This window comes from Lontra canadensis, unplaced genomic scaffold (genome assembly GCF_010015895.1).
Source record: "Lontra canadensis isolate GAN:19392208 unplaced genomic scaffold, GSC_riverotter_1.0 scaffold14, whole genome shotgun sequence".
In the NCBI taxonomy this organism is placed as follows: domain Eukaryota; kingdom Metazoa; phylum Chordata; class Mammalia; order Carnivora; family Mustelidae; genus Lontra; species Lontra canadensis.
Window position 1 is genome coordinate 6,316,898 of NW_022631008.1, and position 72,089 is coordinate 6,388,986.

The 72,089-nt window shown below is 36.8% G+C and overlaps 1 protein-coding gene across 1 annotated transcript; it reads left to right on the plus strand.

The window, feature by feature from the left end:
* Positions 1 to 8,201: 8,201 nt before the first annotated feature.
* SPACA1 (sperm acrosome associated 1) lies at positions 8,202 to 29,501 on the plus strand. Its single transcript, XM_032858366.1, has 7 exons — positions 8,202 to 8,574; positions 14,127 to 14,183; positions 21,419 to 21,520; positions 22,263 to 22,369; positions 23,224 to 23,359; positions 28,153 to 28,273; positions 29,174 to 29,501. Exons 1-7 carry the CDS (start codon positions 8,235 to 8,237, stop codon positions 29,328 to 29,330), a joined length of 1,020 nt encoding a protein of 339 aa, XP_032714257.1. The 5' UTR covers positions 8,202 to 8,234; the 3' UTR covers positions 29,331 to 29,501.
* The last annotated feature ends 42,588 nt before the right edge of the window (positions 29,502 to 72,089 follow it).

Below are 72,089 nucleotides of genomic sequence, written 5' to 3' on the forward strand. Positions count from 1 at the left end.
AAGAAATATCCAGGACAATAAATAATTCACAGATGAAATGAACCAAATATTTTAAAAGACAATAATGATAATTTACCACTTTTCCAGAACAGTGAAGAGGAAAGAATATTCCCAACTCACTCTATAAGCCCAGCACTGCACTACTACTACTAAAACTAGACAAAGATATTACAACAAAAGAAAACTACAGATAATATCCTTCATGAACATAGATATAAATGTTCTAAACAAAGTATTAGCCAACTGAATGCAACATTACATAAAAATGATAATACATTATGCCCAAGTAGGTTTCATCTCAGGAATGCAGTGTTGAGTTAACATTAGATAATCAACAAATATAATTCATCATATTAAGAAACTAAAAAAAAATAATCTCAATGACACAGGAAAAAAACATTCGACAAAATCCAACATACAGTCCTGATTTAAAAAAAAATTCAGCAAACAAGGAATAGAACTTGATAAAAAACAACTGTAAAATATGTACAGCTAACATCATATCTAACGGTAAATGACTACTTTCCATCTGAGATCAGGAAAAAGACAAGGAGGTCTACTTTTACTACTTCTACTTAACCTTAGACTGGGAGCTATGGATATTTCAATTAAGCAAGAAATATAAATAAAATATATCCAGATTGGAATGGAAAAAGTAAATGTGTCTATTCACAGATGACATGATTGTCTATGTAGAAGAGCAAAACCCTTGTACAAAAAAATCTGTTAGAACTAGTTAGTAAGTTTAGGAAGATTGCATTATATGAGATCAATATACAAAATTTAGTTGATTTTTATATACTAGCAATGAACAATCAGAAATGAACAAATCAGAAACAATCAAAAATAAAAAGTAATACCATTAATAAAACAATTATATATGAAATTCTTAGGGATAATTCTCACAAAAATATAAGTCTGTATGCTAAAACTATAAATCGTTGCTGAGAAATATTAAAAAAATATAAAGAGATTTACTTTATTTATGAGTCTGAAGACTCACTAATGGTAAGAGTTATATTATCCATAAATCAAAGAATTCAATGCAAGCCCAATAAAAATCTTAGTAGATTTTTTTGTTGGAACAGACAGGATGACTTTAAAATTCATATGGAAATGCAAAGACCTAAAATAGTCAAAGAAATTTTAGAACAGCCAAGCAAAATTGAAGGACTAAAACTACCTGATTTCAAGATTTATAATAAATCTACAGTAATCACAACAGTGTGATATAGGAGTAAAAACAGACATTATCAATGGAACAGAATAGAGTGCTGAAATGGACTCATGCATATACAGATAACTGACTTCTGACAATGGTACAAAGGCAATTTGGTGAAGATTTTTTTTCCCAACAAATGGTGCTGGACAACTGAATATCCATATGTTAAAAAGTGAAATTCAAACCATACCTCTGCTCATTAAAAACAAAACAAAACAAACACCCCTAACTCATCCATAAAAACAAAAACAAAAACAAAACAACAAAAAACTAACAACATCCGTAGAAGAACAAATAGATAAAATTGGCTATATAAAAATTCAAATTTTCTGCTCTTGAAAAGACACAGTTAAAAGAATAAAAAGCCAAACTACAGACCAGATGAAAACTTGGCAAAACACGTATCTGACAAAAGACTTTTATCTCGGATATACAGAGAACTCTCAAAAGTCAATATTAAGGAAACAAACCAATCTAAAAAATGGGCAAGAGACTAGAACAGACACTTCACAAAAGGCCAATTAACACATAAAAAATGTCTAACATTATTAGGCATTAGAGTAATGCAAATTAAAATCACATTAAGATATTTCTTTATACCTATTAGAACAGATAAAATTTAAAAGCATGACCAAACCAAGTTTTGGCATGGATGTAGAGGAATTAGAACAATTTTACACTTCTGGGAAAATGTAAAATTGCACGACTACTTTGAAAAACAGTTTGGCAGTTGCTTACAAAGTTAAACATACCTTTACCATATGATTCAGCCATTCTACTCTTATTTACCCAAAACAACAAAGCATATGTCCACACAAATTTATCTACCAGAATGTTCATACTAACTTTATTTATAAGAGCTCTAAATAAGAAACATCTCCCCAGTGTCCATGAACAGGATAAAAAACTGTTAAATCCATACAATGGAATACTATTCAGCAAGTAAAAGAACAAACTTATTAACATACGTGACAACACAGATGAATCTCAAAATAATTTTGCTGAGTGAAGGAAGCCACACAAAAGAATACATACTCTAAATTCCATTTATATAAAATTCTAAAATAATACAAACTATAGTGACAGAAAGCAAATCAGTGGCTACCTGGGACAAGGGCGTGGATATAGGGAAGTGAAGATGATTACAGAGGGAATGAGGAACTTTTTGGAGTAAAGACTATGTTCACTGTTTTGACTGTGGTGATAGCTCACAGGTATTTACATATATCTCAAAAATCTCTTAAAATGTACACTTTGGACATGTGCTGTGTATTGTATGGCATATCTCAATAATCCTATTTTTTTTTTTAATCTCATTTTGGGAGAGATTCTTTACTAGCATTTCAAAGCCCTCAGTGTATTTTTAAGGGGAGTACATGTGAACTGCAAAACTTCACTTTTGGGGGTGCCTGGGTGGCTCAGTGGGTTAACCCTCTGCCTTCGGCTCAGGTCATGATCTCAGGGTCCTGGGATTGAGCCCCACATCCGGCTCTCTGCTCAGCGGGGAGCCTGCTTCCTCCTCTCTCTCTCTGCCTACTTGTGATCTGTCAAATAAATAAATAAAAATCTTTAAAAAAAAAAACACTTCACTTTTGGTAAGTGTAAAACTTATTTTTACCTGCTTCTGAAGCTCTCTTCCCCAAAATACCCATCCTCTGCCATTAGCCATTTGAAAATAAAATGGAAATCCCAAGATATTTTAGGTGCTTAAGATATTTAATGGTCCCATGCAAAATTTCCTACTAAATACCCTAAAGATACCCAGTTTCTTCTCAGCTTACATGCAGAAAGGGTATAATAGCTCTGGTATGACTGGGCCTTAGTATACCAAAGAATAATATATGCATTATTAACATATAACCTGAAACTATGGGATAATGCCATAGTTATAACACCCTGTGGGTTTTGTGCTGTGATAGTGATAGGGAGTAGAGTTAGAGGTAGAATCATAAAGAAATGAGACTACTGTGGGCAGTAAGCTTTGAGTTCAGAAATTAGGACAGTTTAGTCTTGTCACCTAGAAGTTTGTATTCAAAATGCAGGGTGAAAGGCACATCTATTTGGAGGAATTCAATGAACAAAACAGGAAAGAAGGTGAGTTGGGTTTGGAGTGAGTGTGGGTAAAACAGTACTGAAATGGGATTATGAAATAGACTTTGTTCCTGAGTAACCAAGGGAAATGAGAGTACTGGTTCTTACCATGGACTCAAAAGTAAAAGAAAGAGGCACTCTATAGTCACAAAAATTGCAGAGGAAACCCAAATCAAGGCAAATTCTAAAATTGGTTTATGTATTAATTTGGGGCACATGTAGTTGAGTGGGCCTGCGCACCTATAACCTGAATAATTAGACAGGGCACCTTATTCAATCATAGAAAATGTGGCTTAGAAAGCCCTATAAATAGAGGGATTTGAGTTACCATCTGCCTTCTATCAAGACTTATTCACAATGCAACACTTACTTTCACAAAATGAGACCACATTTCTCTAGAATATGATTTAATTTTCAAAGGCCTTTTCAACCCTTGTTATTAAAGTAGAGAAAGAACATCTTTTGGGCACTCCTCTTTCCCTGAAACCTTGTAAATTCTTATTGCTGTAAGGCTTTTAAAAAGAAGGGCCTTTGTGGGCAGCTGCATTAGATGAGAAAATAAAGGGGTGGGAGAGAGTGAGGCTGAAATAAGAGCATGAAGCTAATAAGTAAACATGTGATAATTTGAGATGATGTGACTATTTGAAACCAACATTCCTATATACAAAAATCCAGGGGGCTTCCTAGAGTTTCTACCACAAAATCCCTCCATTGTGGAGAAATACAGTTCTAACTGATGGTCACAGAATGAGGTCACAACAGGGGTAAGGGTGCCAAACGAAAATATAGGAGAGAAATTCTGTTTTTAGAAATTTGCATCAGGAAGAAGAAAATTTTTTTTTTTTTAATGGTAAATAGGATAAAAGTGAGGGCCTTCTCTCTGGGGGATTATAATGCGGAATCCTTTTTTATCAATTCAAGAGTATTAACGTGAAAGTAAATTTATCTCCCAGACACCTATTTTCATAAATACAGTAATGTTAGTAACTTTGTAAAGTAATGTTATAGCAATACTTAGAACCGTTATGTTAACTGGAGGTACATATGCATTTTTCATGGTCATCTTTTCACTGGCAGTGGTTTTTATCTTCTGGTTGTGTGTGCGTGTGTGTGTGTGTGTGTGTGTGTGTGTGGTCATCTCAAGCTGCCCACTGGATATTTCCACTTGACTTCCTTTGATACCTCCAACTTAACTTTAACCTTAACCTTTTGATCTTCAACTTAACCTGTCTAAATAAAACACCTACTGATTTTCCTAATTCCCTTTACTTGGCTCCTCTCCCTCATCTATTTTAGGCAGCTAGTCACTCCATTTTGTGAATCCTTCCTTTGTAGTTTCATTCATTTCTTTTTTCATTTTTATGGCGATCCTTTATTTAGGCCTTTGTTATCTTGTGTTTTTATCACCAATATTCAAATTGGTGTTTCTTTTTAAGCACTTTTGAGGTCCTCTAAGGTAGATAATGGGATCAGATAAAGGATTTTTTTTATAGCAATCTACCTATTTTTAAAAAAAATTTTAAATTTCCTTTCAGCGTAACAGTATTCATTGTTTTTGCACCACACCCAGTGCTCCATGCAATCCGTGCCCTCTCCAATACCCACCACCTGGTTCTCCCAACCTCCCACCCCCCGCCCCTTCAAAACCCTCAGATTGTTTTTCAGAGTCCATAGTCTCTCATGGTTCACCTGCCCTTCCAATTTCCCTCAACTCCCTTCTCCTCTCTAACTCCCCTTGTCAGATAAAGGAATTTTACCACCTTGAGGGGATGCCAAGTTTACTCACACAAAGGAAGTTCAAGGTAAAGTCAGCCGAGGAGAGATGAGATCGTTTTTTGGGTGGAGTGGAGAAGAGTCACAGAAGACTGCCAGGCAGGGTGAGAGGAGATGAATGAACTGAAGTGAGGCAGGTCTGAAGACTGAGGATGTAATTCTTGGTCCTTGGTATCCAAAGGTTAGAATAGGGTCAACCCCTTTTGATAGTGTGTCCTCAATATTTACCTTTCACTTATTTGTGGCTTCACCTGGAGATAGTGTAAGTTTGTTGAGGACAGATACACTTTTTCTTATAACTTAGATGAATAACACAATATTCACAGTATTTTATGAGTGATTTGTATTGTTGCTATTAGAGATAATATTTTAACATTCTTTATTTCAGAGTAAAGTCTTTTAGCTCCTTTTTGAGACCTTTAATTTTCATTTAGGTTATCTTTGAAGCTGTTTATTTGGTCATTAATTTTTCCTTGAGTTAAATTACGTATCTTAGAGTTTATGGGACTTCCTTTACCCAAAAAGAATATTTTCAGAAAAATGTGTCGTAAATTGATTTCTGAAGCACTTAACAATGTTGCCTGTGAAATACTACAGTTGTTGTTGTTGTTGTAGTTGTAGTTGTTGTTGTTCTTCTTTTTAAGGGAGAGAGAGTGCGCAGAGGGGAGGGGCAGAGGGAAAAGAAGAGAGAAAGAATCTTAAACAGGGTCCATGCCCAGCATGGAGCCAGACGTGGGGCTCAATCAGGACCCGAGATCATGACCGGAGATCAAATCAAGAGCCTGACACTTAATCGACCGTACCACCCAGCAACCCACCAGAGATCTTCTTTCCAAAGTTTGTATTTGAAAACAATATTTTTCTCAGCATTTAAAAAGGAAAAATTTTGACTTATTAATTTGACCATGACACAAAGGTCTTTTTATTTCAAGATCATTCCTAAATTTCCCACTTTATTTTCCCTCCTAATCTTCTCAGGCACTACAGTATTTTATGGTATTTTTAGTTAATATAGAATATTACCAGAGACTCCCTCCCAGTACCAACTCAGACTTTAATACTGATCAGTTTTAGCAGTTCTTGTCTTTTACTTATCTCAGCTAGAAGACTTTGTAAGAAAAATGCAAATAAAAATTCCTGCTTTTGTTTCAAGTAATCTACTTTTCTTATAAATAAGTGGCTCTAAAGACCCTCCTAACACCTTTCCCAGTTACTTGCTTATCTCTTAGTCTTCCTTTGCTGGATATACATATGTTCCAAACGCCAGAGTTTATGCCTTAAGTTTGCTTTGCAGTAGGTTATTCTTCAGCCCATGTCCCATAGGAATTGACGTTAAACCCCAAAGTATGGGATAATATCATATAGAAGCATAGGCAAATGAGCTCTGTCTCAAATTTCATATATAAATCCACTGAATATTCATCAATATTCTATTCATCATCTATTCACCAATATTCTCTTACTACCACATTGTGGCTGTTAGATCTACTCAAATTTGGAATAACAAGATAAAAAAAAATTCAGCCCTAATTTTTTTTTTAGTCCTTGAACTCTTAACTCTCAATTACCCCACTGAATGCTTCTTCATTGTTAACTTTATATTCTATGAATCACTAAGCACTGAATGAGCATTCAGGAGATATGGTTGTGAGACACTGCTTTAAAAATAATTTGCTGGGGGCACCTGGGTGGCTCAGTGGGTTAAGCCTCTGCCTTCAGCTCAGGTCATAATCTCAGAGTCCTGGGATCAAGCCCCACATCGGGCTCTCTGCTCAGCAGGGAGCCTGCTTCCCCCTCTCTCTCTGCCTGCCTCTCTGCCTACTTGTGATCTCTCTGTCAAATGAATAAAATCTTTAAAAAAAATAATAATTTGCTGGATGATCTTACCTGAGCCATTTACTGGACAGCCAGTTCTTAATCTCCTTACTTAAAAATTAGGGGATTGGAGTATTATAGGATTTCTAAACTTCTGACTCAAAAAGTCTGTGTTTCTATTCCTAAAGAATCCTGAATTAATTAAAGCAGACTTGTTGAAATTACCACCACCAATGGAAGGAACTTAATGGAATTTCATTTCTTTCTATAATATAATTGGACATATAGATACTGAATACCATTAAGAGGGTAGGGGGAAATTGTACTTACCTCTAAGATTTTCTGATTCAAGTGGCAATGCCAAGGTATTCTTGCTTCTAGTCTGATTCAACTTTAGCAAAAGACAGGATTTCTTTTTGGTAAAATAATTGATTCTTGGGTTAAATCAATGTGTGAGTTAATGGATTATTGTCAGAGATGGCCTCTTAGCACTTTATTCTTGGCCTGTTACCCTTTTTAACATTTGTGTTAGTGACCTGAAAGAAACATATTTCCCAGATCAAACCTGGGTGGAATATCTAATACAAGACAGCAGAATGAGAGGTCAGAAAACATCAGCGAGGCTTAAAAAACAGGCACAAAAGCAAGAAGACAGAAATTAACAGGGACAAAGGTTACATTCTAGATTTGGTTCCCAAAACATTAGCTATCCAAATATGGAATGGAGTAGAAAAAGCTTGACAATAGTTGCAGGCTCCCCTCTTCCACTCTCTCCCCATCCCCCAATCTAGCATGAAGAAGCCCCACATGGAATTGATGAAACAGCACAAAATCTTAAAACAGAAACACACACTCAAGTGTATTATTAACAAAAGATTCAAATCCGAGAAAGAAAGCGCTTCCTATATCCTCTGCAAATCAAGCCTCTCCTGCAGATATGGATCTAGTTTGGGGCACCGTACTTAATAAAAAATCCTTCTTAATACATGACGAGTTGGATAATCTGTGCGAGGAATTTGAAACCAAGTCACACGAAGAATACTTCAGGGTCTAGGGATATGGTTTGCGGAGGAGTACACGTAGGAAGGACGAAGGTCTCTCCTAGGAGAGAAGCGTGAGCGAGAAACGCCAGTGGCTGTGGCTAGCGGGTTGCTTAGTAACGGAGGCCGTGCGCGCGGCCGCTCGCGCACCTGCGACGCCGGAAAGCAAGCGGCGCGGCCCAAGCGCCGTCGGAAGTGTCAAACGAGGTGCGACGGGTGACCCCGCGCGCGTTCCAACGGCACTTGGACCGCAAGTGGCCTTCTGCTCGCCGGTGACGAGCCGTGACGCCTCAATGGTTGCCTGGCGCGGCTCGGGGGTTCGGAGTCTGGCGGCTCCTGTCTTCGACGCACCTCTTGTCAGGAGCCGGCGGCTGCGACTGTGTCTTGGTCGGCCGTCGGGGCCGAGAACCATGAGCCCTGGGGGCGCGGGCTGCTCCAGCGGGCTGCTACTGACGGTCGGCTGGCTGCTCCTGGCGGGCCTCCAGTCCGCCTGTGGGACGAACGTCACCGCCGCCGCCCAGGATCCCGGCTTGGCCCGCGAGGGCGAGGCCGAGGGCGAGAATGAGGCGGAGGAGGAGGCCGAGAGCGAGAGCGAGGCTGAGAACGAAGCCCAGTCTGTGGCTGAGGAGGATGGTGAGGGCGGGAGGCTCCTTGACAGGGGCCAGTTGAGGGCAAAGCCCTGCCCTCCGTCTGAGGACAATGCGAATTATTATCCCTGTTAACATCCGTAGAGCTCTCTTGCAGACAGCCTCGAATTTATACTTTTTTCATATGCCTAATGGCCTTGAACAGGATGTGCTAATTCTCCAAGGCCACAGCAAGAAAAACAAATAAGCATGTACATAAAAGTTGTTACAGAATTGCTGCTAAATATTGCTCTAGAGAAGGAAAAAGATGCTCCCCCTCCATTTTTTTAAGGGGTACGAGTCAGGAGTAACCTCCCACCCACGGGAATTATTTTGACTCCTTGCAGTTACACGTTTTTCTTTCCCATTGTAGATTTTTTTTCCCCCCCTGTTCCAAATTGCTTGAGGTCTTACTCCTTTCCACGTTTGCTCTTTAGCTTGGAACTCAAAAGAATTAAGAATTCCCCTTACTGTGACACATCTTAGACCAAAATGCTGCAAAAATGCCCCGAAGCCCCCTGTCCGCTTCATGCAGGTCTACACTTGAGCACCTCTGTAGTGTGGTGGTGTAAGATTTGTACACTCAACTTCCAAGCAACTAGTGGTTTTGTTGGGTACCTGGAGAATGAGACTGTGCTTGGTCCATAAATTTGCCTTATTCTGTTGGCTCATTAAGCACTAAAACTTGACAAGCTATTATACATGTTATATTGGTTAGTAACTCACATCCTGGTAGGTAGAAGTCCAGCTGCTGGTTTGCAGCCTTTGAAATCAGTAGAAATGATACCCTTTCCCCGTAAATAAACCAGCCAAGATTTTTTTTACTATCCCTGGCAATCTCTTGTTTTCTATACATATAGAATAGGTGTTGTATTTATCTGCTTTTCTTTTATTTCCTGATGACAGTGGTTTTCAGCTATGGAAAGAAATTAGCCATCTGAGGTTAATGGTGGGGTGGAGGTTTGCATTGCCTTCACAACATTACATTACAAGGATCTTGGAGAGGTCCTTGACTTTGGAAATGTGAAAGAGACTAGACAACAAACGTTCTAAAATTTAATAGCTGTTGCTTCACTCTAGTTTTAAAAGTGGTTGAATTAGTTTTAGTACTGAACTGTTCTACCTGTAAAATGCTAAATAGAGTTTAAGCTAAACCCAGGCAATGAAGTTATGTTGTCTTGGATACAAATTAAAATGTAGGCAAGTTACTTATTCTCTTGTCTCAGTTTCCTGATCTGTGAACTTTGGAATTTTCTATGTACAATTTTATGCGCAGTTGCTTTTTCTGGGGAGAGTGAGAATTCAGAACTGTAAACAGTCGGAGGTGTGTAAGATTGGAAAATTTCCAGAGCCATTATTAAAATTTGACAAAGCCCCTTTTAACTCTCAATGGACCACAAAAACATTCGTTACTATTTGCTATCAAATGGACATTTTTTTTTTAACTTTTAAGGCATTTTACAAGTAATTTACAAAAATAAGAATAAAGGGTTAATGAAAACAAATTTGAAATTTTAGTGAGAATGTAAATATGGAAAACTCCAAATTTTTATTCCATATTTCCTGGTTTTGAAGATATATATATCCCAAATGGGAAAGATATTTTGAAAGCAACTAAATGCTCACTAACTGTTATGCATGAGTCTGGAATGTATCCATCTTATAAATACTGATTCCAGACTTCAAGTACCTCTCTAATAGATTCTAGTTTATTACTTTGTGCATCGTCAACACACAATACTTTTGAAAACTGAAGCTATGTATTTTGTTGATGAGGAGACTACCATATTCTTTACTCCATGATTGCAAAATGTTTTCATTTTAGGCTTAAAAACATGTTAGAATTATTGGTCCAATGAATTTTATTCATTTCTACATCATCTATTTTCTTTTAATCACCTTTGTTTACATACCTGCCATCATGATCTGTCCATTTACAAACCTGTTATCAAGTAAATTTTGGTGGATAAACAGCTTTAAAGAAGAAAGAATGTTGTCCATAACCTTTTAGCAAAGCAGTATGGTCCAGCTTCTTTTCACAAAACATTTCAGGATCAAGTCCTTCCTATTGAAAGACTAACTAGATGAGAATACCATATATCCTTTTCATACTTAGAAGTGAAATATTAATTCATTGATTCTTGAGTTAGAGAAAATTCATCTTGGATATTCATCTAAGTTACCATCATCTCTCACTCATTTTGCTTATGCAATCAGTTTTACCATCATCAGCATGTAAGGTGCTGCTCTCTGTTCATCTTCTGATTAATCCAACAACTGTGAAGTTTTTTATCTGTCAATTTTCTTTTTACCTTTAATGGACCGAAAAAAAAAAAAGAATGAAAAATTCAAAAACTTCAACTGTGTTCAGTGCAAGCTGAAAAAAACTTCCAGAAAGGTATCTCCAGAGTTCTTTTCTATCTTCCTGAAAGACAATGCAATACTAGGGGCAAAGAAATAAGAAAACAAAGGATTCTCTAACAGCTATGTTTTATTTTACAATTTCATCATCCTTCTAGGCAATTCCAAACTTTCTTCCATTTTATAACTAATATTTAATATTCCAATATTATTCCATATTATTTACTATATCCTTTAAAAACACATAGTTGGGAATAATCAATAAGAAATAATAAAATCCATCATTATGGATGATGAAATAACAAATTGTTTAAAAATGTAGGAAAAATTACTAAAATATTGTGTTAGATTTATACTCCTACCTCTTATACTTCCCCATACCTTTTACACCTTTTATACTTTCTGTATACTCTATAAACTTTTATAAATCGATGGGTATACCTATACCTATGCCCTTAGATTTATAGTTCTCCTATACCTATATCCTTACATTTATAAAAGGGACCAACAATAGACCTACATAATAATTGCAAAATAGAATGAGTTTCATTCTTTAAGTTTTATCCTATATAAATATATCTGTATTTTCTCTTTTTCTTTGGAGCACCTCTAAGGAAGAATAAAAGTTATGAAATATCAGCCTTATATATTAACTTTTAAAAAAGGGATTCAAAAATTAATATTGGACCCTGATGGTATATACCAGCAGTTAAAGTGTGCTGTCCAGAATTGAAGAAAACATTCCAAGATCTGGTCAGAACAAAAAAAGTGTAGAATCATTATCTCCATCGTTATGGATGACAGGCTTTTATCAGTAAAGTCTAAAAACCAAGTAGATTTTTAGGGTGGCCTCTTCACAGTCTTGATGCCTATTGAACTTACTATTGAAATCTCCACTCATTTTCACCTATTCCGTCAAATTAAGACCGCCTATCATATTTTGGGGACAGTTACTTTTCAGCTCTATGTGCAAGACTTACTTCCTTAAGGTTTCATTTTGTTAGACTCATGCAGTATTCCACTGTGGCACTTTTAGAGCCAGATTTATCTTCGAACATATTTGATATCTTTCCTAGTTTTTCAGAATCTGTGGACTCAGTCAGTATGATACCAGTATTTTCCAGGTCATTAATAAAAATATTAAATAGGACAGAATCCTGTGACACATTATTCCTTACACATTAACACCAACCAGTTAGCATCAGTGGATATTAACTGTTCAATGAGTTACACATAAAAATTTATTGACATTCAGACCATATTTTTCCTTTTTACTCTGGTATATAACAGAAGATCTTGACAAATACAACACTAAAGTCTGGATACATGTAATTTCTCTGACCCACCATGATAGGATTCCCATAAAAAATGGAAGACATTGAATGACCTAATGGGCACTCAAAGCCAAAAGGGACTTCAGAGATCATCTTATTAAATCCAATTTTTTTTTTGAAGTTAGGAGAACTTGAGTAACTTTCTCAAAGTAGCATAGGTAGTGAACATAGGGCTGATTGATTAATAGTTTTTTAGTGACTTTTGAAAAGAGGTTATAAAAGTCTAAAGGTATTAACTCATTCTCCTACCTGTGTTTTCTATGTTCAAGATTAAGCTTTTAATTTATATCTCATAATGTGCCAACAGAAAGTATCCAGGCATCTCAAGCAAAAACATCATTTCAAAATTGATCTTGATAGTCTGAATCATTTCCCAAAGTCAATATTGATTTATTTAACATACATACATCAAGAGCATACGATGCATTCAGGGAACTGTATTTGGTGCTTGTAAGTATAGAATAGCAGTGTTTATGAAGGTATTGTCTTACAGAAATCAGTATAGGAAAATGTGATGTGCACTGAGTGTGAAGTTATGATATTTTAAGCATGTTTATAGCACTAAAGTTACAGGATGTTTTCACCTATGTTGTCTCATTTAATTCTTACAAATATTCTCATTAGAGAACCATCAAATAAGATAGGTTCTCCTTTCCACATTTTTGCAGAATAGCTAACTAGGCCTGACAGAGTTTATGTAATTTGCTCAAACTCAGTTGATTAGTTGTAGAGACAGCAATTTGGACTTCAATTCCATTGCACTTTCCCATGTAATATTGTTAATTTAGGATACAATACTTAAAAAAATTTTAACACCTCATGTAATATTTTTTTATTTTGAGATATTAGTCCTAATCTGCTATGAAGAATTGGTTATATCCTATAGCTGGTGGAAATAATGCCAAACTTCAGAACAATTAGAAACAGAGAAACTTGTGATTTAAAAATCAATAATACTTAACTACTCAAATACATTTACATTCCTAAATTATCCTGCTAAATAAAGTGTTGAAATAAATTCTTGGAAATAGTTTATCATCTTAACCTAAGAATGTGTAGAACCATTCTACAACATAATTTTAATGGATATTTGGTATAAAGACTTATTTTTGGATGGAAATGTTGCACTCAAATCTTTCTGAAAAATAGAGAATAGAAAAAATTGGGCCTCACCATTGATTGGCAGGCTTTTGTTTTGTTTTGTTTTGTTTTTTGATCTATAGAGCTTTAGCTCGCCATGTATTGAGCTGATGAAAAAAATTATTTTTAATTTTATAAAAGTTTAAATATAGACCTTTTCAAAGTATTTTCTAATTTAACTCATCATTTTTTTTAATTTTTTTTTAAATTTATTTTTTTATTTTTTATAAACATATACTATATTTTTATCCCCAGGGGTACAGGTCTGTGAATCGCCAGGTTTACACACTTCACAGTACTCACCATAGCACATACCCTCCCCAATGTCCATAACCCCAGCCCCTCTCCCAAAACCCCTCCCCCCAGCAACCCTCAGTTTGTTTTGTGAGATTATGAGTCACTTATGGTTTGTCTCCCTCCCAATCCCATCTTGTTTCATTTATTCTTCTCCTACCCCCTTGACCCCCCATGTTGCATCTCCACTTCCTCATATCAGGGAGATCATATGATTTAACTCATCATTTCAAAGGTTTAAGCTTCTTTTGATTTAAGCAATAATAGAAAATATATACTAGGAATGACATTGCTTTTCTGATTTAATAAAACTAAAAACTATCTGCTTCCCATATGATAAGTGCTTTTATCCCTTATCCTCAAGTAAGAGTATTTCCCTTTGAGAAGTTTTCATATGATTAAATAATGTATCTTTGCACTTTATGTTTAGTTTCAAATACGACAGTAGTCAAAGAAGTAGAATTTGGGATGTGCACCGTTACATGTGGTAAGTAGCAAGAGCAGATAAATCAACAATATTATATTTGGTGGGGGGAAGAAGGTAAAAACTGGCAATTTTTGTTTGTAATTTGTGTACTTGCATTTACCTCTCAAACTATAATTTATACACAAAATTTGAAAGGTAAGATATTTTCACTTCACAACCTGTCTTATTTTAAGCCAGCCCCTATATTTTTTTTTTTTTGGCATAAACTGCCTTCACCAAGAAAAACTTTATCTCACAGATGTTCAGAAGCTGAAGGATCTTCTGTTGCATCTCACAGATGTCTTCCCACACACTGTGTGGCAAATCAAGAAATTTGCCTATTTGTAATAGTCTCTTCTAAAATCTACATTTCTCCAATTCATATGTTATGTCTTGGAGAAAAGAGGTATTAGCTTTTTGGGGGGAAGACAATATTCAAAAGCTATGAGATGAATGGAAACTGGACATAAAGTCTCTTACATGGGGGTGGGATTAAGGCTACACATACTATAGTAGACCAGTGTTTCTCAAACTAAAGTGTTCACCCTAAGTGCCTATAGGGCTTGTTAAAACACAGACTGCTGGACCTACCTCAGAGTTACTAACTCACTAGGCCTTTGGAGGACCCAAGAATTTGTATTTCTAAACAAGTTCACAAATAAAGCTGATGCTGCTGGTTAGAAGACTATCTTTTGACAACCACTTTGAGAACTACTGAGAAGACAATAGATAATTCACAATGAAATTAAATTTATTCTAAATAGAACTGCCTTGGAAAAAGGATAGTGAAGTTAGAGAAAGACAAAAACCAAATGGTAAGAAGACAGAAAAATCCATGCAGACCTAGAGCAGAATGATTTTTTTAAAGAAATATACCTGAATTATTTGTATTTGAGTTAACATATTTTTACTGTGGCAAAATAAATCTAACATAAAATTTAGTACTTTAACCATTTTTAAATATTCAACTCAGTGACATTAAACATGTTCACATTGTTGTGTAACCATTACCACCAACCATCTCCAGAACTTTTTCATTATCCTGAAGTAAAACCTCCATACCCATTAAACACTAACTCTCAGTTCTCTCCTCCCCCCAGTCCCTAACAATCATTATTCTACTTTCTGTCCCTTGAGATAATTTTTTTTAAAGATTTTATTTATTTGACAGAGATCACAAGTAGGCAGAGAGTCAGGCAGAGAGAGAGAGGGGAGGAAGCAGGCTCCCTGCAGAGCAGAGAGCCCGATGCGGGGCTCGATTCCAGGACACTGGGATCATGACCTGAGCCGAAGGCAGAGGCTTTAACCCACTGAGCCACCCAGGTGCCCCCCTTGAGATAATTTTAAACCCATTTTTAACCTTAACCTTAGTGGGTCAGTCACAAATTAGAGGAATACATGTAATAAACTTGTGAATATTCATTTGTAATTTACTTTGCTTCCTTGAGAAATTTCACAGAATTATTTTTACGGGAATTCTAGTAATTTTTATTGTATTACTCTATTATTTAAAGATGTGTTTCAGAAATTATATATTTATTCATTCATCAAATGATGTTTTGAATTTTGCCTACTATGTGTCATGTATTGTTTTAAGAGCTAGAATAAAGCAGAGGAAACTCCTTGCCTTCAAGGAGTGTATGTAGGGGCAAAGACAAAAAATAATATTAAAACTGGCCTCATAAAATGAATTTGAAAGTTTTCCTTCTACTTCTATTTTTTTGAAACAGCTTCAGTAGAATAGGTATTATTTCTTCTTTAAATGTTAGGTAGAATTCCCTGGAAAGTCATTTGGCTCTGAACTCTGGTTTTTTGGGAGGTTTTTGATTACTACTTCAATTGCCTTGCTGGTTATTGGTCTGTTCAGATTGTCTATTTCTTCCTGTTTCAGTCTTGGTAGTTTACAAGTTTCCAGGAATGCATCCATTTCTTCTAGATTGATTAATTTGTTGGCATATAGTTGCTGGTAATAATTTCTAATAATTGTTTCTATTTCCTTTGTGTTAGTCATATCTCTCCCCTTTCCTTCATGATTTTATTAATTTGGGTCTTTTCCCTTTTCTTTTGGATAAGTCTGGCCAGAGGTTTATCAATCTTATTAATTCTTTCAAAGAACCAGGTTCTAGTTTCATTGACCAGTTCTACTGTTTTTCTGGTTTATATTTCATTGATTTCTGTCTAATCTTTATTGTTTTTCTTCTCCTTCTTGGTTTAGGCCCTATTTGCTATTCTTTCTCCAGGTTCTTTACATGTAAGATTAGCTTGTGCATTTGGAATTTTTCTAATTTTTTGAGAGATGTTTGGATGGCTATGAATTTCCCTCTTAGGACTGCCTTTGCAGTGTCCCATAGGTTTTGGATCATTGTGTTTTCATTCTCATTAGTTTCAATAAATTGTTTAAGTTCTTCTTTAATTTCCTGGTTGACCCACTTATTCCTTAGCAGATATTCTTTAACTTCCAAGTTTTTGAGTTCCTTCCAAAAAGAATTATTTCCACAACCAGGTGGGATATATTCCTGGGATGCAAGTATGGTTCAACATTCAGAAATTAATCAACATGATAGAGCACATTAGTAAAAGAAAAAAACAGGAACCATATGATCCTCTCAGTTGATGCAGAAAAAGCATTTGACAAAATACATTATCCTTTCCTGATTAAAACTCTTCAAAATATAGGGATAGAGGGAACATGCGTCAATAGCATAAAAGCCATCTATGAAAAGTCCACAGCAAATACCATTCTCAATGGGGAAAAACTTAAAGCTTTTCCCTTAAGATCAGGAACACAGTAGGGATGCCCAATCTCACCATTATTGTTTAACATAGTACTAGAAGTCCTTGCAATCAGACAACAAAAAGAAATAAAAGGCATTCAAATTGGCAAAGATAACATGATACTTTATGTGGAAAACCCAGAAGCCTCCACTCCAATGTTACTAGAACTCATATAGTAATTCAGCAATGTGGCAGATAACAAAATCAATGCACAAAAATCAGTTGCATTTCTATACACCAAAAATTAAGCTGAAGGAAGAGAAATTAAGGAATTGATTCCATTTGTAATAGCACCAGAACCCATGAGATACCTAGGAGTAAACCTAACCAAAGAGGTAAGGGATCCATACTCTAGAAGCTACAGGACACTTAATGAAAGAAATGGAGGGAGACACAAAGAGATGGAAAAATATTCTATGTTCATGGATTGGAAGAATAAACATTGTTAAAATATCTATGCTGTCCAGAGCAATCTATACGTTCAGTGTAATCCCCATCAAAATACTGTCAACTTTTTTCATGAAGCTGGAACAAACAATCTTAAAATTGTTTTTAAGAAAGACTTTAAAACAATCTTAAAATTGTTTTTAAGAAAGACCAGAAAGACCCTGAATTGCCAGGGGATTGTTGAAAAAGAAAACCAAAGCTGGGGGCATCACAATGCCTGACTTCAAGCTCTGTTACAAAACTTTAATCATCAAGACAGCATGGTTTTGGCACAAAAACAGACACAAAGATCAATGGAACAGAATAGAGAGTGCAGAAATGGACTCTCAACTAATTTTCAACAAAGCAGGAAAGAATATCCAATGGAAAAAAAGACTGTTTCTTCAATAAGTGGTGCTGGGAAAACTGGAAAGCCACATGCAGAAGAGTGAAACTAGACCATTCTCTTACACCATACACAAAGATAAACTCAAAATGAATGAAAGATCTAAATGTGAGACATGAATCCATCAAAATCCTAGTGGAGAACATAGGCAGTAACCTCTTTGACATCAGCCATAGCGACTTCTTTCAAGACATATCCCCAAAGGCAAGGGGAACAAAAGCAAACATGAACTTTTGGAACTTCGTCAAGATGATAAGCTCTTGTACAGCAAACGAAACAGTCAACAAAGCTAAGAGGCAACCCACGGAATGGAAGAAGATATTTGCAAATGACATTTCAGATAAAGGGCTGGTATCCAAGATCTTTAAAGAACTTCTCAAACTTAACACCCAAAAAACAAATAATCCAGTCAAGAAATGGGCAGAAGACATGAACAGACACTTCTCCAAAGAAAACATATGGCTGGCTAACTGACACCTGAAAAAATGTTCAACATCACTAGTCATCAGGGAAATGCAATCAAAACCACGATGAGATACCACCTTACACCAGTTAGAATGACAAAAATTAACAAGATAGGAAACAACAAATGTGGGCAAGGATGTGGAGAAAGGGGAACCCTGCTACACTGTTGGTGGGAACATAAGCTGGTATAGCCACTCTGGAAAACAGTATAGTGGTTCCTCAAGAAGTATAGAGCTATCCTATGACCCAGCAATTGTACTACTGGATATTTACTCAAAAGATACAGATTAGTGAAAAGAAAGGGCATATGCACCCCAATGTTCATAGCAGCAATGTCCACAATAGCCAAACTGTGGAAAGAGCCAAGATGTCCTTCAACAGATGAAAGCATAAAGATGTGGTTTGTATATACAATGGAATATTACTCAGCCATCAGAAAGGATGAATACTTACCATTTGCATTGACATGGAAGGAACTGGAGTGTATTATGATAAGTGAGATAAGTCAAGCAGAGAAAGGCAATTATCATATGGTTTCACTTATATGTGAAACATAAGGAATAGCGCAGAGAACCACAGGGGAAGGGAGGGAAACAAAATGGGAAGAAATCAGAGAGGGAGACGAACCATGAGAGACTCTTGACTCTGGGAAACAAACTGAGGGTTACGGAAGGGAAGCGGGGGTGAGGAGGATGGGTAACCAGGTGATGGTTATTAAGGAGGATATGTGTTGTGATAAGCACTTGGTGTTATACGCAACTAATGAATCATTGAGCACTACATCAAAAACTAATGATGTATATAGGTTAACTGAACATAATAAAAAAACCCAAAACAGTAATATTAAAACATTTATGTCAGATGCTGATAAATTCTAAGGAGAAAGATGCCTTAAAGGCAACATTTTGCATCTAAAATATTTTAAAATATTTTCAGTTTAAAACAACTATTTAGAGGAACAAAAGCACTTAGTTGGAAATTCTATTGAACTCTCAAAACAGTATTTTAGCAGTCAAAAAGTTTTCTTTTTCTGGAATACCCAGGCAGATTTTTAGTGTTACTTGGAGTTACAGAAAATCTCACACCTACACACATTATCGCAATGAACTGCATTTGGCTAAATAAATTCATAAATAAACTTGCTTGGAAAATATTTATGCATTTCAGAATAAGGCTGTGCATCTAGAGAGGTACTTTTTATAAATTCAAGTGACGCTATACTGCAGCCATTCTTAGGCATCTCTTTTAATCAAAAGAGATCTTTCCTCAAAGAGTACACTTATGATGAGCACTGAGTAATGTATAGAATTGTTGAATCATTATATTGTACACCTGAAGCTAATATGACATTATATGTTAACTCTACTAGAATTATAACTGAAAAATTAAAAAGAAAAGAGATCGTTCCTCTTCCAACCTTTGATCTCCTTATCTCATGTAGAGTCCTCTCCTTTGCTACTCAAAGTTTGGTTCACAGACCAGCTGCATCATTATCATCTGGGAGCTTGTTAGAAATGCAGAATCTCAGAACCTACTCCAGACCTACTGAATCAGAATTTGCCTGTTAATAAGATTCACAGGTGATTGCATGCACTCTAAAGTTTGAGAAGCACTGTTTTAAGTCATCTCTAGACTTCAACTCTCCCTTGCCCTTGAGAATGGGTTTATATCTATGGCCATACCACCCTGAACGTAAACGATCTTGTCTGATCTCGGAAGCTAAGCAGGGTCGGGCCTGGTTAGTACTTGGATGGGAGAATGGGTTTATGATTAACATTTTTAGGGGCTGAAAGAGGGAATCTGGTAGACATGGAAATCAAGATGGATTGCTCCTTAGCCTGTGGCTGCATTCTCTTATCACAGATCACTTGCCATAGGACATGTTTACCAAGATAGGACATTTTATCATGTTCCTTAATTCTGTGGTGAAAAGCAAACCCAATGGAGAGCTGAGATCTGTTAGTAAAGACTTGATTTCTTGTTGTAAAAAAGTGTGGTAATTCTCAAGAGAGTATCTTGTTTTTTCCCCATAAATAAGGTTTTATTGGAACATGCAAACAAATAAAATATAATTTCAGGTATTTGACAACATTTATTAAATTTAGGGGCACCTGGCTGGCTCAGCTGGTGGAGCATGTGATTGATTCTTTTTAAAATTAACATATAATGTATTATTGCCCCAGGGGTACAGGTCTGTGAATCCTCAGGCTTATATACTTCACAGCACTCACCATAGCATTCAAGAGATTATCTTGTTAGAAATTGAAATTTGGTCATTAATACTTTGACCTCCTTTATTTAATACAGAGATCTTAGCAACCTAAATATTAAAAAGCATATATTTATGTTTTAAAAGTGTTTTTAAATTAATTATTCAACAGAGAGAGAGAGAGAGAGAGAGAACAAGTAGGCAGAGCAGCAGGCAGAGAGAGAGGGGCAAGCAGGCTCCCTACTGAGCAGAGAGTACAAAGCAGGGCTCAATCCCAGGACCCTGAGATCATGACCTGAGCCGAAGGCAGAGGCTTAACCCATTGAGCCACCCAGACTCCCCTTATTTATGTTTTAAAATGTGATTTTTAGATTGCCCTTCAGAGCTCCAAGACCACTTCTAAAACTTCCTTGGCCAGACAAATTTGGGAGACCCTGCATCTTACTATATTTCATCAAATCTAAGACTTTGGTCAGCTATGAGAAGCGTATTTTATGCACCTCTAAAAAAGGAGAAATGCTGCCTATTTGTCACATGCTGTCAATTCTGATAAATTCTGATTTCTGATTTTAAAGGTGTTAAAAATCTAAAAATTTTACATCTTAGAGCTATGCAACTTCACACAGAATAGCTCATTAATTTACTAGCATATTAAAAAAAATTCCCCCAAAATCCTGTAATAAGAAGGACAATTTAATTTTAGTTAATGTATCATTTTCAATGTGTATAATTTTGGAATCCTTTTTCTTATGGTGACAACTAGAGGAACTAGTGTTTCATGTAACTTACTTTGGGAAATGCTGTTTTATGAAATAATTCAAAATGAGGGGCATAAAAATATTCTAAGCATTATCACTCTGAATTTAGGAATTTAACTTATGAAATTAGAAGAAGAGTCTCAAAAAAGATCTAGATGGAAAAGTAAAGAAAGTGGAATGAATTTTTCTTAACATTTGCTGATTTCTTTCACCAAAGGTGTTGGTATTAGAGAAGTCATACTAACAAATGGATGCCCTGGAGGTGAATCCAAGTGTATTGTACGGGTAGAAGAATGCCGTGGACCAGTAGATTGTGGCTGTGAGTTGGACTCTGTATTGGAGGGAGATGAGGGGGAAGACTTTACTCTGGGGAAATAGCCTTAACCTCAGGTTGCCATGGGTGGAAGGAATTGAGCAATTGATATATTGAAAGGAAATTATAATACAACTTAAAATTCCACTTCTCTAGACAATTAAAGCTCAGAGTACCTTTCTGCCTTTGCCTTACATTTGTCAATGATGTCTAAAATTTAACATATAGTCTCCATAATATACACTGGAAGCTTATTATATTCAGAGTCTCTGGTCAAGGCTGTCCTATAGTGAAACACTTTTGACACTTTGGTAATGACATTTTATGAGTAGATTGGCAAACTTTAAATTGGGAACTTTGAAAGCTGTTCTTTATCATATTATACTACTTTGAGATTTCATTATCTCTAGTCAGGGTGGGGCGGGGGTGTGGTCCCTAACCAGTAAATTGAAAGCCACTAGCAGATCTCAAAGTTTAATCTAATACATCACTGAACTGGTTGCCCTTGCTATTTTTTCTGCTGAAGGAACACACAGCTTTGGTATTTCCCACCCGCTTCTTTTGGTGACTTTGCTTTGCATCCATCACTCTTCTCTACTCGTCTACATTCAAACCCTCAATAATAATTTTGAGAACTTCCAGCATATAGTTGATTTTAACACTGAAAGTGGCTTTTAAAAGTAGCCTTTGTATAAAACAATTTATAATGCCTAATGGTATATATGTATTTAATTTTTCTTGTTTTTAGGGGGTAGACCAGTTTCAGAAAGTCTTGAAAGTGTTAGACTAGCATGTATTCATACATCTCCTGTAAATCGCTTCAAATATATTTGGAAACTTCTAAGGCCAGACCAAGTAAGTAATAAACACATGTAACGTGGTGATTGCTAGTGAGTGATAAAATTTTTTTCCCAGGGCTTGATGGCTATCAAAAAACTCTCTCTTTAGAAGCAGTTTGCAAAAATGATGTTAAAATCTTACAACTTTGTTATTATTGAGATTTTAATTGAATTGGATTTTAATGCAATAATAATTGCATTATTTTTTTTTAAAGATTTTATTTATTTGACAGAGAGAGATCACAAGTAGAGAGAGAGAGAAGAGGAAGCAGGCTCCCTGCCTAGCAGAGAGCCCAATGTGGGACTCGATCCCAGGACCCTGAGATCATCACCCGAGCTGAAGGCAGAGGCTTAACCCACTGAGCCACCCCAGGCAGCCCCAATAATTGCATTATTAAGTGGGGCTGAAACTGTACATATGTCTTGGGGTCAGCTATTATCAGAATTTAAAACATCCCTTTTATTTAAGTATTCTATTTTGGAAGCAAAGTTTTTATTTGTATGTATAGGAATTGGATGATGATAATAATAGCTAACATTAATGGAGGGATTATTAAATATCAGACAACATCAAGCGCTACAGTTTCTTTTAACCCACATAACAATCTATGAGGTAATCCTTATCATTATACGCATTTTACAGATAAGCAACTGAGAAGCAGAGTGTATCTTGTCCTGGGTCACACAGGCAGAAGTGGTAGGATTATTGATGTCTGGATTGTCTGACTCTAAAATCCATGTGCATAATTAATTATTGTCCTAGACTGAGAGATAATGACTATTCTTTCCTTATGGGAAATAAATTGTTTCCTGATCTTAAGTTTACATGAAGAATGTTGGCACTTTTTTTTTTTTTTCCTTTTTAAATAGCAACCCATTATCCTTGCAAATGATTCAGCAATCCTGGAAGTACGCAGGGAAGTTCATCCCTTGGTTTTTGAGTGTTCTACCTTGGATAATAATGAAATAATAGCATCTGTGAAATTCACAGTCTATACAACAAGTGGTAAGTGCCCATTAATGTTTTGGTTTGCTTATATCAAATTCTAAAAAGCAACAAAATCATCTGGAGGGCTCCTTGATCCAGACCAATAGCCCCACTCCCAGAGTTTCTGATTCAGTAGATCTAGGGTGAGGTGACACAATAGTTTACATTTCTAATAAGTTCCTAGGTATTGCTGGTTTGGAGGCAACCTCTGGGAAACTACTGGTTTATATCATTTAGACTTTCTACAAGGTGGTGCTTAATTTCTTTTTCATAAAGTAGAGTCAGATGTGTTTCACTTTGGGGAACTTGGTGCATTCCTGAAGCATCTCCAAAGAACAGTGCTCTAACTTGACTTATAATCTCTTACTTCTATCACAAAAGTGAAAATGGGTATATGGAATCCTCATGGATGCTTACAAAATTTTTGATATAGTAAAATAATAAAATTAAGAAACATCAAAACATGGTTCTTCAAAAATTATTCATTTGAAGAAAATATTTTTTGATGAAATAATAATGCCTCAATATATGTCACAAAAAACAAATCTTGTCTTGAATATAATTTTACACATGAGAAACTGTGCTCCCCTTGCAAAATGGATCCATGTGCATGTCCTTTCAGTTTAGACTATGATATCTAATATATCCAATTATTTCTTTTTGTTCATTTTGTGCTTAATCATTTTATTATGGTTGTCATTGTTGAAGGTATGAGGGGGTTTGGTCACAACTTCTTTTGAGAATCCAATCAAGGCTCAGGAGGTTTTTCCCAGAAAAATACTCACATAAACAAATATGCTAAAAGCTACTTTTTAAGAGAATTCATGGATTCCTTGAAGCTTTTTCTCAATCCCAAGTAAAGAATTTATGCTATAGTTTATTTTTCAGCATAACACTTTTTATTAAAATGGAAATAAGCTAAAGTGTTTCAGGGCTGACTTTTAAAAATAAACTATAAGTTTCTTTAATGTTTTTACTACCTTAAAAAAAAAATTCATGGTGAAAGCTCATAATCTTAAGTTGAGATATCAAGTGTTATTAAAAGGATAATTTCAATAAAGTGCTAAAAAAGGCAAGAAAGGACCAAACCTCATCAAACTAAAGAATACCTCAGTAAGTACTAGTTCAGTATATTAAAACTTTTTGGGAGCCATTCTCGGTTTTTATCCCCACAGCCTAGTCCTTATTAGGACCATAGCTCCTCATGTGATTGGAAGATTTTTTAAAAATTTTACTTTATTTTATTTAAATTTAGTTAACATACAGTATATTATTAGTCTCAGAGGTAGTGTTCATTGATGCATCAGTTGTATGTAACACGTAGTGCTCATTACATCACATACTTTCCTTAATGCCCATCACCCAGTTACCCCATTCCCGCCACCCCCTTCCCCTCCAGTAACCCTCAGTTTGTTTCATAGAAGTCAATATACATTTGACAGTGTGTAAGCTAAGGGCTAGAACACAGATCCTGAAATGTTAGCCCTTAAGTGAAACAAAGTTGACTTCTCTCTTTTTAAAAAATTTATTTATTTTAAAAAAATCTTTTTAAATTTTTAAAATTTTTTTTTATTTTTTAAAAATTTAGTTATTTTTTTGCCTTGGCAGCTCATAATACTTTTTTTGTTTTTTTTTTAAACCTTATTTTATTTTTTCAGTGTTCCAAGATTCATTGTTTATGCATCACACCCAGTAATATGTGCTCTCCTAAATACTCACCACCAGGCTCACCCATCCCCCCACCCCTCTCCCCTCCAAAACCCTCAGCTTGTTTCTCAGAGTCCACAGCCTCTCATGGTTCGTCTCCCCCTCCAATTTCCCCCAACTCCCAACTTCTTTCTTGTAGCAGTCCAAGGCTGGTGGGTTAGCTCTGTCATCTCAGTACATGATCTGGTTAAATGACAAAATGTTTCTAGAATACTTTGGTATCAGTTAGTTCTTTTAAAAATGACAATTGGGAATACCACTGTGATAGACCCTTTTGGCTGTTTGGACATCAAACAAATATTTTGTTTATAAATGTCAGCACAGTATGGTACTGCCTTGAAACAAGTACACAATGGAAATATCTTTAGGGTAAATATGGTTTAGTTAATGAAAATTTCCTATCCATCCTCTATACATCAGATTTTTCACTTCCACAATAGTTGTCTTTATAATTAGGCATTGTTATGGATTGAATTGTGTTTCCCTTCTCAAGTCCTAACTCCTAGAACCTCAGAATGTGACTGTGTTTGGAAATAGAATCATTTCAGATGTGATTTGTTCAGTTAAGATAAGGTCATACATACTAGTATAGAGTGAGTCTTTAATTCACTATGACTGGTGTCCTTATAAGAAGAGGGAAATTTGGACACAAATACAGAACAAGAGAGAAGAGAATGTCATGTGCAGCCACAAAGACACACAGGGAGAAGACAGCCATGTGAAAACAGAGGCAGAGACTGGAGTTATGTTGCCATAAGCCATAAGGGAACATCCGGGGCCACCAGAAGTAGGAAGAAGAAAGGAAGAGCCTTTGGAGTGAGGGTGGCCTTACCAATACCTTGCATTCAGACTTTTAGCCTCTTGAACTATGAGACAAAAAATTTCTGTTGTTTTTAAGTCACCCAGTTTGTGGTACTCTGTTATTGTGGCCCTAGAAAACTAATGTAAACCTTAGCTTAGTTTTCCTAAAAAGTGAGAATATTGAAATTCAGTCTATTTTTCATTAAAAATTTTCAAAAGGAAATTCAGCCTATTTTTTTTTTTTAGGTATAAAAGTAGTCTAGATATAAAAGTGATCCTTGCAAGAAGACTACCCTTGAAATAAAGCAAAATCTTTATACCTCTCACTCTTCATCCTCTAGTGGCTAGTATTGTAGGGTAATGAATAAATGGAATGGAATTTTGCATTTCTCCTTCTCAGGTTTTAATCCTAAAAGGTGTCTTTCATTTTAGCTTAAAAAACAAACAAACGAACAAAAAAACCCCAACTCATTGCTTCTGTCAATCTAAAATTATAAAAAAAAAGATTTGAAAAATCCAGCAATGTTGGAATATAAATATGATGTGATTTCTCTGTCACACTTGGAACTATTTAGTGAGATCACTAATTGAATTTATAGAGCTGGAATTACTAAGGAAAATGAAAAATTGTACTCCGTGGTGTTTAAAGAGTAGGACGAAAATCCAGACAAATAAGCAGTTGAGATTGCCCATATAGGAAACTGCTTCTGGTAGAGTGGTACTTACCAAAATTAAAATATTACAATATATAAAACATAGCTTGGCAAATCATTAAATGGCCCTGAACGTTGGTTCACTTATCTGTGTAATTCAGTAGTTCCATCTGGTGATCTCTCTGGTCCTTCTCCACACAAATTCTTTAGGATCCTATAATTTGGGGGACTGAGAAGAACCACAAGAAAGCTATATAATTGATAAAGTAAGTAATATTTGATGCAAATTGGCTTTTCACCAATTTAAAATGTAGCAATGTTGTAATACATACAATAGACTGGCTGTGTCTCTTAAATAGACTTAATTGCAGGAAGAGCAGAAAGATTTGAGAAAGAATAATTTAAAAGTGTTGTGTGGATATTTGTGTAAAATTAAACTGCAAACCCTATCTTACAACATATATAAAAATTAGACATATGTCATTGTCCTAAATGTAAAATCTAAAACCATAAATCTTTAGAGTGGAAACATAGGGGAAAATCTGCATGATACTGGAATAGGCAAGGGTTACTTAGTTATGACTCAGAAAACAGTCACCATAGAAGGGAACATTGATAAATTAGGCTTCATCAAAATTAAAAACTTTAGTCCATAAAAAGAAATCATTAGAAAAATGAACAAGCAAGCTAAAACCTGAGAGAAAAAAATTCACAAAACATGTATAACCAGTACAATCAGTTTGGGCAAAGATCTTAGAGTTTCTTGGAAAACTAAAGTGTAACTCTACCTTATGACCCAGCAGTTCCACTCTTAGGTATTTAAGAGAAGTGAAAAATGTATGTTTGCAAACAGCTTGCATAAAAATATTCATAGAAGTTTATTTATGATGGCTTAAAGCTTCAACGGCCTATATGTCCACACTATTGATACATGCAACATTATGGGTGTATCTTTAAAACAGACTGAGTAAAAAAGCCTCACAAGAAGGAATACATAGTGTATATTTCCATTCCTATGAAGTTCTAAAATAGGCAGAACTAATCTGTGGTGGAAAAGAAAATCAGTAGAGTAGTTCCCTCCTGAGGATGTGTCAGGAATTAATTGGGAGGGGCTCAAGGAAGTTGATGGGGTATAGCGATATTCTGTGTCTTCATAGGGTTTGAATTACATATGTGTGTTCGCATTTGCCAAAACTAAGTAAATGTACACTTAAAATCTTTGTGTAATTTATCATAAATTTTACTTCAAAAGAAAAAATGTAAGCAAGTATTAAACTTGTTTGATATGCCTGTTGAAGATTTTTATGGGAAGTGTGCAGACATTAGCAAATTATGTTAAAATTCATTGAAAAATAAGATGGGTCAATGAATTTGTAGAAGGATGGGTAAAATGGATAACAAAATGTTGATGGTACTGTCTAGGTGGTGGGAGTACAGGATATTCATTATTCAATTCTTTTGACTTTTCTTCATGTTTAAAAAGGACATTGCAAAAGTGATGAGCAAGTTTACTAATAATAACTTTCTTTCCACTAATTCTTCTGTGTTTAAAATTTTTTCAGTTTTTTTTTAGCTATAAAGTTTCCATTTAGATATATCTCTTTTTTTTTTCCAGTGGTAATAATCATCAGGTGTGTGTTTTTTCTCTAGAATTGCAAATGAAAAGATCAAGCCGACCAGACACTGATGCGGTCCTAGTTTTTGTGCTGACCATAGGAGTTATTATCTGTATATTCGTGATCTTTATACTTATCTTCATAATTATAAACTGGTAGGTGAAGGGTTGAACTGAATCATCACCCTTACTTGATGTTCTCCTTGTTGTCCCCGCCTCCCCACTTGTTTGATGAAACCAAAGCCCTGACCACGAGGCCTCCCACATGTGTCTTGAAACAGTCCAACACCCCGTATACCTCCTGCAACTATTCTACATCAGGCTACCTGAGCTCATGACTTGCTTCCCACCATGAGAGAGAAATATGTGCAATGTTTATAATTTTACATAGTAATTGTAAAAAAAAAGTTTTGAATGAATATGTGTATTGTTCAGTTGTATTTTTCACAACTCTAAAACTTGGCTAGTGTAACCTACTCTAATTTTTAAAAAGATTTTATTTATTTAACAGAGAGAGAGGAAGGGAGAGAGACACAGAGCAAGCACAAGCAAGCAGGGGAGAAGCAGGCTCCCTGCTGAGCAAGGAGCCCAATGTGGGGCTTGAGCCCAGGACCCTGGGACCATGACCTGAGCTGAAGGCAGAGACTTAACCAATTGAGCCACTCAGGTGCCCATATTCATTTTTTTAAAAGAATATTTCTAATACTTACATGAGTATGGTCTGAGGACTCATCTACTACCATAAATATAGTGGATACACCACAAACTAAAAATAAATTATGACTAAGGAGGCACTTCTAAATATAGAAAATTATATATATCTACTTAGTTTTGGTTTTCAGTTTTTTTTTTTTTTTTTAAGATTTTTATTTATTTGTTTGACATAGAGAAGGGGAAGCAGGCTCCCCACTGAACAAAGAGCCTGATGCGGGGCTCCATCCCAGGACCCTGAGATCATGACTTGAGCTAAAGGCAGGGGCTTAACCCACTGATCCACCCAGGCACCCCTGGTTTTCAGTTCTTGATGGACTTTTTTTGTTTTTGCTTTTTCTCCAGGGGGGCAGTCAAGTCTTTCTGGGGAGAAAAAGCCTCAACAACTGAGATACAGTCTGAGCTGAGTTCAACAAGATACAAAGATTCAACTTCTCTTGACCAGTCACCAACAGAAATACCTGGAAATGAAGATGATGCTTTAAGTGAATGGAATGAATGATATATGGATGATCTATAAGAAACCAAAGGAGAGTAGAGAATATCAGATTCATTACTATAAAAATAAAATATATGGTGAAATACTTTAATAATATTGCAAGTGATTTCCCACAGTCTGAAGGTTATGAAATATGAGAAGGGGCTGTTTTAGTCAGTGTTATCTTTGTGATGGAGTGATCAAAAATTATTTTAATTTGTTTTCAACATTTGCCATTTCAGATAATTACTTGGTAACATTTACCTAGGGGTATACACACACACATAATATTATAAACACATTTGTGATCAGTTCAATCACTTCTAAGGTGATTTGCCTGTTTTGTCCAAATAAGAAAAATGTAATATAGAAGATGCCTTGCATATTAGACTTTTTCCCTTGTGGGATCACTGGGTTGAGCAACAAAAGCAAATCATACTTGAGAATTTCTGAAGGGCATATGACAGACATACAAAGAATCACTTGTCAGGCATGAAATAATAATAACAGCAGCAGCAGCAACAGCAACAACCACCAGCAACACATAGTAGCTATATTAGTAGCTACTATTATAGCTATATAATTTTATAATATTATATATTCCATTATAGCTATATAATTTTATAATATTATATATTCTATAGTATTATTAGTAGCTACTAATATAGCTACAATTATAGCTATATTAGAAGCTACTATGTGCCAAGCATCACTCATAGCATTTGACATTATTTTAGGTAATGTAATTGTGACTGTATATAAGAAATCTGTAAGGAGGAACTGGGGTGGAACTTGGAGATGGATGGCTGAATAAATGATACAAATTTAACATGCTCTGTGTTTCTCACAGAAAAAAGTAAATTAAGGACTTTTGAATGTCCACTGATAAGAACCTTCATTGTGTTTGACATACAGATAAAAACATCTCAAAGCCGTTTTTTCTTATTTCTGAACATCATCACTGTCATTTCATGGTGTGTCATTATGTGATACAGTTATGGCCAACTATCATGTAAGATATCAAGGCACTAGACAGTTTGATTTGGTAGATTTATCAGAAATAAATTTTCAGAGGTTATGATAGTAACACAAAATACACTTAATTTTTTATTGATGAATTCTATGCCAATTTTATTCCTCTTATTATATATCTTATATAATTATATATCAGGCCCATGCCTGATGACAGCAGTAACTCTGCCCATCTGTGAAGGAGACACTGTAAATGGGCATTATTGTATATGTCCCTCTGGTAGCTGAGAAATAGGCTGTGTTGTGGAATTATCCATGCTTTCTATTTTATATTTGTATTTGAAAGAAGCAATGGAGAATTGGCTGGAAAATGATTGTTATCTGTTGTGGGAATTCCACTAGAGACTTCAAAGTGAAAAGAAATTGTTTTAATAAAATATTCCAAAATAATTGTGTTTTTTTGGTGATACCCCTCTTCCTCCTAGACAAGTGTGGAAAAAAAAAGTCAGGTTTCCTTACTTCTTATTCCTGATTAAGTATGGCATAGGTGCTGAACATTATTGAATGATTATTATTATCCTTATTTTTAGAACCGTGAGTAGCAGTGGTTTCTAACTGTATTTCAATGACCATTAATGTTCAGTCAGGTTAACAGGTTTAGTTGTCAGTGCTGTTCACTGAATATTTCTGTCTACTCTTCAGGTAGATGGTCTGGTGGGGGCCATGTAACTAGTTCTGACCAATAAGCTGTGAGCCGAAATTCCAAGTGTCACTTTCAGACTAGAACATTTCACCATGAAAGCATCCAGAGCTTTTCTCCTCTCTGCCAGAACAAGCAGAAAGGCTTAGGTGGTAACTCTTCTGACACCTTGGATTCCCAGAGTGAGGTTCACATGGCACAGAATCTCCAGTCAACAAACAATAGACAAGTAGCATGAGATAAAGTTAAGCCTTGTTATTTTAAGCCACTGAAGGTTAGACATTGTTTGATACAGCAACTTTACTAAGACTATCCTTCATGACACATAAATGTCTTCTGAAAAACAGGTTTTCACGGTCAAAGAGTTGAAGACTTCTTTAGTGCAGAACTTCCCATCAATATGCTATGCACAATTGTGACTCTAAGAAGAGGATGGAGGTGTAATATTTTTCAAATTTATTGGTGGCCTTTGGAACAAAAGTGAAAGCATTCATGAATGTAATACTATACCAACTCAGCAATGCAGTTTTGAGCAGAACTGTCTGATAGGTCTTTTTATAAGGAGTTAGGGTTCAGGGAACTAGTGTTTCACAATGTGTAACACATTGGATATCAGCAGTACATCTTGACTATAGTAGCACTTTCTCTCTTAGATTTATCTCGGTGTTACTCAGAACTTCCACTGGTCAAGACTTATTTTGATGGCCTTTCTTGAAATCATCCTATTCCCAAGAGCAAGGCTACTCTCTTAAGTACTATGACCACACTGCTCTAGTTATCATAATCAACAAATCTTATATTGAAGGAGATTAAAATATGCTTGAGGTCTTCATGAAATCACCCCAGGTCTCATGAAGACCTTCTGTCATCTGCCACTTGGTCATAATCTCTGTGTTGGGGGTGATCTATTTCTGCCATGGTGCCTGAGGTCTCCATTGCATACCGCTAAAGATTAATGGGGCCAGTCACTTCCCTCTCCAGGATGACTAAGCCAGAGACGTCTTCTAGTTCTTATCTACTCCCAAATTATAGACATGTGTTATTTTCCTTGGTCATCAAAGTATCCACAGGGAAAGCCTTGAGGTTTGCATTTGGATCCATGAGGTAAATGAAGCAAAACAATAATGTATCCAAAATAAGCCTTCCTTTTGTACCCCAAGGCATCTCTGCATATGTAGAAGCAGGGTTTTTTGAAGTGTTCAGATAACACCCTACTCACCAAAAGAATCTTCCATTTGTCCTTTCATTCAGCTAATCTTCATTGAGCCATTCCTATGAGCCAGGTACTGTACTAGGCATTAGGAATACAGTTTGGGAAAAAAAAAAAAAAAGATAGGTTCTCTCTTCTTTGGAGTTTGTCATTTACCCAAGACACAGACATTACAATTAATCACAACTGGGATTCACATATTAAAGAAAAGCTGCAAGCTTCTGTGAATTGTATTAAGGGAAATAACATTTAAAGGAAATTTGAAGCCTGAATAGGTATTACCCTGGATAACAGGGAGAAGGGTCCAGGTAGAGGGAGGAGCAGGGGTGAATGCTGTGTGTGTGTGTGTGTGTGTGTGTGTGTGTGTGTGTTTACATATACATTAAAAATATTGCCAAATGACCTGAGAAAACACATCAAAGGATTCAGGGTTGAAATTGGTACTTTTGATTTTTTGCTAAACCATATATGCCCATGCCTTTCTGAACATTTATTATTGGCTTTTTTGTTTTGTTTTTAAATGTGTTATTTATTTATTTGACAGACAGAGATCACAAGTAGGCAGAGAGGCATGCAGGGAGAAGAAGGGAAGCAGGCTCTCCACTGAGCAGAGAGCCCAATGCGAGGCTCGATCCCAGGACCCTGGGATCATGACTTGAGCTGAAGGCAGAGGCTTTAACCCACTGAGCCACCCAGACAACCCTATTATTGGCTTTTTGATAGATGACTGTTGATCCTTACCTAGATAAGGTGGTCTATATTTAAACCTGGGTTCATTTGAGTCCTCCTGAAATGCAAGATCTCCTTAATTAGACCTAACTATCTTCCATAATAGTTTCTAATTCACTCTCATATTATTCAGCTAAGATCTAGAAACAGGAGATTAAGAATTCCCAACAATGATTAGGGTTGGTTGGCATACCTCTGGGCCAGCAGCAAGTGATAAGATGATTGATAGACATATTAGGCTAAAGTTTCTGACAACTTTGGACATTGCATATACTGAAGCAGATAATGTTATTCATCTTGTTGAAATACATTCCAAATTCCTTCTGTTAACATACGCATAATACTTCAGTTCAAAATGATTTTCTTCCCAGAGTAATTCTAATACAAGCTGTATGTTCTCTGTTTCTGTCTTCTTGATCTCTTAAAAATTGATGTGATTTTTCTATTTTGGTTCCACTTCAACTATATTTTAAATCTACTTCTTCAGTTATTTTTTGTTATATCCTGGAGGACAATCTTTTTGGAATTCATAACCCATCTCTGTTGTGATCCACCATCTGTCTCAAAGAACAGAGAACCCATTTACATGGTTATTTAGGCTTTGAGGTTACCACAATTTTATTATCGGTGATCAAGTCATTTGTATGATGGAAAACAGTTTGTCTTTGACAGTTTTCTGATTCTTGTTGAAAATAAAACTTGGATGTTGGGGCTGCCTGGGTGGCTCAGTGGGTTAAGCCTCTGCCTTCAGCTCGGGTCACGATCTCAGGGTCCTGGGATCGAGTCCCACATCAAGCTCTCTGCTAGGCAGGGAGCCTGCTTCCTCCTCTCTCTACTTGCGATCTCTCTCTCTGTCAAATAAATAAAATCTTAAAAAAAAAACAACAAAACTTGGATGTTGAATATCGGGAGTTTTTTCACCTTTTAAAGGAAATAACATGCAAGAAAGGGACACATCTTTCTCTGATACTCAATTTCTTCATTTTGTGAAAATATCAAGTACATTTAAATTAATGATAGGTATTCAAATCTTTTTTTCTTGAAAATAATTTTAAGGTTAAACAACAATCATTTAAATTATGCTCTTAGAGACTTATACTAGTTTATTATTTTTTTATTCTTATGTATTTATAAATATAGATCTTATTTAAAATTCTCTAGGCTCTATAGTGAGTATTTTCATCAAAAATGAAGTACATTAGTATCTCTGCTAAGTGAAACTTGCATGAGCAAAGGTTCAAAGGTGGCAATTAAATTGTTGCTTTTATGTGATGACAGTGCAATATGTCCTTGAGAAATGTTTCCACAGCTGAAAAGGATTTTATACTGAGCTATCTATAAGGCCCACTGAATTTCTTTTTCACCAGATACATTTTTTTGGTGTACATTATTTGTTGAGGACAATAGAAACATCACATCTTCCTTGTATACATTAATCTTCTCCTTTTTCTTGACAGATAAGGTTTTCTTCCAGGCATTACTGAGATAAAACTCAAGGTGCTTTTGGACACCCTGGTTGGGTTTAAGCCCTCTCATCAAAGAGGCATTGTGAGATTTGTATTATTTACACAGTACCCCAAGGTAACACCAATAAGTGCTTTACAAGAAATAGAAATCATCTGACAGTAATGAAATCATGTTCTTCCAGAACAAACAATATAAGGCCCTAGAGGTAATAGGGACAGGAGAGAGTACAGTACAAGCAATACTCTTTTGTATACTCTGGGGGAAAGAAGCACACAGAATACAGTTATTAGAGCTAGCAAGCTTCATAAAGTGGATATGCTGGGTTTCTTTGCAACAGCACTAGGAGCTGTATTGATGCACATGAGTTGGGAGATCTGTGGGGGAGGATGACGTAGAGTGTTGGCCTGAAGTTATGAGTGCCTGAGTCTGATAGTTGAAGATGCCAGAGTTGATGTCAGGGCCAGAGGAAGGAGTGGGGGTGGGATGTGGACTGGGGGCTTGTAGGAAGGATGAGGAAGAATTGTAAACAGGTGGAGTCATGGAAAGGCTGGAAGATGAAGAGAAGCCAAAGCAGAGTGGGAGAAACATAGTCTGAACAGCAGGAAAGGAAAATGGACTTGGCAGTAACATTTGGCAGAGACTGGAGTAGGGAACTGTTGAGAAAGAGGCCAATGAGAAGGAGTTTGTGTAAATCAAGGCAGGATGTGATGAGTGTCTTGGCAGCAGAGAGAATAAAAAAGAACAGATTTTAGAGAAAAAAATTTAGGTAAAGCTAGATGTGAGGATATACAAATAAAAAGAACATGAACCCAGGAGCCAAGTTCAATCTATTTCTGTTGTTAGCCTCCCTCTCACCTACTCTTATGTCAATTTGTCCCTATTTTACAAAAAATCTTCCCCTGACCTTCAATAACACTGTTCTTTTTGTTGTTGTTTCTCATCTATCTCTCTGTCATTCTTTTTTTTTTTTATGGCTTTAATCCCTCTCTTGGATGCCTCTAATTATGTATCTCCAACTTGAACAGATCCACAGAGCTTTAATTTTGTGTCTCTGCTGTTGGATATTTCCTCATGGATACACTGCTATCATCTATAAAATCAAAATTTCCTTTGTACGTAAATTTTTAAAGTACTTCCTCTGTGATATTACTACCCTCCACTCACCAGGCTCAAAATCTCACCTCTACATACCCAAGTAGTAACCAAGGCCAGCAAATATCTCTCCAAAATCTGTTCTTTTTTCCCATTCCAGTTCAGACTCCCCTTTCCTTAGCCCTCTGAGGGCATCTCTGCCAGCTGCCCCTGGTCATTCAGCACCCTTCTATTGAAACATTGGTTCCATTTCCTATGTGAAGAATTTTACTTATTACTTAGTGTTTCTTTCTTTCTTTTTTTTTTTTTTTAAAGATTTTATTTATTTATTTGACAGACAGAGATCACAAATAGGCAGAGAGTCAGGCAGAGAGAGAGGTGGAAGCAGACTCCCTGCTGAGCAGAGAGCCCAATGCAGGTCTCGATCCCAGGATCCTGAGACCATGACCTGAGCTGAAGGAAGAGTCTTTAACCCACTGAGCCACCCAGGTGCCCCTACTTAAGTGTTTCTATAGTTTGGCCCATACCCAATGTGAACTTTGTCTTTTACCCCTCCTGTGTGTGTATCTTTACCTTTAACAAAATGGATTCATCAAATCCCCCTCAAGCATCTCTGGTGTGACATCCACATCTTTGCTCTCATTTTTAAATTCAGAACTCTTATTGTCTTACTCCCTCCATCCCTCATTTTCACTTCCCTTTTCATCTAAATCCTGGCCACACTTCAAGACTTATCATCTGGACACTTCCTTTTTACCACTGTACAGGTTAAGCTACTATGATAAAGAGACCACAATATTCAATAACTCAAATAATGTAGATATTTACTTTCCTATGCAATGGTCTAGGTAAGCAGGCAGTCTGGAATGGCCAGGCTACTCTTGTGTATGAGATAAATCAGAGTTTTTTTCTATCTTATCATTCTACTCAATCAAATAGTAAGAGCTTTAGTAAAGGCAAAGTGTACAGGTCCATGTTCTAGTCTACAGTAAAGGCAAGAGAGAAAACAGTGGATAAAGCAGATTTTTTTTTTAATTTTTATTTTTTTATTTGACAGAGAGAGAGATCACAAGTAGGCAGAGAGGCAGGCAGAGAGAGTGAGAGGGAAGCAGGCTCCTTGCTGAGCAGAGAGCCCGATGCGGGACTCGATCCCAGGACCCTGAGATCGTGACCTGAGCCGAAGGCAGCGGCTTGACCCACTGAGCCACCCAGGTGCCCCTGGATAAAGCAGATTTTATTGAAAAGTGTGACTTGGTAGTTGCTCACACCATTTACCATTCACATCTTATTAGGCAGTACTTAGTCACATGACCACACTTAGTTGCAAGGGAGCCTGGGAAATGTGGTATCCATCTCAGAGTCTGATCCCAGGTAAATTCAGTGCCTTACTACTAAAAGGAAGAAGAGGAAATGCTGGAGGGTGGGAGATTTGGAGAGGTTGTGAGGAGGGGAGAGGGAATTAGCATTCTGCCCTACAACTACAAACCCTGTGAGGATCTCTACTGCCTCTAATCTTCTGTACTGGTCTGCTTATATTGAACTTATGCTCCTTTCTTTATTCTTTTACATTTTTCTTAACTCTCCACCTAAATTACAAACTCCTTAAGGACTCTAACAGCATGATACAGTCTTTGTGTCTTATATGTCTAGCATAGTACTTGGTACATAGTGGGTGTGTAAAAATGGTCATTCTCACAAATTATGGTGGTGGTTATGCCTTTTGGATCTGAAAATGATTGGAATTTATGGCATGAGTTGAGAAAGAATATTTTGAACAGTACATTAAAACTTTTTGGTGGGCAGAGTGTCACAAGCTTTGAGAGGGCTGAAGAGTGAGTGTGTAGCTGCTCTCTAGAGGTGAATACTCTCATATAATGAGGCTTAAAATGGGAAATGGTAGGACCCAGTATTCTCTACGTTTTTTTTTTATTTCTTTGTGCTCATTAGGAAGGTTTTCCTACACACTTAAAAAGTGCAAACAGGGGGCACTGAGCCTGGGTGGCTCAATCAGCAAATCAGCTGCCTTCAGCTCAGGTCATGATCCCAGGGTCCTGGGATAGCACCAGGCTCCCTGCTCGGCAGACAGCCTGTTTTCCCTCTCCCTCTGCCTACTTGTGCTCTCTATCTCTCTGTCAAATAAATAAATACAATCTTTTTTAAAAAGTGCAAACATAATGCATGCTTCTGGCTGCCATGTCCGATTCAAGGGTTGTCTTGGGTGGTCTTTTGAATGGTTGATTTACAAAATAGAGGTAGTTCCTTCTCCCCTTTGTACCCAACCGCTGGCAGCACCAAGGGGAAGACTGGGAGTTGAGTGAGGGGCAGTGTCGCTTTTAGACCCTCATAATTTTACCAGTTTCCATTCTTTGATATGAATAATAGAAGATTCCTCAGTGCTGTGCAAACGTAGCTCTCCTTTTCCCTGTACTATATACTAGAAAGTTGCACCTAATTCCTACTTTTACAGAAACTCTAGAACTAGGATGCCCAGATAAGTAAGGTATTAGTGCCTTCCCAGATGCAATGGATGAAAAGATAACAGAAGAAAATGATCTAATTGTGGGACATATACTTTGTATACATATTAAAATTTTAACCAAAAACGCTTCAACAGGGGCACCTGGGTGGCTCAGCGGGTTAATCCTCTGCCTTTGGCTCAGGTCATGATCTCAGGGTCCTGGGATCCAGCCCCACATTGGGGTCTCTGCTCCGCGGGGAGCCTGCTTCCCCCTCTCTCTCTGCCTGCCTCTCTGCCTACTTGTGATTTCTGTCAAATGAATAAAAAAAACAAAAACCTTTAAAAATGCTTCAACATCATTTGGCTAATCTTCCTGATGCTATGTGAGATGTCCTCAAGTAGTATGATAATCAACAGACCTGAGGGAATTGTGTCCAGGCTTGTGATCTCACTGAATCATTGTCATATCTGTGTGAGGTAAGTCTTAGCCTTCTTTTAAAGATGAGGAAACTTAAAGCTAAGAAGAGGTTGAAGAAATTACCCAATATATATGAGTGTTGAATGGTAGATTTTAGCTCTGGTTTTCTGTCCTATGTCCAGCTTCCTTCCCACACCCACCACTAATATATGAGTATGCTACATTTAAGATGGCGATAAGATAAACAAATTCTGAACATAAATATGATTGATATTTCCAAAAAGGAAAGCAACATTGAAATGCAAAGCCATGGAACCCAGTGAAATCAGACATCAACTGTACTCAGGTTGGAACTTAGGTGAGACCTAACAGAAGCCATTTTGTTGCATTTTAAAGAAAATAGAGTTAAAACTCCCCATTACTTCAGAAGGCTAATGGTCATGGTTCTAGATACTAAATTGCTATAGGCAAATTTCAGACCAATATATTGACTCTGTCAGCTATCTGGAAATCTCAAATAAGCAATGGAAGATGGCTGTGAGAGCAGAGTGACGGCTGAAGGATTTCAGAAAAAAAAAAGAAGGGATTACATATGAATGGACACGGGGCTATCATTTTGTTGGTTAGGGGTGAGGTCAGGATTCAAAACTCTATAATAGATGAGTGAAAGGAGTCCTAAAAATACAAGGAAATGACCATCTCAACAAGGAAAGTGGAATCTAGGCACATAAGAAGATAATTGACTACAGATGGCCAAAAAGCAATTTATACCATTCATTAATAAAGGTAGCCACTTTGAATGAAATTGGCAAAACCTAGCACCAAGATCATTTCATAAAGAACTAGAAGAAATGTGAGGTACTGAGACAATCACTTAATAACTTAAAGGCTTCTAGCAAAATGGAGGGCTCCGATGAGGCTGGGTGACCAAAGTTTTTGAGGTGGGAATTTTAAAGGGACAACGACCATGGGTGGTGGTAATCTCACTAAAGAGACCCAACTGGATCCCAGCTCCTCTGCTGTGTAAGAGTACATAAACCTTTAATTACATGATTAAGAAGTGTTCAAAGTATGCTTTCATGGGGCTCCTGGATAGATCATTTGGTTAAACCTCCTACTCTTGATTTCGTCTCAGGTCATGATAGTAGAGTCATGAATGGGGCTCTGTGCTGGGTGTTGAGCTGCTTAAGAGTCTCTCTCTCTCTCTCTTCTCCTCCCCTCTGCTCATTCTCATGCACATACAGTCTCTCTCTTTCTCTCTCAAAAAACCCAAAAAGCAAAATATGCTTTCACTAGAAAAAAAAAAAAAAAAGCCTTTATGTTATTAAATTGTTTATTAGCAAATTGATACAATTTCATAATATGTCCGAAATCTGAAATTATTATCCTGGTCCAAGGGATCCACCACAGAGATTTGCTTTCTAGAAAGAAGGATATTGGGAAAAATATATCCATCAACATATATTTTTTTCTTTTTAAAGAAAATCTGGTAGGATCAACTGCTTTTTGTTTTAACGTGGAATTGATAACATTTATGGTAACATCAGCAATATATTGCTTATGCCTCATTTTTCAGGGTGTTGTACCTGAGATTGGACCCTCCATTTTTTTGACAGGGTGGGGGATAAGTCTGAAACTTCTATTAGAGGTGGGGATATGAGTTCAACTTTAAGATAAAAGTGTCCTGGATGCCTGGGTGGCTCAGTGGGTTAAAGCCTCTGCCTTCGGCTCAGGTCATGATCTCAGGGTCCTGGGATCAAGCCCCACACTGGGGTCTCTGCTCCGCAGGGAACCTGCTTCCCCCTCTCTCTCTGCCTGCCTCTCTGTCTGCTTGTGATCTCTCTCTCTCTCTCTGTCAAGTAAATAAATAAAATCTTAAAAAAAAAAAAGAGAGAAAAGTGTCCCCTTCTTGTATTGGGAAAACATCTATTTTAACTTCATGGTTAAGCAAAGATGAAGCAAAAAAAAAATTGTTTTGTTTTAAGTGGTAAAAGTAGGAGGGACAAGTTCCACCATGCAATCACAGGTCTGCCCCCTTTGTGAAAGGAGTTATAACTCAGCAGAAGCTTCTCTGAGTCTGGGAGTGAGAGGAAGCCTTTAAGAGATGAAGAGCTTAGACTGGATAAGAAAGAATGCTCAGGTTGGCACTGGTGTCTGGGAAGAAGGTCACAAGACACCAGAAGAGAGGTACCAATAAGGAGACCCTGGAGGTGCACCATCTAGGGGCCTTGGGCATAATCTAGTTTTACACTAATTGTCAAACTTTTTGTAATTTCTTTAATTACCTTTTGTGTTTCCTAAACCAGCAGTAAGATTTGGCTAAATGTGATGGTCTTAGCTGAGCTTTGGAGAAGTGAGGGATGGATCAGTGCCTACACTGAGAGAAGTAGTAAAAGGAAGGGAGCAGCATTGTGAGGGGACCCAGGGGTTAGTAAGGGGTCAGAAGGTGATAGGGTACAGACAGGTGTGCGCAATTTGCAACATTCCTGGTAGAATCAGTGAGGGAAGCCTTGTAAAGGGCTTGACTCTGGTGGTCAAGTGCATTGGGAGCTTGAGAGGTCATTATCCAAGTCTTAGAAAGAAGCACCATCTTTGAAATGTGGAAGGGTAAGAGACAGCTGGATTCACACTTTCACACAAAAATGCCAAAAAGTGGGGCACCTCAGTGGCTCAGTGGGTTAAACCTTCTGCTTTCGGCTCAGGTCATGATCTCAGGGTCCTGGGATCGAGCCCCACATCCTGCTCTCTGTTCAGCAGGGAGCCTGCTTCCCCCTCTTTCCCTGTCTGCCTCTCTGCCTACTTGTGATCTCTCCCTGGCAAATAAATAAAATAAAATATTTTTTAAAAATACCAAAAAGTGGAGGGAGGAGTCAAGATGGCGGAGAAGTAGCAGGCTGAGTCTACTTCAGGTAGCAGGAGATCAGCTAGATAGCTTATCTGAAGATTGCAAACACCTACAAATCCAACGGGAGATCAAAGAGAAGAAGAACAGCAATTCTAGAAACAGAAAATCAACCACTTTCTGAAAGGTAGGACTGGCAGAGAAGTGAATCCAAAGTGACAGGGGAAGATAGACGGCGGGGGGAGGGGCCAGCTCCCGGCAAGCGGCGGAGCAACGGAGCACAAAATCAGGACTTTTAAAAGTCTGTTCCGCTGAGGGACATCGCTCCAGAGGCTTAACCGGGGTGAAGCGCACGCGGGGTCAGCGTGGCCTCAGGTCCCGCAGGGTCACAGAAGGATCGGGGTGTCTGAGTGTCTCAGAGCTCGCAGGTATTAGAACGGGGAAGCCGGCTACAGAGACAGAGCCGAGCAGTGAGCTCTAAGCTCGGGTTTACCTTGAACCGCTCGCAGGCTCCGTCAGCTCGGAGCGTGGCCGGAGGCCAGGGTGATGGGAGCAATTGGGCGCTGTTCTCTGAGGGCGCACTGAGGAGTGGGGCCCCAGACTCTCGGCTCCTCCGGGCCGGAGACTGGGAGGCCGCCATCTTCATTCCCGTCCTCTGGAACTCTACGGAAAGCGCTCAGGGAACAAAAGCTCCCGAAAGCAAACCCGAGCGGATTACTCAGCCCGGCCCCTGGTAAGGGCGGTGCAACTCCGCCTGGGGCAAAGACACTTGAGAATCACTACAACAGGCCCCTCCCCCAGATGATCAACAAGAAACCCAGCCGGGACCAAGTTCACCTACCAAGGAGTGCAGTTTCAATACCAAGGAGAGCAGCGGAATTCCAGAGGAGGAGAAAGCAAAGCACGGAACTCATGGCTTTCTCCCCATGATTCTTTAGCCTTGCAGTTAATTTAATTTTTTTTTCTTTTTCAATTTTTTTTTCTCTTCTTCTCCTAAATTTTTTTAACTTTTACCCTTTTCTTTTTTAACGTTTTTTAACTAGTTTATCTAATATATATATATTTTTTTTCCGTTTTATATTTTTTCATTATTGGTTTTCTTTTTTTATTTGTTTCTTTTTTCTTTTTTTTTTTTTTTCTTTCTCAACCTCTTTATATACCCTCCCCCCCCCCCTCACGATTTGGGAACTCTTCTGATTTGGCTAAAGCATATTTTCCTGGGGTTGTTGCCACCCTTTTAGTATTTTACTTGTTCCTTCATATACTCTTATCTGGACAAAATGACAAGGCGGAAAAATTCACCACAAAAAAAAGAACAAGAGGCAGTACCAAAGGCTAGGGACCTAATCAATACAGACATTGGTAATATGTCATATCTAACGTTCAGAATGACGATTCTCAAGGTTCTAGCCAGACTCGAAAAAGGCATGGAAGATATTAGAGAAACCCTCTCGGGAGATATAAAAGCCCTTTCTGGAGAAATAAAAGAACTAAAATCTAATCAAGTTGAAATCAAAAAAGCTATTAATGAGGTGCAATCAAAAATGGAGGCTCTCACTGCTAGGATAAATGAAGCAGAAGAAAGAATTAGCGATATAGAAGACCAAATGACAGAGAATAAAGAAGCTGAGCAAAAGAGGGACAAACAGCTACTGGACCACGAGGGCAGAATTCGAGAGATAAGTGACACCATAAGACGAAACAACATTAGAATAATTGGGATTCCAGAAGAAGAAGAAAGAGAGAGGGGAGCAGAAGGTATATTGGAGAGAATTATTGGAGAGAATTTCCCCAATATGGCAAAGGGAACAAGCATCAAAATCCAGGAGGTGCAGAGAACGCCCCTCAAAATCAACAAGAATAGGTCCACACCCCATCACCTAATAGTAAAATTTACAAGTCTTAGTGACAAAGAGAAAATCCTGAAAGCAGCCCGGGAAAAGAAGTCTGTAACATACAATGGTAAAAATATTAGATTGGCAGCAGACTTATCCACAGAGACCTGGCAGGCCAGAAAGAGCTGGCATGATATATTCAGAGTACTAAACGAGAAAAACATGCAGCCAAGAATACTATATCCAGCTAGGCTATCATTGAAAATAGAAGGAGAGATTAAAAGCTTCCAGGACAAACAAAAACTGAAAAGAACTTGCAAACACCAAACCAGCTCTACAGGAAATATTGAAAGGGGTCCTCTAAGCAAAGAGAGACCCTAAAACTAGTAGATCAGAAAGGAACAGAAACAAGATACAGTAACAGTCACCTTACAGGCAATACAATGGCACTAAATTCATATCTCTCAATAGTTACCCTGAATGTTAATGGGCTAAATGCCCCAATCAAAAGACACAGGGTATCAGAATGGATAAAAAAACAAAACCCATCTATATGTTGCCTACACGAAACTCATTTTAAACCCGAAGACACCTTCAGATTTAAAGTGAGGGGGTGGAAAAGAATCTACCATGCTAATGGACATCAGAAGAAAGCAGGAGTGGCAATCCTTATATCAGATCAATTAGATTTTAAGCCAAAGACTATAATAAGAGATGAGGAAGGACACTATATCATACTCAAAGGATCTGTCCAACAAGAAAATCTAACAATTTTAAATATCTATGCCCCTAACGTGGGAGCAGCCAACTATATAAACCAATTAATAACAAAATCAAAGAAACACATCAACAATAATACAATAATAGTAGGGGACTTTAACACTCCCCTCACTGAAATGGACTGATCATCCAAGCAAGAGATCAACAAGGAAATAAAGGCCTTAAATGACACACTGGACCAGATGGATATCACAGACATATTCAGAACATTTCATCCCAAAGCAACAGAATACACATTCTTCTCTAGTGCACATGGAACATTCTCCAGAATAGATCACATCCTCGGTCCTAAATCAGGTCTCAACCGGTATCAAAAGATTGGGATCATTCCCTGCATATTTTCAGACCACAATGCTCTGAAGCTAGAACTCAATCACAAGAGGAAATTTGGAAAGAACCCAAATACATGGAGACTAAACAGCATCCTTCTAAAGAATGAATGGGTCAACCAGGAAATTAAAGAAGAATTGAAAAAATTCATGGAAACAAATGATAATGAAAATACAATGGTTCAAAATCTGTGGGACACAACAAAGGCAGTCCTGAGAGGAAAATATATTGCGGTACAAGCCCTTCTCAAGAAACAAGAAAGGTCTCAGGTACACAACCTAACCCTACACCTAAAGGAGCTGGAGAAAGAACAAGAAAGAAACCCTAAACCCAGCAGGAGAAGAGAAATCATAAAGATCAGAGCAGAAATCAATGAAATAGAAACCAAAAAAACAATAGAACAAATCAACGAAACTAGGAGCTGGTTCTTTGAAAGAATTAATAAGATTGATAAACCCCTGGCCAGACTTATCAAAAAGAAAAGAGAAAGGACCCAAATCAATAAAATCATGAATGAAAGAGGAGAGATCACAACTAACACCAAAGAAATACAGACAATCATAAGAACATATTATGAGCAACTCTATGCCAACCAATTTGACAATCTGGAAGAAATGGATGCATTCCTAGAGACATACAAACTACCACAACTGAACCAGGAAGAAATAGAAAGCCTGAACAGACCCATAACCAGTAGAGAGATTGAAACAGTCATCAAAAATCTCCAAACACACAAAAGCCCAGGGCCAGACGGCTTCCCGGGGGAATTCTACCAAACATTTAAGGAAGAACTAATTCCTATTCTCCTGAAACTGTTCCAAAAAAATAGAAATGGAAGGAAAACTTCCAAACTCATTTTATGAGGACAGCATCACCTTGATCCCAAAACCAGACAAGGATCCCATCAAAAAAGAGAACTACAGACCAATATCCTTGATGAATACAGATGCAAAAATTCTCACCAAAATACTAGCCAATAGGATTCAACAGTACATTAAAAGGATTATTCACCACGACCAAGTGGGATTTATTCCAGGGCTGCAAGGTTGGTTCAACATCCGCAAATCAATCAATGTGATACAACACATTAATAAAAGAAAGAACAAGAACCATATGATACTCTCCATAGATGCTGAAAAAGCATTTGACAAAGTACAGCATCCCTTCCTGATCAAAACTCTTCAAAGTGTAGGGATAGAGGGCACATACCTCAATATTATCAAAGCCATCTATGAAAAACCCATCGCAAATATCATTCTCAATGGAGAAAAACTGAAAGCATTTCCGCTAAGGTCAGGAACACGGCAGGGATGTCCGTTATCACCACTGCTATTCAACATAGTACTAGAAGTCCTAGCCTCAGCAATCAGACAACAAAAAGAAATTAAAGGCATCCAAATCGGCAAAGAAGAAGTCAAACTATCACTCTTCGCAGATGATATGATACTATATGTAGAAAAGCCAAAAGACTCCACTCCAAAACTGCTAGAACTGGTACAGGAATTCAGTAAAGTGTCAGGATATAAAATCAATGCACAGAAATCAGTTGCATTTCTCTACACCAACAACAAGACAGAAGAAAGAGAAATTAAGGAGTCAATCCCATTTACAATTGCACCCAAAACTATAAGATACCTAGGAATAAACCTAACCAAAGAGACTAAGAATCTATACACAGAAAACTATAAAGTACTCATGAAAGAAATTGAGGAAGACACAAAGAAATGGAAAAATGTTCCATGCTCCTGGATTGGAAGAATAAATATTGTGAAAATGTCTATGCTACCTAAAGCAATCTACACATTTAATGCAATTCCTATCAAAGTACCATCCATTTTTTTCAAAGAAATGGAACAAATAATCCTAAAATTTATATGGAACCAGAAAAGACCGCGAATAGCCAAAGGAATATTGAAAAAGAAAGCCAAGGTTGGTGGCATCACAATTCCAGACTTCAAGCTCTACTAAAAGCTGTCATCATCAAGACAGCATGGTACTGGCACAAAAACAGACACATAGATCAATGGAACAGAATAGAGAGCCCAGAAATAGACCCTCAACTCTATGGTCAACTAATCTTTGACAAAGCAGGAAAGAATGTCCAATGGAAAAAAGACAGCCTCTTCAATAAATGGTGTTGGGAAAATTGGACAGCCACATGCAGAAAAATGAAATTGGATCATTTCCTTACACCACACACGAAAATAGACTCAAAATGGATGAAGGACCTCAATGTGAGAAAGGAATCCATCAGAATCCTTGAGGAGAACACAGGCAGCAACCTCTTCGACCTCAGCCGCAGCAACATCTTCCTAGGAACATCACCAAAGGCAAGGGAAGCAAGGGCAAAAATGAACTATTGGGGATTTCATCAAGATCAAAAGCTTTTGCACAGCAAAGGAAACAGTTCACAAAACCAAAAGACAACTGACAGAATGGGAGAAGATATTTGCAAACGACATATCAGATAAAGGGCTAGTGTCCAGAATCTATAAAGAACTTAGCAAACTCAACACCCAAAGAACAAATAATCCAATCAAGAAATGGGCAGAAGACATGAACAGACATTTCTGCAAAGAAGACATCCAGATGGCCAACAGACACATGAAAAAGTGCTCCATATCACTCGGCATCAGGGAAATACAAATCAAAACCACAATGAGATACCACCTCACACCAGTCAGAATGGCTAAAATTAACAAGTCAGGAAATGACAGATGCTAGCGAGGATGCGGAGAAAGGGGAACCCTCCTACACTGTTGGTGGGAATGCAAGCTGGTGCAACCACTCTAGAAAACAGCATGGAGGTTCCTCAAAATGTTGAAAATAGAACTACCCTATGACCCAGCAATTGCACTGCTGGGTATTTACCCTAAAGATACAAACGTAGTGATCCGAAGGGGCACGTGCACCCGAATGTTTATAGCAGCAATGTCTACAATAGCCAAACTATGGAAAGAACCTAGATGTCCATCAACAGACAAATGGATAAAGAAGATGTGGTATATATACACAATCGAATACTATGCAGCCATCAAAAGAAATGAAATCTTGCCATTTGCGACAACGTGGATGGAACTAGAGGGTATCATGCTTAGCGAAATAAGTCAATCGGAGAAAGACAACTATCATATGATCTCCCTGATATGAGGGAGAGGAGATGCAACATGGGGGTTGAGGGGATAGGAGAAGAGTAAATGAAGCAAGATGGGATTGGGAGGGAGATAAACCATAAGTGACTCTTAATCTCACAAAACAAACTGAGGGTTGCTGGGGGGAGGGGGGTTGGGAGGGGGGGTGGGGTTATTATGGACATTGGGGAGGGTATGTGCTATGGTGAGTGCGGTGAAGTGTGTAAACCTGGCGATTCACAGACCTGTACCCCTGGGGAAAAAAATATATGTTTATAAAAAATAAAATTAAAAAAAAAAACAAAAAGTTTTCCTCTCTAAAAATTTTACATATAAATATCAGTTCCAATTGCCAACTAAATAAATATTAAAAATTATTCGTTCCTGTTGACTGGTTCATACATATCTGGATAGAGTTTTTCTCCCATTGATTTTTCCTATTCTGCTCTGTCCAAACTACAGGGCTCACCCAGATGTTGACTAGAGTTAGACTATCATCTCTTTCTGTGCAGGCTGGAGCACCTTCCTCTGCAACTCGTGAATTTCCCTTACATCAAATTGGATACCTGCATACCTGAGATCTCTAGAGCTGGGTTCCCCCCTTCACCAGTGCCCCTAAACCAATATAACCCTCATCTCTCCTCTGCCATTTCTTCAACATTCTAGAGGGCAATCAGAGATTGGAAACCCAGACAAGGCAGTATGGGAAATTGTTGCAACTTCGAGGACTCAACCCTCATTTAGTAGCCTTTTGGGGAGGCTGGGGTAAACTTTATAAAAGATAAAGTGTTCTTGGTGAGCTAATTCCTGGGAAGTTTTATTGGCCAGATGGCATCTTCTATGCATGTTTTAGTTCAAGGGCAGCTCAAGAATGGGAAATCTTCTAAAAGAATTGTCAACCAAAAATGTCACTGTATTTTGTCTTGGGCTCTCAGCTCATCAGCACATTACCAAAAGGGACCAGCAGAGGAGGGCTGTCAGATGCTACCTAGATCAGGAGTGTTGTTCTCTGTGATCATCTGTGGCTTATACCACCATAGATGGGCTCCTCACTGTGCTTCGGAGAAACTTAACTACCTAAATTTTACCCACCAGTGAAGCTAGAAATCTGGAGAAAAAGAATTTCATTCTAAACCAATTAGTTGAGATCTGCTGGAAAAAAAAAATCATGATAAGAAAGTCATTATGCAAATATCAGGTAATCCAATAAATTTCAGATTAAAATAAAAAACCTATATGGGGGAAGGAGGCAGTCTCAAGAGTTATGTTGTGTTTTTTTTTTAACAAAAATGTACTTTCTATGCTATTGTTGCTGCTGCTACTGCTGTTTTTAGCATTTCCTATTTTGATAATAGAAAATAATATGTTTCTGAAAACTTATTAACATTTATCAATTTAAATGATATGGGATTTGAGGTTAGACACGGAAATGTATTGTGTCTCTGTCATGTATTTTGTGTGCAACCTTGGGGAAATTATGTACACTCTCCAAGTTTATCTTCCATCATCTGTAATTATATCTACCTTTCCGGGTTTTGAGAGAGGTAAAAGAGATGCCAGGATAGAACACTTATATGTTGTGCAGTACATCTTAGACACAATAAACAGCAGCTGTTATTACTATTACTACTATAGTTTTTGTAACTACTGCAGAGCAAACCCCACATTCAAAAAGTTATAACAGCATTTGCATAACATAATGAAATCTTGAAACCACATTTGCTCATTATAGCAACGTATAAGTATTGATTTTATTTGCATGATTCAAGTTCCTAAGGAATACCAGAAGTCCCAAAACACAATACATAGACATTCATATTCACAATAAAACTTTCTATTACAGACAATTGAGGAAGAGGACAGAAGTCCCTGACCACTGGGAGATGGTCTGGCACTCACAACCAGGCCAACGTGTTCTGCTGAACACAAACAATTTCATAGAAAACCATCAGCAGACCAAAACATGAACATAGTCCAAACCACAGAAATAATCAAATATACCCCTATCCTGTCTAATCTGAGTGGTTGCTGATTCTTTACCAATCACAAATTTTGCCTTGCTAAATTCTTCTCACCTTTTAGATAAGAATTATTAGGGTACTCAGTTACAAAAATACTGCTGTTTCCTGACAGCATTTAATCTAAAGAAAAGCCCTACTTCCTTTAGAGTTTCCCTTAGAAGTTTCTAGACCCTGATGTGTGATTTACAGCATTAATAGTTACCGAAGTCTCTGGGACCTGCGTGGTTATTTCTGCCTCCTTCAGAAACTTATTTTTCTACTTGTGGTAAACTCAAAATTCATTTTTTGTTCTTGAAGATCAGGAACCTTATCAGGATATAGTTTGGTATTGATTATTCTGTATCATTTTTTCTAGGTCAAGGTTTTTCTTTCAACCTATAGATTTAGTTCTATCAATTATTCCAGAGGAGTTTTCTTCTACTGTATTGTTGGATACTTTTCTCTGTTTCATATGTTCTGTTTTATTCTTCAGAAACTCCATTCATGTGTATGTCGCACTTTCTTTGTTTGGCAGTTAAGCTCTCATGTTGATCACCTCTGTCAAATCATACTCCCTGCTTCTACTGTATCCACCCACTCCCAGCTCCCTGATACATAGCCAGATCTTGCTCTTGTAATTACAACATCCTTGGATGGAGTTTTTTGGATAGTGTCACTCACTTGAGCTTCTCAGTATTTTGCCAACAGCCTAAGGAAGTACATGTTGTCTCTCAACACTCTTATTTATTTTGACCCCAATTTTATAATGTTTGACAGATATTTTATAGTGTGTAATTTGAGGTTGTGCCCCCATCTTGTTGTATCCTTTTTGCTATTTTGGGTAAGTTTGAGAGACACTTAGAGAGTTTCTTAGAAATTTCATTTTTAGCTGAAAGTATCAGAATTATTTTTAATGGTTATTCTATAGTCCTGGCACAATGATGGTCTGGTTGGAAATGATAGTTTTCTCCTTGATGCCCATTTCATCCCCTCACTTTGTATTGAAGTCCTGTGATTGGGAGGATGACCTCAGTTTCAGGGTGTGACATATTCCTGATTGGACGTGTGGCAATGAGATATGATATGAAGTTTGCAAAACTTCTGGGAAATATTTTTTTCTGTCTTAAGCAAGAACAGAGCAAAGGGCAGGTTTTTCTTCCCCTGTTATCATCCTACATGATTGCGAGGCTCAGAAGTGAGGCCTCCACCCCCATTTCTTCTTAAGGATGAGGCTAACGTATAATGTATTCAGAGACATAAATGCCAAAGGGCAAAAAATCTGAATCCACTAAATTAGCTGACCCTCAAGCTATCCTACCTTTGGACTTTTGTATTCTAGCTAATGCCAGTGAATTTCCTTATTGTTTAAACGTGTTGCATTTTCTGGTACTTCCATATTAAAACCATCCTGACTAAAAAAATACAGCAATATAATTCTTGTTCTACCTCACGCAGGCATGCATTGTGTGACTGGTATTTCCCCTCTGTAGCAAGTTCATTTAGAAATATGCCAAAGCAGCTCAGGCAACTACACTGGAAACAAATGCAAGCTTGGATGTCTTAACCATGATATGTGCACTGAAATGTCTCAGTGAGATTTTTCTATTTCTTTTCATTGTGAAAGTTACAAGTAAAGTAAATCATAGACTGACGACTCTTTGGCTCTTAGGCAAGGCCATCATATTGAAGTATAATACAACCTACTGAACATGCTTCTTTTTTTGGGGGGGGGAGCCACTATTTATTTTTTTATTATTAACATATCATGTATTATTTGTTTCAGAGGTATAGATATGTGATTCATCAGCCTTACACAACACACAGCACTCACCACAATACATATCCTCCCTAGCATCCATCACCCAGCCATCCCATCTCCACCCTCCCTCCAGCAACCTTTTTCCCTAAGATTAAGTATCTCTTATGGCTTTTCTTCCTCTCTGGTTTCATCTTGTTTCATTTTTTTTTCTCTCTTCCTCTATGATCCTCTGCTTCTTTTTCTTAAATTCCCCTTATCAGTGAGATGATATGATAATTGTCTTTCTCTGATGGACTCATTTTGTTTAGCAAAATGCCCTCTAGTTCCATACATGTCATTGCAAATGGCAAGACTTCCTTTTTTCATGGCTGTGTAGTATTCCATTGTGTAAACATGCCACATCTTCTTTATCCATTCATCTGTTGAAGGACATCTGGGCTCTCTCCATAGTTTGGCCATTGTGGACATTGCGGGTCTCCTTAATGTCTCCTCTGGCGTGGGATGCAAAGTGGCACAGTGGCGGGCTGGGGGCCCCCAGGAGGAGACTGGAGATGGGTTTTGGTGGCTCACCTTTTTCACTCTGTGTGTGTGTGTGTGTCCTGAACATGCTTCTTGATCTCCTTCTGGAAATGTTCAGTGGAAGTGATGTATGATAGAGATATTTGGGAACTGTAGAATGATTCAAAAGGGGTAGAATGGACCAGATATGGACAGAACATGATCTTTATCCCAATCTACTTCTTTCCATTACAGTAACCATATACTGGGGATAATTATGTTTAAAAAATAATAATTTGGGGTGCCTATGTGGCACAGTGGTTGAACATCCAAATCTTGGTTTCAGCTCAGCTGTGATCTTGGGACCGTGGGATCGAGCTCAACATTGGCCTCCAGACTCATTGTGCAGTCTGCTTAGAACTCTCTCTCCATCCCCTCCTGTCTTTCCTCCCAGCACTCTCTCTCAAAGAAAATGAACAAATCTTTAGAAAATGATAAATTAAAATATTATCATTTAAAATAAATAAATAAATAAATAAAATATTATCGTTTAGAAAATGATAATTTAAAATAAAATTGACTTGTTTATGATAAAAAGAAAAACACTATTGTACTTCACTCCTGAATTTTTGAGTCAACTAGCTATGTTTTAATATTTAATTATTAATTCTTTTGTTCAATAACCATCTGTTGAAAACTATTTGCTTGTCATGTTGCCAGATATTAGAGGGCCAAGGAGGAAGAGGGACAAGAGGATATAGAGATGGTTAAGGAGATTCTCAGTTTTTGAGTTCTCCATCTCTGAAGACACAGACACAAAGAAACAACCCTTTAGAAGGTAGTAAGAACAAAAACATAATTAAGAACCCAGAGTTGAAAATGGTAGTTAATCTACCACCAACTAATTTATGCTTATGTGTTAATGCTTCACTGTGTCTATTCTCCTAAGGATATCTTTTTTTGCAAGAACTTTTTGGATACATATTTTAGTTCCTAGCAATGGTAGATAGTGAAGAAGAATTTTGAAGAAAACAATCCTCAAGTAATATGGTGCAGAGAGCTACTTCTTATATCCAGGTATACTAAAGACTAGATAAAGATATTTGTATTTATTTTTTAGCAAGTGGAAATAACAGTAAGTTTGAGTTACTATTTATAATGACAGACATTTTGAACTAAACTGAGTTTTCTTATTGCAATACTTTTCTCAACCCTTAGATAAGTCTGGAGGTTGCATTTATTTCTTCAGGTTATGCAAGTGCTGGTCATTATATTAAGGCTGCAATGTTGTATCCAACACCAGGGATCTAAAGGTGTTAATTCTGCTTCAGACGGTGCCTCTTATCAGGCAATAACTCAGAATATCTAGTTCATGTTTATGCATGTGATTTAGAACTCTCTTTGACAGGTCAGAATATATCTTCAAACTCTATTATCATGAACACAAGTGACTGTTAGAATGGAATTTACAGGGCAAGGATTATTATATGTCTAGCTTTTGGATTATTTTTATCTTAGAAACTAGCACAGCTTTTCCTCCCACGATTAGCAATGGACATAAAGCAGTAGCGTTCTGGAGAGGAATTAGCATATCTCTTGGTAACATCTTGTAATGGTAACTGGCATTCAGGGCAATTGATTCATCAATAAGCAATTTGTGGGAATTTTACCCTGGAGAAGTAGTTATAGCCGTCACTCACAAGCTACAATACCAAGCCTTTTTATTTTGATGATCCCATGCTGCTATAGAACTTTCAATCCTAGCCTCAGATTTTTCTATTGAAAATGAAAACTCACAAAAGGAGTGTAGAATTAAAGCTCGGGATAGCCCAAGAATGTTTCCATGGAGTGCTGAATTTGCCTTCTTTGTGGCTAAGCTCATGGGCTTGCATCATTCCCCACTCCCATGAAATTAGGTAGCAGAGGAGAGGAGCCTCTAGTTGGGGAGCTCAATGCCCCCATTTGCTACAATATTGTCCACTCTCTTTTACTGATATGATTTTTCAAATGCTTCATTTCTGGGCACACCCAGAGTCAACTTCAATCACAAAAACCACACAAAAGATCTATGAAATTTAGGCTCTTTCTCACCTAAGATGATTAGACACAGAACTGTCTTCTTGTTAGTAAATCTCAAGAGGTCATTAATGAAGGTGGTCTCCTGTCTAGGCTCCACATGGAACACATCTGTCTGATTTTCAAACCAAGTGCTCCCCAATTCCTAGCCCTAGCCCCAAAACTCTTAAGAGGCACATTACAATGAGACGATGTATTTCCCCTTTAACACTGCACCTCAGGCTGCCTCTGGGGATCTCTGTGTTCTGCTGAGGAATAGCCCCCTTTGACTTCCTGTGGCCATAAGTAACTAATTTTACTAACAGAGTCCACTTCCCCAATTCTCATCAGCCTTTTGATATATAGACCATAGAAAACACGGAGTTTGTCTGAAAAGACTATAGAATACAAACAACAGAGCCCTTCCATCCCTATAGATAGACGGAGTTCTTGTGCAGAAAGACACCCAAATCTGCTTTACATGCAAACCGTTATAGGTCTGACTTTTAGCTTTAGCAAAGACTCAGGAATAGTAAAGGAATTCTCTTTAGCTAGGAGATCCACAAATATCACTGATTCATGGTTCATGCAAACTTGTAGAATATCCACCAAAGGCAAGGTACCCAAGATGTGCATCTTGGTCCTATACTGCCTATGTTCTTATGTCGCTTATGTCTCGATCCAACATGATTGGGTTCTTGATGCTTCACTGAACACAGAACTAACTTTTAGAACTTTATGAACTCTATGTCCCTGCTTCTAGAAAATCCCCATTCTCTTGTTTCTATCTGCTAAAATTACGCTCAGCACTAACATTGCATTTTCCTTGGTGAAAGCTCCTCCGCTCCACCCCCTGGCAAACACACATGCTCTTTCCCGTGTGTCCCCTGTAGTACTTTTGCCAAAGGTTACTACACAGATGTTTTTATGAAAACTCCTTCTTTATTATCTTTATTGGCTGAGAACACTATCCATTGAACCACTCACTGCTACATAGACAATGCTTGTGCAAACAATTTCTCTGAGTTAGAAAAGAGGATAAATTTTATCTCATAAAAAATTGGTAGACTTTCTCCTTCTAAGTATTGTATTTTCCCTTTTTCTGTTACTCCCAGGAAGCTCAAAACTAGCTTTTCTAAAAGAGAAAGGATGAGAGAGAGAGAGAGAGAGAGAAGCCAAGGAACAGACTCTTAACTGCAGAGAACAAACTGATGGTTAGAAGGGGGGAGGGGAATGGATGAAATGGGTGATGGGGATTAAGAGTACAGTTATCATGATGAACACTGGGTAATGTATAGAGTTGTTGAATCACTATATTTTACACCTGAAACTAATACAACACTGTATGTTAACTATACTGGAACTAACATGAAAAAAAAACTTAAAAAAAAACAAACAAACTAGGTTTTCTAATCCTTCTCAGTAATGACAGGGGCTTTAATATCCGCTTTATTATTCATTCTCTATTTTGATTTCTATTTGGTTCATTTTTTGTATTTATCATTTTTGTGAACAAACTCAAGTAATTTTTATAAGTAGATAGGGTATAAACAAGACTAAAGTGTTACACTGTAGTGATTCTTGGAAAAGGTAGTTATGTGAATGGGTACAGGTATTAGGTGCAACTGGACAGCTTCCCTAGAACTGAATTTAGCCTAGTGAAAGAGCTTTGAGTGCCCAGGGAAGAGAGACTCTTTCTCAAATTATTTCCCTTACAAATTCAATCTCTTCATCAGTTTTTGGATAAAAGCCAACTATTAGATGATTTAAACTAAGGTATTGGGACCTTGAGCAAGTTGAGTGAAAGAAAATGTGGATCTGGGACTTTGGGCCAAAGAGGGAAGAAGAGACCTAATTTAGGAAACTATACTTGAGCTAAGTGATTTGATAGAGTGCTTCCACACTAAAGATTCCCTGGGTAAACCTTGATTCAGTGGGACAGAGGCTTATGCTGAAAAATCCTTCTTGCTTTAAATTCAGTGGTATATGCAGACTCAAGAGGGGAAGTTGCAGAGGTAGAGGGGAGAGGAAGAGCTCAGTGGATTCTACTCTGTAGAGTGAAGATGAATAAGGCAAGAGAAGCAAGACTAGAGTTGGAAATGTAGATGCCATGCTGGCGTTTTTATTGACATATTTCCTAATGACTGATACCTACTTACTGTCTAGTCTAGTCACGCTCAGCCTGTCCCTACATCCCCATATTTTAGCAGGAGCTACCTCTGAGTCCAAAGGAAACTAAGAGCAGGTGGACACCAGTGACCCTGGTGTCACCCTGGTGACCTCTGTCTTCATAAAGTTCCAGCTGAATTGACCATAACCCTACACCACCCCATACTGGCCAATACACCTCATCCCTACTAGCCATCTCCAAATCTCCTGTCAGAAGAACATGGGGAGGGGAGAATAGAGATGCAGCAAAGTTTTCCTCTCGGGATTGCATCGTCAAAGGTAGATAGGAAAATAAGAAGCAAGGAAAGGAGACACAAGTCTCATTCCAAGTGCTGCTTTAATATTAGCCATGAACTCTTCAAATGACAATAATCTTCCAAGGATGCCAAACATTTCTTAGAAAAGTAGGCAAAACTAATTTGCTTTTCTCAACAAATTTCTGACCAAGACAATGTAAAAAACAGAAGCCTTTTAAAAAAGAAAAAGGAAAAGGAAAAGGAGAAGAAGCAGCCTTAAAGCAGGGCACTCCCCAGTCAGGAATGTCACTTTCTCTATACAGAACTTCCATCACTCTGCTCCCACCAACACCACCAATGACAGCAGCTGCCAGTTTCCTCACCCCTCAATTTCTATTTCAACTTATTATCTCCAGAAGGGGCTCTAACACTCACCATTTCTGCCCATTTCTAATTCTGGGGATGGGGAGCTCCCATTAGAGAGCCTGACAGAGAAGATGATTGTTTCAACCCCAGTTTCTGATGGAGTTGGTGATGATGGTTCCCTGAAGGATTCCATTTTTGACTTGTCTACCTTTCCTCTGCCTGTGTGCCAGCTCTATCTTCTCTATGTGTCTGGAAGTAATCTTTACCCTGACAACTGCTGGATTTCTCATAAAAGGACAAGTAAACCCTCTTCATCTGCCACAGAGGGCACCTGGAAATCTCTTCTGTTCTTTCTCCATCCTTTCCTCTCCTTAGTAATTGTTAATATTTAAGTGAATTATTTTAAAAATCAGCCCAGGTATGAAAACCCTATAAAACATTTATTATGTCAACAGTGATGCGTAGTTCAGGGGTCAACTTCTATCATTAACCTTAGCATGGCTTATTTTTTTAGGAAAAGTTTCTTGTGACACATGGAATTAGAAATGTTTCTGAATTAACAATTTACATATTTATTTGCTTAAATTAGCTTTCATGTATACTTTGGATAAAAGAAAGCTGTAGCATCTTGAAAATGTAACATCTACTTAAATAGATACCCAGAAGACAGCCCTCTCCCCTGTTAAAGTCAGCCAAAGCAAGGAACTTAAGGTGAGAGGCTTGATAAGAGAAGTAACAAGTCCTAATTATAGAAAAGACAGATTGGAGGTCATCTTTAGATTGTATATTTATTACCAACTCTTCGTTCTCTCCTCTAATACTTTTTTTCTGGACTGCATCTTGACATTTTTGTCCAATATGAATGCAAATAGTAGCAATGAGGCATCCACACAGTAATGCTCAAAAATGTCACTGTGGTCGACTCTGAAAAGCAAATTACAGATACTGCAGGGGGGAAAAACCAAAATGTATATTTATTTTTTGAACCATGGTGCATTTCAGTGGAGACTTTAGGATGAGTCTCAGGATCTTCTTCCATTAATCTATTTGTTTTTCCCTGAGAATATCCAAGAAGCATTATAATAGATTTCAATGATGAGATGCTACTCTGCTTTAAAATACTGACATCAATGGAGTTCACTTTAGACATTAAATAAAACTGAAGTGTAGAAAGACCTCAGAGGAAGGAGAGAAATAAACATCTAATTCTTAAGCATATATTTGCAGTGTCGTCTCTAACAGTGTGATGTGTGATTAGATAAACTCAATTTCTTTTCTAATATTGAAAAACATTTTCCCCCCAACCACTAGTATACTTTTTTTCATTCTTGTATAAACTTTCCCACAGTTACAGCACATTAAACTATAATTAAATACACAGAACAACATTTGGGTGGGCTCAAAATCTGCTGTCCTCAAGTTGTTGTACTGAGCATGACAAGTCATTTTTGCAAACATTCTGGTTTCAGAATCATGAGAGTCATTTACTGCATATTCAGTTTTGATTAAGATCCTTCTAGTTCTAAAGCAATAGTGACACTTGTGTCATTGGCAGGATACCATTCATGCCATACTGTGGCAAAAAGAATGAATATCAAGAATTTGGGAAATATGGACTGTAGATCTGTTTTCACTTATTATTTAAGGTAGGTTTGAAATACTTTAATTTGTTAAGGAAATAGCTTCCTACTTGTTTTCTTTTTTTTAAATAATCATTTGGGGTTGATAATCAGACTGGCAGTCATCTGGGGTTGTTCAATCTCATGGAAAAATCAGGAATTGTCTGGCCAATTACCTATTTGACATCGGGTATGGAATGAGAACAGAGAATTAGATGGGTAGGAAGGGAAAAGAAAACTTGCTTACTGTAGTGGGGATGTTCATGTTCACTGTTACCTAGTTCTATACATTACTTCTACTAATGTCTTGGTGGTGAAGAGCATGCAGAACATATAAAAGCATCGACTTGATAAAAGGATGGGGTCTACATGGTCTGCAGAGAATACAGGTCACTGGTTAAAAAAAATACCATCTTTCTTCAATTCTAAGATATTTGACAATTATTTTTCTTAGAAAATGTTAAGAATATTACAATAAGTGAATACATGGATTATAAGATAAATCTTTATTTCAGAAATGTTAAGATGGGAAAAAGCGGTATTTTAGAATCCCAAAATTATATTATCAATTCAATGTCTGGCATTGTGTTAAATAATGTGGGGCTATAAGAAATAGTAAATCTATGTGAACATATCTGACATAAACAATAAATCAGTTTGGAAAACAAACCCATATCTGGCTATTATGCCAAAACAATTATTATATAGATTATATCATCAAAATTCTGTGATTAATGAAGAAAATGGAAAGAATTTGGGACTGACTGGAGAAACAAGAGGTAAGAGAAGATATTTATATTTGAAAGGTAAATTGAGAAAAACCAAACTGCTAAAGTATCTTTAATTTTCTGTTTACGTATTTCTTGACTTTGAAATTTAGAACCTTTTTGACATAACTTCAGAGAAAAAAAATTCCCCTCAATCTCCTATTATATCAAGAGAAAGACTTAGTTTCTCAAAGTCACATGGTTGAGTCACATGGTATAGTCTATAATATAATTTTGTCTCCAGACAATCATTAAGGCATAGAAAATAAGATTGAAAGGGAATATATTGAATAATAAAAACTAATTATTCTCTCTATCTTGTCTCTCTCTTTCTTTGTAAAAACTCATTTTATAGGCTTTCTGGTGGTTCATAATAAGTATACGTCTACAGATCTACATATGTTCCCTTGGGATTAGGCCATCTGGGAAACTCGCATATGTTCTTGGGATACTGTATCTCAGCTGTAGTCTAAAGCATTTTTGTTTTTCTATAACCTACATTTTAAAGTTATAATTGTTAACTATTCAGCATATTGCCTGATGGTTTTGAAAATATACTTGGCAAGGCTACCAGGTGGCTGGGTGAGGTTGGGAACAATAATGTTGCCAAATTAACTTCAATTAAACTTAAAAAAAAATAACCAAAGGCAGTGAAATTTCAGTGTTTAGTATTAGAAGACAATTTTGAATTCTAGTTTAGTCCAACAATATCAGACGAACTTTCGGAACCTCCGGAGGTAGGCTCTGACCTTTGGTATTAGTAAAGAGCTGCCTAGACACCTCTAAAGTCCAGTAGGGGTGGAGGATACCTGGTCTAGTTCAATATTCTTCCTTGTGCATGAACTCCTTCTACAACATACATGAAAAATGAGCTTTCAGTCTTCTGTTGTTGGTGTAGTACCGTTTTTTTTTTAAAGTTAGCTTTATTGATGTGTAGTTTACATATAATAAAAGTTATTGATTTAAGTATACTACTTGATGAGTTTTGACAGATGAAAGAAGTTATGTACCCATTGCTGAAAACAAGATATAGGAGAATTTTATAATTCCCAAGAGTTTGTGCTCCTTTGCAGTCAGTTCCCTACAGTCTCCCCCTGGCTACTAGACCACTGGTCTACTTCCACAGAATTGACCAGTGAAATCACCTGAGCCAGAGTTTGTTTATTTGTTTGTTTTTTAAACTAACATATAATGTATTATTTGCTTCAGAGATACAAGTTTGTGATTCATCAGTCTTACGCAGTTCAAAGCTTTCACCATAGTACATACCTTCCCCAAACTCCATAATCAGCCACCCTATCTCTCCCTTCCCCACTCCCCAGGAACCCTCAGTTTGTTTCCTGAGATTAAGAGTCTCTTATGGTTTGCCTCCCTCCTCTGTCCCATCTTGTTTCATTTATTTCTCTCCCTACTTCCCATAACCCCCCCACCCTGCCTCTCAAATTCCTCATATCAGAGAGATCATATGATAATTGTCTTTCTCTGACTGACTTATTTCACTAAGCGTAATACCCTCTAGTTTCACCCACATCATTGCAAATGGCAAGATTTCAGGGTTTTTTTATGGCTGCATAGTATTCCATTCTGTATATATACCATATCTTCTTTATCCATTCATCTGTTGATGGACATCTAGGTTCTTTCCATAGTTTGGCTATTGTCGACATTGCTGCAATAAACATTGGGGTGCACATGCCCCTTTGGATCACTACATTTGTATCTTTAGTGTAAATACCCAGTAATGTGATGGGTGGATTGTAGGGTAACTTTATTTTCAATTTTTTGAGGAACATCCATACTGTTTTCCAGAGTGGCTATACCAGCTCGCATTCCCACCAACAGTGTAGGAGGGTTCCCCTTTCTCTGCATCCCTGCAACATCTGTCGTTTCCTGACTTGCTAATTTTAGCCATTCTGACTGGTATGAGGTAGTATATCACTGTGGTTTTGATTTGTATTTCCCTGATGCCAAGTAATGTTGAGCACTTTTTCATGTGTCTATTGGCCATTTTGAATGTCTTCTTTGCAGAAATGTCTTCACTACTTCTGTCCATTTATTGATTGGATTATTTATTTTTTGGGTGTTGAGTTTGATAAGTTCTTTCTAGATTTTTGATACTAGCCCTTTATCTGATATGTCATTTACAAATATCTTCTCCCATTCTGTTGATTGTCTTTTGGTTTTGATGACTATTTCCTTTGCTGGACAAAAGCTTTTGATCTTGATGAGTTCTAGCAGTTATGGAGTGGAGTCTTTTGGGTTTTCCACATAAAGTATCATATCATCTGCAAAGAGTGAGAGCTTGACTTCTTCTTTGCTAATTCAGATGTCTTTTATTTCTTTTCATTGTCTGATTGCTGAGGCTAGGGCTTCTAGTACTATGTTGAATAGCAGTGGTGATAGTGGACAGCCTTGCCCTGTTCCTGACCTTAAGGGAAAAGCTCAGTTTTTCCCCATTGAGAATGATATTTGGTGTGGGTTTGTCACTGATGGCTTTTATGATATTGAGGTATGTACCCACTATCCCTACACTGTGAAGAGTTTTGATCAAGAAAGTTTGCTGTACTTTGTCAAATGCTTTTCTGCATCTATTGAGAGTATCATATGGTTCTTGTTCTTTCTTTTATTAATATATTGTATCACCTTGATTGATTTGCAGATGTCGGCCAAACTTGCAGCCAAGGAATAAATCCCACTTGATTGTGGTGAATAATCCTTTTAATGTACTGTTGGATCCTCTTGGCTAGTATTTTGGTGAGAATTTTTCCATCCATGTTCATTAAGGATAATGGTCTGTAATTCTCCTTTCTGATGGGATTTTTGTCTGGTTTTGGGATCAAGGTAATGCTGGCCTCATAAAATGAGTTTGGAAGTTTTCCTTCCATTTCTATTTTTTGGAACAGTTTCAGGAGAATAGGTATTAATTCTTCTTTAAATGTTTGGTAGAATTTCCCTGGGAAGCTGTCTGGCCCTGGACTCTTGTTTGTTGGGAGATTTGTGATGACTGCTTCAATATCCTTACTGGTTTGGATCTGTTCAGGTTTTCTATTTCTTCCTGGTTCAGTTTTGGTAGTTTATACATCTCTAGGAATACATCCATTTCTTCCAGATTGTCAAATTTGCTGGTGTATAGTTACTCATAATGTATTCTTATAATTGTTTTATTTCTTTGGTGTTGGTTGTGATCTCTCCTCTTTCATTCATGATTTTATTAATTTGGGTCCTTTCTCTTTCCTTTTTGATAAGTCTGGCCAGGGGTTTATCAATCTTATTAATTCTTTCAAAGAACGAGCTCCTAGTTTCTTTGATTTGTTCTACTGTTCTTTTGATTTCTATTTCATTGATTTCTGCTCTAGTCTTTATTACTTCTCTTCTCCTACTGGGGTTAGGCTTTCCTTTGCTGTTCTTTCTCTAGGTCCTTTAGGTGTAAGGTTAGGTTGTGTACTTGAGACCTTTCTTGTTTCTTGAGAAAGGCTTGTGTTGCTATATACTTTCCTCTCAGGATGGCCTTTGCTGTGTCCCACAGATTTTGAATAGTTGTGTTTTCATTTTCATGTGTTTTCATGAATTGTTAAAATTCTTCTCTAATTTCCTGGTTGACCCATTCATTCGTTGATAGGATGGTCTTTCATGTCCATGTATTTGAGTTCTTTCCAACTTTTCTCTTGTGGCTGAGTTCTAGTTTCAAAGCATTGTGGTCTGAAAATATGCAGGGAATGATCCCAATCTTTTGGTACCAGTTGAGACCTGATTTGTGACCCAAGATGTGATCTATTCTGGAGCATGTTCCATGTGCATTAGAAAAGATTGTGTATTCTGTTGTTTGGGATGGAATGTTCTGAATATATCTGTTACATACATCTGGTCCAGTGTGTCATTTAAAGTCTTTATTTCCTTGTTGATCTTTTGCTTATATGATCTTTCCATTTCAGTGATGGTAATGTTAAAGTCCCCTACTATTATTGTATTATTGTTGATGCATTTCTTTGATTTTGTTATTAATTGGTTTATATAATTGGCTGTTCCCATGTTAGGGGCATAGATACTTAAAATTGTTAGATCTTCCCATTGGACGGACCCTTTAAGTATGATATAGTGTTCTTCCTCATCTCTTATTATAGTCTTTGGCTTAAAATCTAATTTGTTTGGGGCACCTGGGTGGTTCAGTCATTAAGCATCTGCCCTCGGCTCAGGTCATGATCTGGGGCCCTGTGATCAAGCCCCATATCAGGCTCCCTGCTAGCGGGAAGACTGATTCTTCCTCTCCCACTCCCCCTGCTTGTGTTTCCTCTCTTTCTGTGTCTCTTTGTCAAATAAATGAATAGAATCTTTTAAAAAAATCTAATTTGCCTGATATAAGCATTAGCATGGTAAATTGTTTTCTACCATCTCACTTTAAATCTGGAGGTGTCTTTGGGTCTAAAATGAGTTTTAGACAGCATATTGATGGGCCTTATTTTTTTATCCATTCTGATACCCTGTGTCTTTTGACTGGGGACAAATTTAGCCAATTTACATTTGGGGGAACTCTTGAAAGAGACAAATTTAGTGCCATTGTATTGCCTGTAAGGTGACTGTTACTGTATATTGTCTCTGTTCCTTTCTGGTCTGTTACTTTTAGGCTCTCTCTTTGCTTAGAGGACCCCTTTCAATATTTCCTGTGGTGCTGGTTTGGTGTTTCCAGAGTCTTTCAGTTTTGTTTGTCCTTGAAGCTTTTTATCTCTTTCTATTTTCAATGACAACCTAGCTGGGTGTAGTATTCTTGGCTGCATATTTTTCTCATTTAGTGCTCTGAATATATCATGCCAGTCCTTTCTGGCCTGCCAGGTCTCTGTAGATAGGTCTACTGCCAATCTAATATTTCTGCCATTGTATGTTAGAGACCTCTTGTCCTAAGTTGCTTTCAGCATTTTCTCTTTGTCTCTGAGACTTTTAAGTTTTACTATTAGACGTCAGGGTGTGGACCTACTTTTATTGATTTTGAGGGGGATTCTCTGTGCCCCTCTTGGGATTTTGATGCTTATTCTCTTCGCCAACTTAGGAAAATTCTCTGCCATAATTTGTTCCAATATACTTCTGCCCCCCTCTCTCTTTCTTCTTCTGAGATTCCAATTATTCTAATATTGTTTCATTTTATGGTATCACTTATCTCTCAAATTCTCCCTTTATGATCCAGTAGTTGTTTATCTCTCTTTTTCTCAGCTTTTTTATTCTCCATCATTAGGTCTTCTATATCACTAATTCTTTCTTCTGCCTCATTTATCCTAGCAGTAAGAGCCTCCATTTCTTATTGTACCCCATTAATAGCTTTTTTTTTTATTTCAGCTTGCTTAGATTTTTGTTCTTTTATTTCTCCAGAAAGGGATTCTCTAGTATCTTTCATGCTTTTTTCAAGCCCCGCTAGCACCTTGATAATTGTTATTCTGAACTTTAGTTCTGATATCTTACTAATGTCCATATTGATTAGGTCCCTAGCTGTCAGTACTGCCTCTTGTTCTTTTTTTTTTTTTTTTGATGTGAGTTTTTCCACCTTGTCATTTTATCCAGATAAGAATAGATGAATGAGAGAAAAAAATACTAAAAAGGTAGCAACAACCCCAGAAAAATATACACTAACTAAACTGGAAGAAACCTGAAACCAGGGGGAGAATAATGGAAGGGGCTAATATATGACTGGTGAGTAGAACACAGCCACAAACTTAATTTTGGGTGTATTTTCGTCTGTTAGAAGAAACTGCCTCCCAAAATTTTAAAGAAAGAAAAAGCTATATATATATATATATATATATATATATACACAAAAATAAGGGTAACATGATGAAGGGATGGAATATGACTGTAAAGATGAAAATTAAAAAGATTCTAAAAAAGGAATTGATAAGAAGTTGGTTGAAAAAAGAAAAAACTTTGAAAGACTAAAGAATTATGGGGAAAAAGCCATAAATTCTATGTGCTATATTGCCGTAGCTCTGAAGTTTTACAGCTCTCATTGATTGGTGAACTTGTTTTTGGCCAGATGTTCGTGCTGATCTCCTGGGGGAGGGGCTTGTTGCCTGATTCTCAAATGTTTTTATCAGAGATGGAATTACCCCACCCTTGCCAGGGACCAAGCAATGCAGTCTGCTCAGTTTTGCTCTCAAGAGCTTTGTCCCTGAATGCTTACCATACAGCTTTGGAGGATGGGAATGAAAATGGTGGCCTCCCAATCTTGAGCTCCTTAGAAGCTGAGAGCTCAGGGCCCCATCCCTCAGTGAACCCTCAAAGAAAAGCAGTCAATCCCTCCCTTCTCCCTGATCTCTGGCCACACTCTGTGCTCACCTGGTCTGTGACCTAGCCTTTCTCTCTCTGTCACACAGCCCTGTTTGGAGTCTGCTAAACCCAGCAGATTCCTGCAGCACACTCCCATGCTTCTCCTCCTGGAGGAGGAAGGGGGTTCTTCTCAGATCTGCCACTTGTGGGGTCCCTGCTCAAAGAGCAGTAATCCAACTCTGCCTCAGATCATGGTTTAAGGTAAGCCTGAGCTGAGAGCCCCCTTCCTCAGTTCTGTCTCTGTAGCCAGCTTCCCTGCTCCAATACCTGGGAGCTCTGCCACACTCAGACACCCCTGGTCTTTTTGTGACCCTGTGGGTCCTGAGACTACACTGTTCTTGCGAGGGCTCCAGCCCCTGCTTAGCCTCTGGAGTGATGTCCCTCAGTGGAGCAGACTTCTAAAAGTTCCGATTTTCTGCTCTGCTGCTCAACTGCTTGCTGGGATCCGGCCCCTCCCCCACCGTCTATCTTCCTGTATGTTGCCTCAGATCCACTTCTCCACACATCCTACCTTCCAGAAAATGGTTGCTTTTCTGTTCCTAGAATTGCTGCTCTTCTTCTCTTTGATCTCCTGTTGAGTTTATAGGTGTTCAGAATGGTTTGATAACTATCTAGCTCAACTCCTGGGACCTGAGGATATTATGGTCTCCTACTCCTCTGCCATCTTGCTCCTTTGCCAGAAGAAAGGTTTTTAACTATGAATTCAAGTGGTTTAATAGATACATAGCAGATATAGATACAGAATAGATTCAGATTCTTGTTCTGTGTTTTTCTTAAATGACCTTTGGTAGTTTAAGCTATTCAAGAAACTTGCTCATTTCATCTAAGATTTGGAATTTATGAATGTAACATTTTGTGTAACATTTCCTTATTATTCTTTTAATGTCTATAATCTTTCATGATGATCCTTTTTATTCCTGAAATAGGCAATTCATCTCTCTCTCACTCCACTCTGCTAATGCTACTAATAATACCAAAATGTTATCAGTTTGCAATTCTTTCAGGAGCTTCCCAGGTGAAAAACTGAAACTGGCTCCTGTATTCAAAGGGTAGGCAGAGACCAAAAGAAGAGAGAGGCAGGTCACTATATGTTGTTATGTGGCAGTTTTCATAAGAAGAGGGAATTTATATACAAGGCTTGTTTTGAGTGGCAGCAAGACCAGTGGATCCCCACACCTACCCACAAATCTTAAAAGTTTATAAAGACGCCTTAACTGGATTCAGTCATGTAAACCATGCAATGGCTTGCAACACCACATCACTATCTCAAGGAGCAGCCTTTGGGAGCAGGAAGAGCAGGCAGAACTCACATTCTAAGGACAGGGGGAGAGGGTGAGGAGCCTCTGATCCCCCAGGTCCAGCTCATGGGTCAACTGGTAGTCATGTCTTTCCAACCACCATCCTTGGTAGAGGTTAACAATCTTATTTATCTATTCGAAGATCCATCCTTTGGTTTTATTGATTTTCTGGAGTACTTTTTTGTTTTTTATTTCATTGGTATCTTTTCCTCTTATATTTATTATTTCCTTTCTTCTGTTTACTTTGGGTTTAATTTGTTCTTTTTATTCTAGTTTAGGTGGAAATTCATTTCGTTCATTTTGATCTTCCTTCTTTTCTAATATAATCATTTAAAGGTACAAATGTCTTTCTAAGCACTGAACTAGCTACATCTCATATATTTTGATGTTGTGTTTTAATTTTCATTTAGCTAAAAAGTATTTCTTCATTTCCCTTTTGATTTCTTCATTAACCTAAGGGTTATTTAGAAGTGTGTTGTTTAACTTCCAAATATTTAGGGTGTTTTAAAGATATTTTCTGTTACTGATTTATAGTTTAATTCCATTATGGTCAGAAAATATACCTGTTTATCTACTATGATTTCAATACTTTTATATTTATTGAGACTTATTTCATCCCACAGAATATGTTCTATTTTGGTGACTGCTCAATATCCATTTGAAAAGAATGTACAGTTAACTCTTGAAAAATGCAGGGGTTAGAAGCTCTAACCACTATACAGTTAAAAATCCACATGCAACTTTTGACTCCCCTAAAGCCTAACTAGTAGTATCCTACTATTAGCCAGAAGCCAGATTATTAACACATCAACAGTTGATTAGCACATATTTTACATGTTATATATATATATATTATATATTGTATTCTTACAATAAAGTAAGCTAGAAAAAAGAAAGTGTTATGAAGAAAATACATTTACAGTACTGTATTTACTGGAAAGAAAATCCCTGTATAAGTGGGCCCACACAGTTCAAATCCATGTTGTTCAAGGGTCAACTGAATATTCTTCTGTTTTCAGGTAGAATAGAAATCCTTAAGAAAAAATCTATAAGTCAATATACATGATTATATATCACACAATTATATAAAAAGGATAATATATCAAAATAAAGTGGGATTGATTCCAAGAACACAAAGTTGGTTTAACATTCAAAAAACAACTGATAGATCACTTTGTTTGATAGTGGTTGGTAAACTCTTCTATATTTTTCATGATTTTCTACATTTCTGTCCTATCAGTTGCTGGAAGGAGTGTTGAAATGTCCAATCTTCTTTGTGGAGTTTCCTACTTTTTCTTTGTGTTTTATAAGTTTTGGACTCGGATATTTTAAAATCATATTATTAGCTGCATACACAGTTAGGATCATGTTCTTCTGATGGAGTGACACTCTTACAATTATGAAATGTCTTTATCTCTGTTATATTCCTTTTTTTGAAATCTAATTTATGTGATGTCAATATAGCCACTCCTACTTTCCTTTGTTTACATGATATGTCTTTGTCTATCTTCTCACATAGATTCAATTTATGTCTTTATAGTTAAAGCTGATTTTTCTGTAGACAATTTATAGTTGGGTCTTGCTTTCTAACAGTATCTCTGCTTTTTAAATTGTAATATTTAAACTATTAACATTTATTGTAATTCTTTTATGGTTTAAATTAAATTTACTATCTTGTTACTTTTAAAAAATTGTTTCATTGTGGTAAAAAACATTACATTTACTATCTTAACCATTGCAGGTGTATAATTCAGTGTATGTAGTATATTCTCATTGTTGTGTAGCAGATCCCTGGAACTTTTTATCTTACAACCCTGAATCTATACCCACTAAGCCCTATTTTTCTCTCCCCCATTTCCTGTTCCCTCAGGCCTTGACAACTACCTTTATACTTTGTTTCAATGCTTTTAACTATTTTAGATACTTCATATCAAAGGAATCATATAGTATCTGTTCTTAGATACTTATTTTTTATTTTCCCCATAACATTTTAATTTCCTGTCTTTGGGGGGATTAAGTGAACATTTTTAAATAACTTCATTTTATCTCCTTTATTACCTGTTATCCATACCTCTGTGTTGTATTTAGTTTTTTAGTTGTTGCTTTAAAGTTTACAATGTGCATGTTTAACTTATAATCTATATTCAAATAGTGTAATGTCATTTTACATATGGTGTAAAAACCTTACAATATACTTCATTTCTCCCTCCCACCCTTCATGCTTTTTTTGTCATATATTTTACTTCTATGTATGTTATAAACTCTATAAACATTGTCATTATTTTTTTAAACAATTATCTATTAAAGAGATACATTCATGAAAAAAGTCTCTTATTTATCCATATATCAGTCCTCTATGTATCCATCTTGTATCATTTTTTCTTCTGTCCAAAGAACTTCCTCTATTATTTTTTGTAATATATAGTTGGTTCCAATGAATTCTCTCAGTTTTTTCCTGAAAAAGCCTTTATTTTGCCTTCACTTTTGAAAGATATTTTACATGATATCACATTTTCAGTTGACAGGTTTTTTTCTTCAAAACTTCAAAAATTTTCCTCCATTATCTCCTAGTTTAATTAGCTCCTGACAAGACATCTGTTGTCTTTCTTAACTTTGTTCCTCTGTACATAATGTGTCTTTTTTCTCTGTCTGAAATTAAGACTTTCTCCTTAGCACACTGATGTTTAGCAATTTGATTATGATGTGACTTAGTCTGGTTTTCTTTATATTTTTTCTGCTTGATGTTTATTGGATTTTTAATCATCAGGTTTACTGTTTTCAAGACATCTGGAAATTTCTCAACACTATTGATTCAAATATATTTTCTACTCCCATAACGCCCCTCTCCCCTTTTCTGTGACTTCTATTACATGTACATTTATTACTTGATGAAGTCTTATAGGTCATTTTTTTATTCATTTTTTTCTCTGTGTGTTTTATGTTGTATAGTTCCTATTATGTTTCTAGCTTCATTGATACTGTCTTGGGCTGTGTGTAACCTACAGTGTTTATCTTATCAAGTGTATTTAAAAGAATTTCAGATACCATATTTTTCATTTCTACATATTTGTTTAGGATTTTTTTAAATCTTTCTTTTCTCTCTCATGAAGTTCATTCTTTGCTGAAAAGCCTACAGAACACTTTAAATCATGAGAGTTAATAAAATCTGTGGAATCTCTAAATAAATAAATATATTTGTTCATCAAATAGGTCTAAATATTAGAAAGTTCCTCCTATTATAAGTCAGACTCACATGAAAGCCCTTTATAGGTTTGAAGTCAAAAGTTTCCTTTTCTCTTCCCCTTATGTGTCCCTTTCCCCAGACTCTCTGTCTTCTTTTTCTACACACTCCTTTAGGTATTTCTCTAGATTATTGTCAATCAACTTAAAGTAAAGGCTCAACATAGAACACAATGTTACAGGTCTACTTCAATTATATCCAAGCGGAAGAGGATTGTCTTCTTCCATATTCCAGACTAGTCACATGTAAATGTAACTTACAATCATTACTTTTCCCCCCAGACTTGTTATATTGTGAATCACATTGCACTTGAAATAAACTAAAACCTTTTACCCTTTTTCACACATGTAGTTATTTAGTGATTTCTCTTGTACACTGTTCTTGTGGTTTTGAAATTTGTTCATTCTGATTCAATTTCATCTCCAAATAGGCTCCATCAATTCTGTTTCTGTTGAGACCAATTTTATCTCCAAACACTCCAACTAAGGTTGGTTCTTGTTATTTGTGATCCTTCAGATATCAAATACCATTGACAACACAGCCAGTTGCCATGTTATCTCAAAATCTGTTAATCTGTAAGATCCCTAAAATCAGGAGCTGCTCTCTCTCTCTCTTAATAACCCCCCAGTGCCTATGTATCTGCTAAACATATACTATGTGTTCAATAAATGTTCTTTGTTTATAAATCCTGAAAGTTGAGTCATTTGAGGCAGGAGAAAATATTATTCAGAGCAGCTAAATTCTTCTCTTTGTGTCTGTTTGCTTATGTTTGCCTGCAATTCCCTCATATCAATGTTAATTTTGTCCTTTCTCATGTAATTGACATTTCTTCTTGACAGAGAAGACAAGCAAAATAGAAATTAAGACATTTTACTTTCGTTCTGTCATTCATGCTATTTCATGCCATTCACCCAGATCAGTGATACAGTGTTTACTTTGTCTTCTTGCTCCAAGTACAACTTCAAACAGTCTTTTTGGTTGTTATGAACAGTATCTACAAGACTCAACTCATTCCAGTATTTTGCCTTCTTTACATTTGTGGTAGATTAAAAATAAGTAATTTCTTTGTGAATCCTACAACGATGAGGGATTTATTTCTCATAGTGCCAGAAACTGAGCTAAACTGTGAGTGCTTGAATCATAGAGTCCCCATGGCAATGGTAAAACTTGGATCCCTGAAAATCTTATGGAGCAGATTCAGGTGCCCTCAAAACTTTGGACTTTTAGTTTAGAGTGAAACAAACTTTTATCTGGTTAAAACCACTGTTATTTTGAGTTTCTGTCTCATGCTGCTGAACCTAACCCAAGGGATAGAACTAAAAAAATAGAACAAAAAAAGTCTTTGTTCATCAACATTAGATCTGGAGTAGCAATTTTTAAGTAAATTTCTTAATTTTGAATGCTATCATTGTTCTTTCATTTATGTTTGTCATTGAAACATTGAAAAAGGGATGAAGGTGGGATGCACAATTAACCAAGCCATGGGGAAGGTATGCCTCAGAAACACAGGAATTAAAGTCTACTGTAAGAGTTCTGAGGATTTACTGAATTTCTTATTCTCATAATTATGATTTCTATGTCTTATTTTCTTCTAATATTTCTCTGGAAATCATTAAATCTTGTGTAGAGCACTAGACCCAATAGAACAAGAATTCAGTGTTATGTTTTCCTTTATTTCTTATGTATTAGCCTTGTTTCTTTAATATAGAAAATACTATGAGGAAGGAGAACATATCATATACTTCCTATAGTACTCATAGTATTGAGAGCCCTATAAGGCATGAAATAAAATTCAATTATGTTCAAATATCTGATATTGAGTCACTGGAAATATTGTCATTAGGTTGGTTTATGTGTTTCCTTTATATGTTTCCTTATAATGCTCAATGATTTTTGTTTATGACCTATTCATCATTTATAGTAATCTTTTTCAAAGTGTATCATACTTTTATTATTCATTTGAATAGTTTTTGGTGATACTTATTATTATTTTCCCTCTAGAATTGTGAACATTATAAATGGCTACATATAAGGAAGTCATCATAATATGTTGATTAAAAATTATATTTCCTTGAGGGAGGAATTACACATATCTAAGAATTTTTAAAATATCACATAAAGTCATATACTTTTAAAGGACTAGGCAACATTAGTAATCATCTAGACTAACCTCTGTATAATACAGAGAAGTAAATGGAAATTCAGTATATTTTCCTCCAGCAAAATAAAATATAGGATTAAGAATATGTGGAAATCATGTCCTAATCAAAATTACACATTATTTAAAAACCATTTATATATATAATTCTGAGTTCATTCAAAATCTTTTTTTAAAAAAACCTCAACAGAATGAAAAGAGTTTTGAAAAATAGAATCATAAATGTTTTGGGTTGCTTCTGGCAAATACTAAATAATCAGATACTGCCTCATGATTAATATGTTAAAATGTACTGCAGTAATGTTAATATTATGGCAAAAAACAAGCTTAGCTCATATTCCTGG

Bases quoted from the DNA above. Each gene is read 5' to 3' on its own strand.
- SPACA1 (XM_032858366.1), top strand. From the start codon at position 8,235: ATGGTTGCCTGGCGCGGCTCGGGGGTTCGGAGTCTGGCGGCTCCTGTC. The intron at 21,521-22,262 runs GTGAGTTGGACT...TCTTGTTTTTAG, and splicing joins TGGACCAGTAGATTGTGGCT to GGGGTAGACCAGTTTCAGAA. The intron at 22,370-23,223 runs GTAAGTAATAAA...CTTTTTAAATAG, and splicing joins AACTTCTAAGGCCAGACCAA to CAACCCATTATCCTTGCAAA.